This window comes from Periplaneta americana, chromosome 6 (genome assembly GCF_040183065.1).
Source record: "Periplaneta americana isolate PAMFEO1 chromosome 6, P.americana_PAMFEO1_priV1, whole genome shotgun sequence".
NCBI lineage: Eukaryota > Metazoa > Arthropoda > Insecta > Blattodea > Blattidae > Periplaneta > Periplaneta americana.
Window position 1 is genome coordinate 96,916,940 of NC_091122.1, and position 60,948 is coordinate 96,977,887.

General features: G+C 36.8%; 2 protein-coding genes across 2 annotated transcripts in view; both read right to left on the minus strand.

Annotated features, from left to right (window-relative positions):
• LOC138701521 (neurogenic differentiation factor 4-like) overlaps positions 1–3,721 on the minus strand; it is a 15,809-nt gene extending 12,088 nt beyond the window's left edge. Inside the window, exon 1 of the mRNA XM_069828497.1 lies at positions 3,282–3,721. Coding sequence (XP_069684598.1) covers positions 3,282–3,391 — 110 coding nt within the window. The 5' untranslated portion in view covers positions 3,392–3,721. The remainder of the gene's footprint in view (positions 1–3,281) is intronic.
• Positions 3,722–9,833: 6,112 nt separating this feature from the next.
• LOC138701522 (synaptic vesicle membrane protein VAT-1 homolog) lies at positions 9,834–59,314 on the minus strand. Its single transcript, XM_069828499.1, has 6 exons — positions 59,178–59,314; positions 37,357–37,649; positions 20,756–20,966; positions 18,392–18,646; positions 10,150–10,397; positions 9,834–10,054 (listed from the first exon to the last, which is right to left on the minus strand). Exons 2-6 carry the CDS (start codon positions 37,603–37,605, stop codon positions 9,959–9,961), a joined length of 1,059 nt encoding a protein of 352 aa, XP_069684600.1. The 5' UTR covers positions 37,606–37,649; positions 59,178–59,314; the 3' UTR covers positions 9,834–9,958.
• Positions 59,315–60,948: the final 1,634 nt, after the last annotated feature.

Consider the following 60,948-nt stretch of genomic DNA (forward strand, 5'->3'; position numbering starts at 1 on the left):
AAATAAAGAACGGAGATCAACGATAAACATTATGTTGGAAAATCTATTGCTGTGACCACTACAGAAAAAATCGATGTCGTGCACAACAATTTTAAAGACCGAAGAATTAGGTTCAAATGCATAACAGAAACTGAAAATTTCCTACGAAAGTGCCCTTCAGAATGTACATCATGATTTGGGTATGAGAAAATTGTCTGCCAAATGAATCCCGAAAAGCTTCAACGCTGTTCATAAACAATTCAAAATGACAATCTCAAAGTCGTTTTATAGTCGTTTTTCAACTTTTTGAATTGCACAAATGTATTGTAACTACAGACAAAACGGTTAGTTAGTAAGTCTATGGACAAAACACGCATCCATCATTACGATCCAGAAACAAAAGAACAATGAAAAGAATGGAAACACTCCGGTTCTCTCCGCCCAGACATCTAAAGTGGTGGGGAGAGGCAGGTGTATGAATGAATTTACACGCATAAAGTAATTTTAAATACTAAGTTCTTAAAATACTTAAACGTTCCACTTCAAATAAAAAGAATAGACTCTAGGGAATCGTGAAGGACCATTGTCAAAAAACTACAAATAATGTTCTTGGCTTGTCGGTATATTTTTTCATTAATAAACTTTCCCCTATGTAATCGTGAAAACGTAGTAACTAATTCAATAGTCCTACTGTAAAAAAATGACTTTCATACTCCATCAGCAAGTTTATCATGCTTTCAAAAAGGAATGCGTTGTATGGCAGTAAAAATTGTTACTAGAATATATATAGATATAGAAAAATTAAACATAAAACATAAGATTATTTAGGACCAAATTAAAGAAGTGCCTAATTTCTCACGCCTTCTATTCTGTAGGTGGATTTATGACATTCAACAACGCTGCATGACTATTTCTGTCTTGTATTAAGTATCGATATTAACCCCTTGTGTTGTATTAGTATATTGTAAAATCCTTCTGTATAAATTTCAACTAGACTCTATGAATTAAAACTTCGTAGTACTATTAGGCCTAAGATATTTTTTGTATGTTCCATAATTATTCCAGCTGTGAAGCGATGTAAGAATACCATGGAATGTAAATAATAAATACAATATCATACAAATTAAATTTCTCATAGACAAATTTTAAAAGTAACAAGAAAAGATAATTTTAAATTAGCAAGGAAAAAACTGAAAACATAGTCAAATAAACGAAAGAATATCAACATATTTCCATCAACAATTAAATGTATCATTTCTCAAACTTCTGTCACGGAAAATCTGTCAAGTCCGCGAAATATAGAGTGGAGCTTCTCTTACAGATACTATCAATGCAAGAAACATGTCGCGTTACCTATGGTTGCTAATGTTAATATGGAACAAATTCGTCTCTTTCTTGGAACTTGTTTACTACACATCATTCAAAGATTTGTCCCATATCCCGCTCCTCAGACTGACTGTTTTTACAAACATACATAGAAACATCGGGGCAGAGTAGAATTCGAAACTAAACTGCACCAAACTAGAGATGGGTAAAAATAACATAACAATACCAGACAGTTTCGAGAAAAGAACAATTTCAAGAAATAACAGCAGGTCGGAACACGGCCTCTCTATCGTGGTACAGCAGAATTCAAAACTATACTGCACCGAACTAGAGATGGAGAAAAATAGCATAACAGTACTTTCGAAACAGTTTCGAGGAAACAGCAGGTCGGAACACTCTATTCAGAAATAACAGTCGAAGTTTATGAAGGACTGTTGCTCGTGGGAACCGAAGCACTGTACATGCTTTCCAACCTTCTTGTCTGAAATGCCCCAGATACTTTTCTCAGAAGCCGTAACTGTTCCTGCCAAAGTGTTCTCTTTGGACGTGATTTCTTCACTGGTGGTGAGGGGAGCGCAGAATTTACAAGATGCGTTTCAATATATAAAGCAACAATAATCAGTAACATTTACATTCCAAAGTCGTTAAGTTATACATATAATCAATGAGCAAAAATTACAAAAAGAAATGTGTATATTGCATTATACTCGTGTTATACATTTTGTATAACATAATAGTACAAATCTAACCCAAATTTTGGTGATCATTACGTTGTGTCAGACGCTTGCTGTTATTTCGGAACTGTTCTTTTGAACTAGTAGTTTCTCGGAACCGGAACACTCGAAAGAGTTCCGGAAAAAAGCAAAACTTTTTCCACCACAAGTTTCCTATAAAGTACACAATGATTCGTTTTAATTTCACTCTCCAGCGAAATTCAAGGAAGTGTGAGTTGTAGACTTATATTGAATTCTGAATTTCTTTAAGTGAAATTTTCGATAGACTTATGGTGTGAGATTGTTGAAGTTTGCACCATGTCACAGGTGTAGAAATAGGTACCGAACATTTCGGAGTTGTGTATCGAATATCTTTAGGGACGACATAGAAAGGGGAACCTAGCTGCTGGATTCGTTACTCAGAGCTAGCCTATAGAATAAGTTAGTCCGCATAATGATTCGCACTGGAGAATATCTCTAAAGCCTTGGTTTCTCTGAACCGACGCATGCGACGTGCGAGGCCCGCCTCGCACAAATCCGTAGTAAACGAGAGATAGTGAGTGGTTTCTATAGCTGCGAGGTGCGCAGATCTCGCGTCTCGCAGCTATAGAAACCACTCACTCTCTCTCGTGTAGTCCGGATTTGTGCGAGGCGAGCCTTGTACTTCGCATCTCGCATGCGTCGGTTCAGAGAAACCAAGGCTTAAGGGAGGTTTCCCACTGATGTATCTCTACACCGCAACTGAATTGAAATTCAGTTGTATTTGCAACTTAACTGCGTTGAAGATTCACATCTGTTCGCACCAGAGCAACTGAGTTTAATAACTGCAAATTCGGTACCAGCTTCAGCTTGTATATGCATAAAATAGCAACTCTCAACTGCAGTCACTCAGTTGAGTTGAGATTGAAAGAGCGGGAACGTAGAGATCTTGTCTGCATTGCTGTATTAATAGCAACTGTAGTTGCGTTAAATTATATTTGAGGTGCGCTTGAGTGATGCTCCAGTGGGAAACTCCCGAAGAGACTATTTTCATTCCCGTGCCTTCACTGGTGATAGAACCAATACATAGCTCCGAAACTTTGCATGTTTCTGCATCTATGACTCGCTGCAAAACGCCAAAAATTTAACTTTACTTTCAACACAGTGAAAGCCTCAAAATATAGGACTACTACATTTTCACCTTGCACTCAATCTAGCAAGTGTTCATACCTTTCCGTGTGTCCGTCCTTCCCTATAGTATTCTGATATATGAAAGAGTCTCACCTCCTGAGGCGATCTAGTGCCGCGTTGAGTCCGTGCATGCGGTGGCGCTCGCGCGCATTGGCCTTGTGGCGCCGTGCGTCCTGCTGCCTCCGGCCGCCGCGACGCTCCATCCCAACTGATGACAGGTGTTTGCGTACCACTCCAGTCAATTAGCGTGCCATCTGTCGTCCCGGCGCTTATCTCAACCCACGCAGATAAAGCAATATCAAATTAAGGAATTGCAGCATTTATCCACCTGTCCTGTCCTCGCGACAATGCCCTCGGCCTTCTGGATATTGTGGAACAAGCAGGAAGGCTACCAGGCAAATGAAAAGCTAGACGGCGTGCGACAATACGCTTATCTGTGGGAACGACAGGAAAATGAGAAGCAATACAACAGTTCATGCCTCCTATACTGTAGGGAGAACGAAAACGTATTTCATTTATTGTATTTCAGAGAGCTGACATTAGCACAGAAGTTTTAAGTTGTGGAACAAGTTAACAATCACACAATTTTCTGGCGAGATGATGTGTATTTACAATTCGACAATACTCCATGCTTTCTGAAAACCTACACACTACAAGACAAGTTAAATTAAGATATGCTCGATAATCACCATAATACACCGCTATTCGGCTATATCACGGGATTTCGGAGGCGGGTTGTGACCCGTATTATAAAACAACCGCGCGATAACAGAAGCAAACATATTCTCTAGTTCACCGATTCTCACTCCATATTTGTCATATTTATCGCTTTACTCCATGGTTCTGTACAATTATATTTTAATTCCATCTGCAGATTAAAAGTACCAGTACCCAATTATTATCAATTCCATCCACCTCATCATGGTCATATTGCTAATTCTTCCCTCCATTACTCTCATTTTCAGCAACATCCCTTTCCTCGTCCTCATCTTCATTCCCTTCACATTCAACACAATCGTTCTCCACCAAAATCCTGATCTTCATCTACTTAATATTCACCATTATAACCATTTTTTTCTCCTAATCGTCACCTTTATCACCCTTATATTCAACTTCATCTTCACTCTTTCATCACCATCACCACTACCGTCATCCTTTCCATTATACTTTCTCCTAATCCTCATTTTCATCTCCTTCATGTACAACCTCATCTTTCTCTTCCATTACCAACCTCTTCACCCTCATTAAGCTTCTAATCCTCACCTTCATTCTGCTAAGTTCAACATCAACTTCGTCCTCATCTTCATTCTCACTATCCATTCATATTCAACACCTTTCTTTTCAATTTCATCATCAACATCCTCCTCATTATTCTCCTAATCCTAACCTTCATTTTGCTCGCATTCAACGTCACCAACCTCATCCTTAACAGCTTCATTCTCACTATCCATTCATATCAAAACATCTTTCTTCTCAATTTCATCATCAACCTCCTCCTCCTCATTATTCTCCTAACCCTAACCTTCATTCTGCTCACATTCAACATCACCAACCTCGTTCTTACTGCTCCTCATTCAACATCCTCCTCAATTTCATCATCAAGCTCCTCCTCATTATTCTCCTAATCCTAACCTTCTTTCTGCTCACATTCAACATCACTAATGCTATCTTTATCATCTTCATTCTCACTATCTCCTCATATTCAACATCCTCCTCAATTTCATCAACCTCCTCCTCCTCATTATTCTGCTAATCCTAACCTTCAATCTGCTCACATTCAACATCACCAACCTCATCCTTATCAGCTTCATTCTTACTGCCCCTCATATTCAACATCCTCCTCAATTTCATCATCAACCTCCTCATTATTCTGCTAATCCTAACCTTCAATCTGCCCACATTCAACATCACCAACCTCATCCTTATCAGTTTCATTCCTACTGCCCCTCATACTCAACACCCTCCTCAATTTCATCATCAAACCTCCTCCTTATATTCTGCTAATCCTAACCTTCAATCTGCTCACATTCAACATCACCAACCTCAGCCTTATCAGCTTCATTCTTACTGCCCCTCATACTCAACATCCTCCTCAATTTCATCATCAACCTCCTCCTCATTATTCTCCTAATCCTAATCTTCATTTTGCTCACCACGAATTTTGTTTTGCCTTTAGGCAGAAGTGTTTCGGTATAACAGACTTTTGTTTGGCATTTTCAAGTACAGCACAAGCCTGCCTGCCTAACGTTAACGTATAAAATCTTTTCTTACAGAACACTACCCGAAATTATTAATGTCCGACTTATACTTATCCATTAAATGAACGAAACACAAATCGAATTCAAAACACCACATGCACTACTACTCCTCTAGCAGGCAGCGAAGCCTGAGTGCTGTCTGCCATGGTTCTCGATAGAGCAAGACACAATCATACAGCTTTCAAAGAAAACATTCAGGTGGAAAGTATAAGAAGTGTAATTTAGGAGACATCTTACACCCCATTTTGTGATAAGATGACAGCGCATTTGTAACAAAGAGGAAATGTTAGCGACCAACATGGCGAACGTTTCCACCAACAAATCTCATTAAGGGAAAAACGTTACCAAAGAAAGTGGAATGTAAGAATGCTTGCTAACTACTGCTGGACAATCATCAGTACAATCCTGAAATTGACTACAAGAGTGAAGCTAAGAGAAAACTTACTTATTCGAGGTGAGCGGTCATGAATATACAGGCTGTTTCAAAAATACGGGGCATCATTTCAGGTATGTATTTCCCACATGTAGACAATCAAAATAGTTCATTACAACATGTGTCCGGAAATGCTTCATTTCCGAGTTATGGCCTTCACAACATTGAAATTCACCGGAACGTTTTTCTTTCCGAAGGTCGTTGTCATTACAGAAGATGTTCAAAATGTCCACCTCCTGCTTGAATACAGACCTCACATCGATGTCTCATTGACCTGCGAACACGATCCCAAACTCCAGGAGTATTGCGTATCTCCTCAGAACATGCCACAATTCGATTCCGAAGGGATTCCAAATCAGGCACCGGAGACGAATAAACCAATGATTTAAAATGGCCCCACAAGTAGAAATCGAGAGGGTTCAGATCAGGTGAGCGTGGAGGCCAAGCAATTGGGCCACCTCTACCTATCCATCGATCAGGAAACCTTCGATCCTAGTACCGGCGAGCCGTACGACTGAAGTGTGCAGGAGCGCCATCATGCAAGAAGTGAATGTGTCGACGATTGATCAGTGGAGTGTCTTCTAAAACATGAGGTATGGTATATATTATTTTAATGTACCGAAGTACATATGATATTTCCATGCAGATATTCTGCGTCATCATACGATGTAAGAGTAATGGAACGGAGAAAAATTCTCTCCGGCGCCGGGATTTGAACCCGGGTTTTCAGCTCTACGTGCTGATGCTTTATCCATTAAGCCACACCGGATACCACCCCGGCGTCGGACAGAATCGTCTCAGATTAAGCTCCAACTCTCGGGTTCCCTCTAGTGGCCGCCCTCTGCACTACGTCATAGATGTCTATGAACGTAGGACCGAAGTTCACAAATGTGCTGAGGTGCACTCATGAGTGACTAGTTGGCCGGGATCCGACGGAATAAGCGCCGTCTTAAATCACGAAGTGATTTACGCATATCATATATATTATTTTAATGTACCGAAGTACATATGATATTTCCATGCAGATATTCTGCGTCATCATACGATGTAAGAGTAATGGAACGGAGAAAAATTCTCTCCGGCGCCGGGATTTGAACCCGGGTTTTCAGCTCTACGTGCTGATGCTTTATCCACTAAGCCACACCGGATACCACCCCGGCGTCGGACAGAATCGTGTGCACATTTGTGGACTTCGGTCCTACGTTCATAGACATCTATGACGTAGTGCAGAGGGCGGCCACTAGAGGGAACCCAAGAGTTGGAGCTTAATCTGAGACAATTCTGTCCGACGCCGGGGTGGTATCCGGTGTGGCTTAGTGGATAAAGCATCAGCACGTAAAGCTGAAAACCCGGGTTCAAATCCAGTAGCCGGAGAGAATTTTTCTCCGTTCCATTACTCTTACATCGTATGAGGTATGGTGTTTTCCAGGAAGTTTGTGTACGCCTGCCCCGTAAGTCTGTTTACAAGTACATGGGGTCCAACTAATCGATCACCAATGATACCGGCCCACATGTTGAGGGAGAACCGCACCTGGTGATGAGATGGAACAATTGCACGTGGGTTTTCATACGCCCATACATGCTGATTGTGGAAATTTGTTATGCCATCTCGTGTGAACTGTGCTTCATCTATAAATAATACTAAGGCAGAAAAGTTCGGATTTACACCACACTGCTGCAAGAACCACTGACAGAACCTAACTCGTGCAGGGTAATCTGCTGGTGACAGGGCCTGTACACGTTGCAAATGATAAGGATACAATTGATACTCTTTCAACAGTCTCCAGACAGTCGTATGAGGAACATTAACTTGCAACGCTACCCTTCGTGTGCTGATAGAAGGAGTCATGTTCACAGCCTCCAGAATCTCCTCCTGTACTTCTGGAGTTGTAGATCTTGGTCGTGCCCTTCCCAAACCAGGAGAGTTAAATTTTCCATACTCGCACAGACGGTAATGGAGACGTACAAATGTCTTCCGATCTGGACATTGTCGCTGTGGGTACCTCTCCTGGTAGAAACGACGAGCCAGCGCAGCATTGCCGTCCGCCTTACCGTACATGAAGTGTATCTCTGCCAGCTCTTGATTTGAATACATGTCGCACAGTCTAACGTCTACACAACACTGATTGTAACCTTAGCCTCGGAATGAACCGTCTGTCAGAGTGCCCTCTTAATGTCTCCTTTGACGGCAACGACCTGCGGAAAGAAAAACGTTCCGGTGAATTTCAATGTTGTGAAGGCCATAACTCGGAAATAAAGCATTTCCGAACACATGTTGTAATGAACTATTTTGATTGTCTACATGTGGGAAATACATACCTGAAATTATGCCCCGTATTTTTGAAACACCCTGCATAATACACGACCTCAACCAGATTTTCATAGAAAATATGGCTATTGTAATAACCCTTAATTTATCCTTAAACCAGACGCAACCTAGCATTTTCGTTGTCATATTCGTATTCAGCATGGTACATTCCTTAATATAAGAGGGATTTCATTCATGTCGCAAACAAAAAGTTAAAATTTGTTGTCCAGTGTAACACGCAATCTAATGTCAACGCAGCCACTCTAACAGATTTACTAAAATGGACTGTCGAGCATTGGGAGATGGTTTACCGTGGATTGCTAGGCCTTCGTACCGATCGACCTATATTATGTAAACGAACACTGTGGCAATGGTATAAAAGGCACTGTTATTTTAAAAGTCATGTATCTCGTTAATTATCAGTCCTATCAAAATTTTGCATAAAATAAACTTTATCAGAAATCATTTTTAAAGAAAGTTTGATATGTAACATTTTTCATGAAAACCAATAATAAGCGAGATATTTCGATTTATTTAATACAGGCCCTCTTATAACCTCCCTTTTAAATAAAGTATTTTTAATGCCATATAGCAGTGGTCGTCAGCACTCGCTGAAATGGGTAAAGGGTAAGCGGAGCCGTCCTGTGTGCCCCGTCATGCAGCAGGAAGAGGTAGAGAGCATATCCGCTAGCAGCTACGAATGCACCATAGTGCAGTGTGTTCTCCGCGGGTAAAAGACGCTAGCCCCAGGGTGCTCTGTGCTGATGACCGCTGCCATATAGCCTAAAATCTAAGTTAGAACGAATTTAATTTATATTCCAATTTTCATATAAATCGGTTCAGTTATTATCGCGTGAAAAGGTAACTAACATCCAGACAGACAGACAGACAGACAGACAGACATACAAACAAAGATATAAAAAAAACTCAATTTTTGGCCTCAGGATAGTTAATTATACATGTTAACGCCAATTATTCTTGAAAAATCTAAAATTATCAGAAAAATGTTGGTTACCGTACAGATTTATTATAAGTATAGATATAATTAATAATTCCCATTCCAACTTCATTCTCGCCATCAATCCCATCATCATCATCATCCGCCTCACCACCCTCATGATCACATCGTATTCAATCACTATCATTACCACTACCATCATGAATCAGGTTTAAGTGGCTTAATAGAGTTTTGCATTTTTAAGGATCCTTCTTCCAACCGGCATTTTAAAATTTCTTTTAAGACTCTCCGACAACATTCACTCACCGTTTCCCAACTCTGTAGTTGACTCGGTAATTCTGAGCAAATTTTGTAACTTTAAATTTGTCTGAAGTATATTAATTTTTTTCGTATGGTCCAAAATGTTAAAACATTGCCTAAAATGTCCATCGCATGTGAAAAAATACATTAAAATGATATTAATGAGCCTTCTAATAGAGATTAATGTTTCAAATATTGGTTGGAAATTACTCTCTCACTGATTCCGTTAATTCTGAAAGGTATTGAGCAGACTGATAAAATACGCTCAGCGTTCTTATGAAAAATTATTTCTTTAAAGTTTACCATTATTAACATAGAAGACCTTTAGGTCTCAGTCTTACTAGAAAGGTTAGAATTATGCGAGGGGTAAATTTCGTTCTTTGAAAAATGAAAATGAGTAAAGATGTTTATTTAAAGTACGGGTACATAATAAGGCAACAATGACTTTGAAGGAGTGATAAATTCCTTCTGGCGAGTAAATATTAGCTAAATAATACAAAAAGTTGCGAAAATTTAAGCCTTTTCCTCTTCGTTGTTCGTTGGTTCAACTTTTAGCAGAACTTTCCCCACATTTCTTCGTTCAGCTAGCACCTTAGTAGCTTCAACAATCTGCAAACATAATTTAAAACGTTACATAATAAATATGACTGACTAGTAGGCCTATAGTGCTAAAATAATATTACATGATAAATCCACACACGAACCTTATCAAGTGGCCAAATGGAATCAATCTTTGGTTTGACCTTGCCTTCTGCATACAGCTGCAGTACGTGGTCCATGGCCGCACGCACTCGAGCAGGCTGTTGTTCAAGGAGGAGTCCTAGGTGCAGGCCTGCCACCACGCGGTTGTGCATGAGGAGATCCATCGCTACAATGCTCTTCGTGCTCCACCACATGCGCAGCAAACTCCACATGCCCAGTTTTCGGTCGTCAGTCACCACGCTATTTGAGCCTGACAACCACCAAACAATGCGTAATTCATTTGCTTGAAAGAGAGGAGTTGGTGGTACATTCACATAGGGTAAGTATTGCTGTAGAAATCACACTAGTCGACTGAGCAAAGTCGTTCATTCTTTTTATTGGTTCTGAGGGAAGATAGTAACTTTCGTTTGAGAAGCACCAAAGTCAAGCGGCTTTGTTTCTTCTGTAAATGGATGATTAATGAAAACTGATGGAAATTCATGCAGGTTATTATAAAGAAAAAGTTCTCTCTGCGGGATAAAGTTTTACACAAAACTTAGACAAATTAAGATCAAGTAGAATCTAATCATAAATTGGGAGAAATACGAGTAACTTTTGTTGACCACACGCAGAACCTGCAGTTCCACGCCATTTTGTGCAACGTTTTACGTCTTAGGAGGACTATAACTTTCTTTTACATTCACAATCTAAAATACGAAAGATTATTAAACGAGCGAGGGTTAATGTACTAGTCTCGCATTCCGGATGTCCCGGGTTCAATCCCAGTGACTGGCCAATCTGAGATTTTTCACTGTTTTCCTCAGTCGCAAAGGCAAATGCCAGATTAAAAACAATTCATCGCCGCTATATTCACCATTGTTGTTGTTTAGCCAACTGTCCGAAGACAGGTCAGTGGCGACTCATGATATTTTTTGCATGTAGGATATGAGATTGACGACTGATGACCAAGAAAGAAACTAATATTAATAATATTAATAATAATAATATTAATGATAATAATAATAATAATAATAATAATAATAATAGAGCATGCAAAATCAATACAAGTAGGTCTAGGTTAGTCTTTGACTCACCATTCTGGAACTGCCAATTTATTAATAGTGAAGTTCGATTCTCCTCCCCTTTTTAGTTGCGAAGTTGGCTCCTAAGCCATTGTACTGCCCGATATTTACCGATATTCCGTCGTACGTTTGCGCAATTAATTTCTTGCTACAGTTAAATTCTTCTAAATGATCAAATACAACTTCAGATATCCTTTCGGCTGTCCTGTCAACTGAAAGTCCTGTTAATTCTTGTACTTATTATAGCTTATTTAATTTATTTTTATGTAATTTTGTTTTTTTTTTTATACAAGGTGATTCATTATTACGTGTTAATACTTTGTTTGTGTGTGTGTGTGTGTGTGTGTGTGTGTGTGTGTGTGTGTGTGTGTGTGTGTGTGTGTGTGTGTGTGTGTACTGTAGAGGTAAAACTAAGACTACAACGTTCTATACAACTTTTTCTCAAAACCTTTTAATTCCAGAGTTCCAGTAGATGGCACCTACGTCATAGTAACTGCATAGGCATTACTGTTCTCCCACACATTTGGTGTGGTATTGTGGGGAATCAGTTACTCGGACCTCGAGTTCACCTCTGCGGTTGACTGAGGAAATCTACCGCGCATTCTTGGAATGCGAATTGCATGGTCTGCTACATGATATCCCTTTTCCAACGCGAGTGAACTTATGGTTTATGCACAATGGTGCTCCTGCGCATTACTGCCGCAACGTAAGGGCGTATCTCAATGCTGCGTATCCAGGTCAATGGATAGGTCGCGCAGGGCCAACTCCTTGGCCAGCCAGATCACCGGACATGAACCCTCTGGACTTCTACCTTTGAGGCCGCCTGAAGTCGTTGGTGTATGCCTCTACTGTACTTAACGTAGAACTACTACAACAGCGAATTGAACATGAGTGTGGAATTGTTCGTAATGAGTTCGACGGGCTTTGTAACGTTCAGAGATCACTAAGGCGGCGAGCATAGGTATGTCTTCAAGTTGAGGGTAAGCACTTTGAACATGCATTACACTAAGAATTGTGCAAATGTGTAAAGTCTAGAAGAAATTGCTTTACATTCTTTACTGTGTTTGATTTTAGTTCACAAAACGTGCATAAGTGGACTACCGAGGGTATGGGTTTAGTGACTTCGGTTATTTTTGTATTGAAGTCAAAATGCACTGAACGAAAGTGATTCTTTATTTGGGAGCGCAAGTTCCACGCAAAATGGCGTTAACTCTGGAATTAAAGGTTTTGAGAAAAAGTTGTATAGAACGTTTTAGTCACGCGCGCGCACACACACACACACACACACACACACACACACACACACACACACACACACACACGCACACACACACACAAAGTATTTACACGTAATAATGAATCACCCTGCATTATATCATTTTAAATTATTTATTATTTCGTTTATTCTATTCTTTTAAAATGACCAATGAACTGCTGCATTTAAGGAGGCTATAAGGGTACTTCAAATTCTTATTGTAGTCTCTGACAGGGTCTCCACCACTCAGAAAGAAGGGTCGTAGTATTAGGATGCATGGTCATATCATCAAACGCCGTTAAACTCAAGCCGTACCCCACCCTCCGCATCCTCCCCTATCCACTAACTTCACTGCTATAGAAATAGCGTTTCCTATAAGATGCAGTATTTGGATGGTTTCTCGGAAATTATTTCTGAGCTGTGCAGTGGCGACAACTCACGACAGAAAGTGGAAGTTTAAAGGAAATAATACGTCGGGACGCATTGAAAATCAAAATCTGTAATTACTGTAAAATGTTTTCTATCCTCAGAGACACGAAATTAAACTGTAGGATCATCCTCATATACTTCATGGAGGAATCGCCACTGGTCTGAACCTCACAAGTGATACCAACATGACACACTTAAGAGGCAATTAGGCCAGGAGATAATGGGGTAGGGTGGCCAGTTCCTTTCCCCCTCCATTGCATACATCGCCGACTAACTACATATTACACTAGTCAGACTTCAAATGCATACAAACAATTCTTCTTCCTCTGACACATAGTTTAGTGAATGTACAGCCTGATAATAGATGTAAAGCTGTCAAAAAAAAAAGTGGCCGCACTCGTGAACAGCGAATATTTTCAAAGTCCACTTCGGGTCGCGGCGATGTTACACGATGCATGTGTTTGTACAAGCAGTTCCGGAACTATGAAAGTGTTCCATATCTGCTCCTCGCAGACCAGCGGTAGAGTGCTTGTTTAATGATTCAAAGGTTCTGAGTTCGCGCCTGCTTCAAGTTTTCATTTTATTTTTTAATCGTTCTTTAGCGATGTAAATGATATTCAAATTATCATTTATATCCAGTTATCGTTCTTTATGGATATCACGTTATTTATATTTTGTTATCGTTCTTTAGAGATATGAATAAAATTCAAGTCATCATTTGTATTCTGTTATCGTTTTATAACGATATGAATAATAATTATTACTATTGTAGCTACAGTATCTCCAATGGGGGTTAGCCCTATTTTACATATGTATGTTAGGGCTATAGTTTTATACACAAAAAAGATAAGCATAAAGAGAAATGGAAAAGAAAATTAAATTAGCTTACGCGATGTAAACAAAACATAAACAATCCGTAAATTAGGCATTGCGATTGCAAACAAATATCAGTTATCAATTTGAAACATACAAAAACATTAACAACACACATACGTAACACTTCTATAACACAAATATGCAGCTTTCCGTACCATACATCATAAATTAATACACAATAATCACACAAACACAATCAAACTATAATTACGACATTGCGACGACATCAAGCATCCCATAACTGACTCACATACATAACAAATCAAGCATCCGTTGCAACACATACACTTCAACATAGTAACCACACTTTTAAAAGTTACAAATTTGGCTCCAAGAAGAATAAATAGGACACTTTTACTAATTACTATTCTTCTACAATTTCTTAAATACATCTGTAATAAATCTGTGAAATTCCGATATGAATAATATTCACGTTTTTTATATTGTTATCGTTCTTTAGCGATATAAATAATATTCAAATTATCATTTATATTGTTTTCCTTCATTAGCATTATAAAATAATATTCAAGTTATTTATATTGTTATTGTTCTTTCGCAATATAAATAATCTGTATTTTATGTAAGTAATTATTATAACACAAATAAACATCTTTCTTTGTAAAATAGGTTATTTAATTTAGATAATTAAATACGTATTATATAATATCTTATATTAATTAAACAAACTGATATTTATCATTTATATTGTGTTCTCGTTCTTTAGTGATACTGTATACATGATATTCAAGTTATTTATATTGTAATCGTTCTTTAGCGATATAAATAACATAAATTTAATATTAGGTTTGGAAAAATCCAGTTGCATAATACTGCTATTAGTTTTTCTTTTTGTATTATTACATTATACTATCTTGAACCACAATAAAATGAAAAGGAGTAACGAGGAATTGAACCTGAGACGTTGACATCTAAAGTCCGACGTTCGTCCGCTGAGCTACGAGGGCAAAAGTGTGGAAACATTTTCGGAAAAATTGGCCCAATCACACTCCAAGATTTTCTGATGATTCGTAGAAGCTAGTCCAGGATGCGGGGGGCAAAGGCTAATTGAGATTTCCCGATCTCTGATGGGTTCAAACATCCTGATAGAATTAATATTTAACCCTTGCCGTGAAGTCCGGAGGGCCCAATTAGTCAAATCCACTCTCCTCATCTCCACGCTTGGGCCCCCTGGAATTTAATAAGATGCGAAAGAGATAGTGATGTGCGGAAAGCAACGGGATGTTATCGCATTTAGGCCTATCCTTCCCAAGAAAAACTGCAATGATAAAGTCATGGCATAATATATTAATGAACCTGATGTTAATTACTAAAATAATCGTGAAAGAGAAAGGAGCCATTATGTATAGTTTGTCTCTCTCAAAAACAAAACAAAAAAGAACATAAAAAGCACGTGGTTGTAGTCGAACGCAGGACCTCATGAATAAGAGGCCTGAACGCTACCATTATGCTATCGATAACACACAGAATACTTCAATTATAACTGTAGATATCAGGCAACGTGGTCCAACAACATGTAACATCGCCTGTCTCCGAATTGTAGCGAAGATACCCGAAGGGAACTTTGTTTCAGGAGAGCGGCCACTTTTTCTTTTGACAGCTGTACATATCAGCCAGAACCTCAATCAGAGTTAGCCTATATTCACCATTATAAGTTAAATGAATACAAGCCATAACATACGACCAATGGCGGCTACTGGGAGGGAGGGGGTGAGGGTCGTCACCCTCTGCATAAATCTCTCTCTCTCTCTCTTCTCCCTCTCCCCCTCTGAGAGATATTAATTATTAAATATAGAATTATCCATACCCATGCATGGTGGGTCTCTATCACCACGGCATGGCGCGTCCTCAGGTTGCGGATAGAGGAGACGGCCTCCAGATATGGAGGGTAGCTGCGAATATATTGAATAAGCAGCCGTGGACAGCCGATAAGGGGTGGTCCTCCAGCTTGGAGGTTGGGCGAAGAGTTAACAACCCATCACCGTAAAAAAACAGCTTGTTACGCATCCATACAATAAGCCTCGGAATGGGACTAATGGGCAGGGCATGTAGCACATATGGGCGAATCCAGAAATGCATATACAGTAGAACCCCGTTTATCCGCCACCCTATTAACCGATTGGCGGATTATCCGATTATCTTTCTCTCGCTCTTTTTTTTTTTTTTCGCTACAGAAACGTATGAATTTGATGCTGTTGTACGCGATATTAGTATACGTATTTTTTTCTGGAGTGTTATTACAAACATTTACACTTAGGCCTACACAGTTTTGGTCTACTGTTCGAGTTGCTGTACTCTATTACTTCTATATAAAATGTTTTCCATGAGTTTAAAAAAAAAAGTGTTGTGCTAAGTGTCGAATAAAATCCAAATAATTAAGTGGTTGGGGAAAGAGAAATTGTGAGTCATCTCGCATCACGATACGAGACTGATGTTACAGCTATGAGCGATTTAATAAAAATCAAGGATAAAGGGTATACAGTATGTAAATCTACAACATGAGACCTTTACTATTCCTATTTTTCCGCTGACAGCCATTAAAAGGAATTTCTTTTACCTCTTAAAAACACGTCTTTGACAACCGAACTTAAATTAATGAACTTCAGATTCACTACCTAGCGTATTAAACACAAGACCACGGAGAAAATAACCAGTGTTATTCACTTAATTTACGAAAATATTTTATGGTACGGATTATCCGATTTTTCGATTAACCGTTCAGTCAACCCCCTTCATTACCGCGGATAATAGGGGTTCTACTGTACAGTGTTAGTTGGGAGACAGGAGGGGAAAAGACCTTTGGTGAGGCCGAGATGTAGATGGGAGGATAATATTAAAATGGATTTGAGGGAGGTGGGATATGATTGTAAAGACTGGATTAATCTTGCACGGGATCGGGACCGATGGCGGGCTTATGTAAGGACGGCAATGAACCTGCGGGTTCCTTAAAAACCATTTATAAGTAAGAATTATCCATATATCTACTTTGGTTGTGTATCAAAATTAATTTAATGCCACTACGGTGAAATGACTGAACAAAATATAGGGTAGCAAATTCTCGAACATTGTTGTTCACTGATTTTATTGAAAAGCTCTCTCTTGCTTCTACGGAAATCCATTCATTCATAGCAAAGAAAAAAAAAATGCTTAGAGATTTATTATTATTATTATAAAGCAATAATACTCATATATATGGTTATTAAAAAATCCGCAAAATATTTAAAAGTCCTCTGATTTCGTGAAAAAGTAATTTTATAGGAAAACAGTACAGTTTTTTTTATTAAAACATTGAAGTTTATTATTAAAAAATCCGCAAAATATTTAAAAGTCCTCTGATTTCGTGAAAAAGTAATTTTATAGGAAAACAGTACAGTTTTTTTTATTAAAACATTGAAGTTTATTGAGAAATAAATACATTTCAGGGAATACGTCACTCTTTTGAGTAGTTCATGTGCTGTCATCTCGCAACTTAATTCACACCGCTTGTTCCATATTCTGAAATAAATCTGATTTCCTGGATTCCTTGTAAAATAATCTTAGAATTCGCAACGTTTTCTACGTAAGTGAAACATTATTAAGTGTTGCACATATTTTCAAATTTATTCATTTTAGTCTGAAGGTAAAATAATCAGACTTCCTTTTTAAATCTCTGAAAGCAAGGATGTTTGACTTGCAAAATTTTCCCAATTAAGAAATCCATTTATAGCTATTATTCTATTATTATTACTACTATGTATTACTATTATTACTATTACTATAATAATAATAATAATAATAATAATAATAATAATAATAATAATTATTATTATTATTATTATTATTATTATTATTATTATTATTATTATTATTATGGCGGCCGGGAAACTCAGTTGGTAGAGCAGCTGGCTACGGACTGGAAGGTCCGGGTTCGATCCCAGGTGGTGACAGGATTTTTTCTCGTTGCCAAACTTTCAGAACGGCCCCTAAGTTCACTCAGCCTCTTATAAAATTGAGTACCGGGTCCTTCCCGGGGGTAAAAGGCGGTCAGAGCGTGGTGCCGACCACACCACCTCGTTCTAGTGCCGAGGTCATGGAAAGCATGGAGCTCTACCTCCATGTCCCCCAACTGCCTTGATGGCATGTTACGGGGATACCTTTACTTTTTTTTTACATTTATTATTATTATTATTATTATTATTATTATTATTATTATTATTATTATTATTATTATTATTATTATAACAAGACACATTATTGGGTGAGCTCAAGTTGGCGCCACTGCGCACCGTCATGCAAGTATATTTAAAATATGAAGGCAATGAAACTCAAACATCATACAATCTCTGATAAATATGAAATTTAGGGATCTTTGCTGCGTCACTATTTACATGTCCTACATCAATAAAATTTACAGGACGAAACAAGCAAGCAAACAAATAAATAAATTGTGTCTCTTAGAAAGAAGCATGAAGGCACCAGATAAAAGAATTGACAATATGGGTCTAATAGAATGGTTTATAACAATTTTAATCAGTAGGCCAATTCAATTATTATTCTCTTCAGTCAGGGACCGCTAATCTCTATGTAAATGGTAAAGAAGTGCATTTTACAAGCAGTGTGTCTCACCAATGAGCACGACTCGCCCCAGTGGCTTCAGCAGTCGTTGGCTGGTTGCAAAAGCACTGCCCCCCATGCTGTCAATGACGACATCCACCCCTTCAGGGCAGATCTTGAGTAGTTCCTGCTCATAGCTGTCGTGGTCCAGCGCGTGAGTCACTCCGTTCCCGCGGACAGCTTCTTTCTTGGACGCAGAGCAGGTGCCGAAGATCGTCACAGATTCCACTGATCGGGCCAGCTGTGTTGCCGCCCATCCTACTCCACCTGCACGAAACAAAATGGCCAAAGACAACTTTAATTTATTCCTTTTGATATAGATTGGCCTACTTACATAGGGTGGAGGGCAACACACTTTCTCCTCCTCAACTTATGCAGCCAGGCCCGTGGCCGTCAAGTAGGCTAATTCTAAGAGACATTTCTCATTTTAAAAAATTAATTAATTTATCTGAAAGATGAACTAGGACATATACCAAAAAGGGTTATTTTAAATTCATAGGGAGGGTCAGCTGCCGCAATGAACTCACAATGCACCCTCTCTTTCTTTCTTTCTTTCTTTCTTTCTTTCTTTCTTTCTTTCTTTCTTTCTTTCTTTCTGCATTTGAGATCGGTGAGTCTGTACATATGATGTAACGGAGGGTCTACTTTAACGAGTCCACTTTGTCTATGGTCCACATTTTTTCATTTCAGTTCAAATCTATCAATTATTGTCATCGAAAAGTACCGGTTGTAAGTATTGCTAAGCGAAAATAATACGAGTAATATCACAGTCTAGTATAAACAGTCACGAAACTTGAGTTGATAAAGGTATTAGGAACAATAGACTGTGCCGGTACTGTTTCACATTGTATGTGCATATTCCCTACGTATTGAGCTTCGTGACTGTATATACTAGACTGTGGTAATACGGAATTAACAGTTCAATTAACAATGTTTCTTTTTCTTTACTAATGCCACACATTTGCACCTCTGCACACTTTTTGACGATTAAGATGAAAAATCCTGTTCTGGGGTTCGGGTGCTCATTAGTTTTGTTAGCCCCGTATGATAGGATGACATGAGTATGACAGTAGGCTGGATGGATGAAGAAGATTGTGATAGTCAGACAGCTGATTTTCGATCTCTACACAGCAATGAGACCCCACGTTCCTTGGCGTAAGGAGGGAGCATATCAATGAATTCAGTGACCTCTCTGTAACTAACGTACACCTAATGTTTAGTATCGGGATCGAAAATCCGCTGTCTGTTGATAAACACGGTGAAATGAGCCCAGAATCCGGCGCCGGCGTACAACTCATGCATTTTGTCAAGACACTCGCGATGTGCAGTACGGAAACGTTTCTGTAGAGGGGTGGGAGTAGAAGGGAAGGTCGGGCGTTCAAGGCAAAGGCTAACCCATTCTCATATAATTCGTAAGTAGACTCATCCGATCTCGTGCGCAGCTCTGTAGGAAGAGTGGGGGAGTGTCTGGACATAATGCATGCGCTGTATTTATCTAGCATTTGTTGTTCCTGGGTTGAAGGAAAAATCTCAGCCAGACAACTTCTTCTTTCAACCAGGATTCGATTCTGGACCTGCTAGTTTCGCAGTCGGACACGCTGACCACTACTCCAGAGCGGTGTTAATATTGTAACAGTGTATTCGACTGTATTGTTGCTTAATATCACTTAGCAAATTATTATTAATGTTCAACATTTTTTTCCATAAACAAATTTGTTACGAAATTTAAAACTAACCGTTATCAACATTCAGTTTCAGCTATTGTTTCTTGTGATAATCGTCGTCGTGAGTGTGGGCATGTTTAGTGATCAGTGATTTCGATGCAACTATTGATAATGGATAAAATCTTAATGAAGAAAACTGCATGGTTGGGGATAGAGAGGGTAAGCTTGCACAAACTTTGGTCACTGATACGGATTCACTGTGTTAATTCCAAATTTCGACGTGGGCGAGAAATAGCTCCAACTTCACTTCCCTCTCGGAGGAAAACATGCTAAGCCATCGTTCTTTAAAACCCATCGGCTGTAAACCTTGGATCTGTTTGGAACAGCAAGACCACCGAGAAAAATGAACTCTTAAGAATACTGCCTGCATTTTAATTTGATAATTAATCTTATTTCATTTTCTAATGTACACTTAAGTTTTTATATTATTTTAATATGCTTAATGTGTAGGTCTATAATTTTGCTATTATTATTATCATTATTATTATTATTATTATTGTTATTATTATTATTATTATTATTATTAAATATAACCTATGTACACCGATATATAGATGGTATTTTAAGAATCTATAAAATCCTAAAATACACATCGTAAGCCTTTGTTTTTATTTACATTATTCTGCAAATGTGAGCTCAATTTTCAGCGTACCTGCACAGGACGGGATGAACACGCTCTGACCCGGTCGCAAATGCCCGACGTCCAGAACGCAGAAGTACGCCGTCAAATAGTTGACAGCCAAAGCCGCGCCATGCTCGTAGTTCACGTCAGGTGGCAACACGAAGCACTGCGACGCAGCTATCACCACACGCTCTCGGTAGAGGTCCCCAGTGTACTGATAGCATATCACTCGGTCACCAACCTGCCACACAGGATAGATTTCCATCATTGAATTCTCTAGATTCTAAACCCAGCAAAGACTATTTTTTCATAATTGAATTATGCACACCAATAGATTGCCAAGAATGAATTCTATTGATTTATATAGCGTTGGGGTCCAAAAGCCACTAAATTTCATGCAAAGGGCTTGTTAAAAATCACTCACGTTCAAAATCCCCTATATCCGTCAGCAGTTACTTTCAAAATCCTTTAATTTGTGAAGGTAGATATAGCGGATTTTGGATCTATGGGATTCAATTATCCCTTGTTATGCCATAAAGATTCAAGCACCAGCACAAACTTCGGGAATTTCTACGGTTATCTGTTCGCGGTAGGAGTTTCACAGCGTTGATGTTCTGAGAAGGAAATATAGTAGTACATTAATTATTTCTTGTTGGTTTCTGAAACAGTGACGAGAAAGGATGCGTGCAATAGGGATAAATTATGGAATTATGGTAGGGGAAATGAAGTACCCCGAAATACCAGCTACAATATCGTCCAAGTCCATCACAGCTTTCAAAATTGGACTCTCCGCGACTTGAACCTAGATCTCCGATCTAGAAAACTGTTGCTCCAGCTCTTCAGCTAACTGTGAATCATGTGCATGCTAAACATTAACAGTCTTTATTCCATTATCAGCAACTCGTGCTTTTTTTTTTTTTTTACTAATATCTCAATTATATTGTTATGAATGCCCGAGTAGGAAATGTACCAATACTAAATATAGTGGGAGCATTTGGTGAAATTACCTTAAATGAAAATGGTAAAACACTACGAGATTTTGCTACTTTTAATCAGCTTAAAATTACCAACACCTTTTTTTCGAAAGAAAGACATAAATAAATATACTTGGAATGCAAGGGGCTCACGTTCAATAATTGATTATGTAATAGCCAATAAGAAAATGTCTTCCCAAATTCGAGATACCCACGTATTTAGAGGCAATGATATAAGCTCCGATCACTTTTTAGTTACTTCAAAGGTTGAAATATGGGCAAGATGGAAGAAACAAAAATGTTCAACGAAACTTCAAAATCAGAATTTTAAATTTAAGGTGCATCTTCTACAGGGAGAGAGTATAAGGAATTTATACCAACAAAGACTCACACGTGAACTGCAAATGGTTGAAACTAAAGACAATATTGAAGAAGAATGGACTAGGTTAAAATCAGCAATATTGAAAATAGCTAATGAGGTACTTGGAAAAAGTAAAACATCAAATCGGAAAAGGGATCTGAAAATATGGAACACAGAAATAGCTAATAGTATTAAAGAAAAGCAGGATGCTTATAAATCGTACTTACAAACACGAACGGATGAAGCTTGAGAAATATATAAACAGAAAAGAAATAAAACAAAAAATTTTATAAAAAGATCTCATAGTGAATCTTGGGAAAGATTTATTGCTAACATTGAACATGACATCCACGGAAGACAGAACGTAGCTTTTAAGCTTATGAAACATATGAATAAAGCAGAGAAAGATACTGCAAGTATTAACATTATTACAGAACACCAATGGATACAACACTATAGAAACATAGTATGATGAAAACTGTAAAGAGAATTATTATGTAGAAAGTGACAGTTGTTCTATAGATCAAATAGACATAAAAGAATTAGAAGCGGCTTTAAAAGTAACAAAAAATAGAAAAGCTACTGGATTGGACGGAATTAATGCTGAACTAATTAAATATGGTGGAATGATATTAAAATTCTGTTTCCTTCATTTTCTGAACATGTGTTGGAAAAATTGTTCAGTTCCCATGGAATGGAACACAGCCAAAGTTATTTCCCTATTCAAGAAAGGTAATAGAAATGACACAGGAAACTATAGAGGAATAACCTTATTAGATGCAGGATATAAAATCTATGGAAAAATTCTTAATCAAAGATTACAAGCTATTGCTGATGTAGTAATATCAGAGGAACAATCAGTCTTTAGAAAAGGACGCTCATCTAGTGATAATATATTTATAATGAGGCAGATTATTGAAAAACGTCGAGGGTTTGGTTTGGAAACCCATTTAGCATTCATTGACTATGAAAAAGCTTTCGATAAAGTGAAAATACCCCTTTTTTGGAAAATACTGGAAATAAGAGGTTTTCCTAAGCATCTTATTAGTGCCGTTAAGAGTTTATATGTAAATACCAAAATAATTATTGGCTCAGGTTTTAAAGTGTCAGAAGCAATTTTAACAAATTTAGGTGTTCGACAAGGGTGCAGTTTATCACCCACTCTGTTTAATTTATATATTGACGATCTAGTTTTGAAGTGGAAAGATGAAATACAGACTGCGATTAAATAGAACCTAACACACATTTAAATACTTTACTATACGCTGATGATCAAATAGTTATCCAGGAAACAGAAGATAACCTACAAAGAGCAGTGTATAGATTAAGCCAAAATGCAATATTTTACAATCTAACTATATCTGCAAACAAAACAAAGTAATGGCTTTTAAAGGGAAAAATCCTGTTAAATCTAAGACATTAGTAAATGGAAACATTTTAGAACAAGTATCCCACTTCAATTATCTAGGATGTGATATTAGTTTTAATTATGAGAAAGATATTGAGAAGAAAGTTAATAGATTTCAGATGATATGTGGAACAATTGGAAGAATTTTAGGAACAAAAACTAGAAAAGAAACTCAAATGAAATTTTATAAAGTTATGGCCGTACCTACTCTTATATATGGCTCTGAATCATGGACAATAACAAAAAAAAGAAGAATCACGTATACAATCAGCAGAGATGAAATTTATGAGATATGTAAGAAGATGCACTAAAGCCGATAAAATAAAAAATGAAACAATAAGATTAGATCTCAATATTTTCTCAGTATACGACATGATAGAAGAAAATAAAACAAAATGGAAAGATCATGTTGACAGAATGGCAGAGAATATGTTACCAAAGAAGATAATGAATTATCGCCCGATCGGGAAAAGGGATCTGGGTAGACCTCACAAGAGGTGGCTGGACGATAGAGATCGGAACAGGTGATATCACCTAATCCTTGAAGGGAGAAGAAGAAGATCTTGTTATTACAAATGATCTTTCCGACTACAAACTTGAATAACTTTCGTTAAATAATACTCAAGTGGTATCAAGTGAAAGGGAAACTCAAAAAGTTTTGTTACCCATTTGGTTCACAACATGAAATCACAAGTGTTCAATGTGAACTTCCAGTGTCACGCGACACACAACGAGCCTGTAGCCCAATTTCTGTCATACATGCTGCTGTAACATTGGAGATCCACTAAAGCAATAGTCTCTGTGATGCGAACACGAAGATCCTGGATGGTAGGTTGTGAAGTTGGTTGATACAGGCCCGATTGTATAAACCATTTAATCTTAGATCAGAGGTTAAATTGATCTTTGTTTCAGCTGAACTTGGAATTTTGTGTTGTATAAAGTCTAATCTGAGATTAATTTGTCTCAAACTAAAGTCAACTTTGACTGAAGAAATTTCTCCGATTAAGTTAGGTGATCCAAGTTCAGTTATTTCTTTTCTGTTTGAAATATACGAGTAACAGATTGTGCAAAATAAAATATCCATTATTATTAATATTAATAGATATGATAGGTACATTTATATATATATTTCTTTCAATTTCTTGCCTTAATATACAAACAATCTTATATTTTATAAGGCTCTATCGTGTTCAGCAGTATCAAATAACATACCCCATAATTATATTATGTTTATAACAACCATTAATTATTAATGGATATGATAGGTACATTCATAAATTTTCAATTAACTGTATTGCTAAACGAAAATTGTCGTTTTATAAAACTTTATTATGTTTAGCAGTATCAAACACCATAACATGATAACAACTCGGAGAACAGTCAACCTTCTTCTTATTGTCCGCCATTATTTACATTGCACAAAAAACCAGTGTCTCCAACACAGTGTACGGAAAGTCACCAAAAAGTAGTTGTAAAGTCGCTAGATTTCTCATTATCAACAAGGAAAGATTAAATTTTGTCACTATAGGGTGCTAAAAAGGTCACTAAATCCCTATTTAAGAAATATAAAAGTTAAAAGAAATTGTTGTTGAAAAAGAGTTAAAGTCGCTAGATTGGCAACACTGAACAAACCTGTCCGCGCATCACGTATTTCACCTGTTTATGCGATGTTGCCAAATCCTTTTCACGTGAACTTAGATTGCATTTGAACCAAGGTAATTTGATCGCAGAAAAGTTTTATACAATAGAAGAAGTGTCTGAACTCGGTTCACTTTTCGATCTTCGATCAAAGTTGATCTTTAGTCAGGGAGTTTTATACAATTGGGCCACACTGTTTGACAAAATCCCAGAGAAAAAAAAGTCACAGGATGCAAGATCTGGGGAACGTGGAGTCCAACGCAAACGTTCACTATCGTCACGCCAGCACATCCAATCCATCACCTTGGTAGTCGTCTATTTAGTTTACGTCTGACATTTAAGTGATAATGCGGTGGTGCCCAAACAAAATGACCTCCTGTCTTCGTTAGTAGTAATTCTCTCTCCTATCGCCCTAGCGACGAAATCAATAACTACGCAACATATGTACCAACCATTGCAAAATGTTTGAGTTTCTCTTTTATTTGATGCTACTTTCATGTACCTGAGTGTTATTTAACGAAAGTTATTGACGTTTGTAATCGGAAAGATGATTTGTAATAACACCATACTATAAACATCAGTCTATTACTAAGGTTAGATCTACATTTAACTCAAGAGAGACACGTGTCTCTGGTTACATTCTAGTTGCTGTCCACACTTCACTTATTGCAGCAAGTTTATTAGGAATTACGGAAGAAAAAATGAGTTTCACGAAGATGATTTAGGCCTATGCTTTCTCATAAATTTAATAAATGTCGCACCAATTTATTTTATTTATTACGTTACAGGAAATCTCACAGTGACTAACTACCTAACAATCATACATAGGCCTATATATACTCTGGATACGTACAAGGAACATAATAAATGCTAGTATCTGTATAGCCTATTAGTATCATATTATTTAGTACATAAAGCTCTACTGATGGAATTAAAAAGAACGTTATAAATCTCAACTCTATTTATACAATACTCATTTTTGTTACCCTCTGAAAATATAAACAAACTAAACAATTTATCTGCGATTTCGTTTATTATAAAATTAAACAAATTGCATGATGTGTTCTAGAGAAGTTTCATTGAAAATTTCGTATTGCAATAGATCATTCAGTATATGAATGAATATATGTCAATACATGTATGTGGCTAACGTAACAGAAAGTAGCATGCACAAAAGTAATTTAATTCGTATTTACGGGATAAGTTTTGTACCGTGTTTCAAGGAAATGACCCCAAGAACTTCCACACAATTGCAAAATCTGTGTACAATTCAGTCCTTGTTCTATTGTTTGAATGGACATACTGTATAACATATGTAAAACGTCTCCCATGGGTGTCGAAAGAAAACGTGTTATGCTAAGTATCGAAAAAAGCGCAAATAAGTGAAAGGTTGGGAAAGTAGAAACTTTATCTCATGTCGAATCAGAATACGAGATTGACGTTACAACTGTGCGCGATTTAACAAAAAGATAGAGTAAATTGTATAAAGTAGGAGTGTGTAAATTTACAACACGAGACCTCTACTTCTATCTTTCCGCCGACAACCATAACAAGGAGTTGCCTTGTTCCTTAAAACCCGTCACTGAAAATCGGACTTAAATTAGTAAACTTCTGTCCCACTAGCATGTTAAACACAAGACCTGGAGGAAATTACGAAACTATAGGCTAAATATTATGCACTTAATTTATGAAAATCTTTTATATTACGGATTATCCGATTTTTTCGATTATATATAGGCCTATATATATATATATATATATATATATATATATATATATATATATATATATATACTTTTTTTTTAAAGATTTATGAACCTTAATTTCACAAGCCTGTGAATTATCCGAAAGTCATGTATTGGGCCTAAGCCAACACGCTATTTCACGGTCAAATTTAACTGTAGTTCAAAATCGTAAATAATAGTTTAGACCAGAGGTCTCCAAAAAGCGTATAGTCATTCGTGATCCCGATGCTGCCCGCCGAACTCAGTGTGCTGTAAGGCTAGAGAAGGGGGAGAGACTCGTACCTCAACAGATGGGAGCGGTCAGTGGGGAATCGCGGTTTACAAATAATAACTTCAAAAGGATATGAAATACCATACATTTGTATATTATTTTGACATATTATGAAGCTTATACTTTTGATTGGGAAATATTCGTGAGCGAATGCAAACATGGAAAATGGAATAATTCATTTCGCATAAGCTGCACTTTCCAAACATCTAGCATTGCCACAAAAGATGTAACACGATTGTACATGTCGATTATATTCTGATTGTGTCCTTGCAGATGACAATTCAAATTGTTGAAATGTTCCGAAATATCAACAAGGAATGTTAAATCAGTAACAAACACTCCATCTTCCAGCTCCTGAATGTTCTTCCCTTGTAAATTAAAGGGAACAATTAGTTGCAATGAACAATGTAGATACACTGAAACAATATATACAATAAAGCATATGCATAAAACACTTACCTTATCTTCATATTCCTCTCATAGGCCTAATTGCTCTAACAGCTTACGAAATTTGCGATATTTTAACTGTGTTGACTGTTCGTACGATCACATCATCACCTATTTCATATTTACAATTTTACTCCACAGTGCTTCCTAGTGAATTAAACAATGCAAATATGTTACATTTACAGGCACTTCCTGATCATTCAACCATTCGTTTAGCCTGCCTACCAATCCCGTCTGTTTCCCAATCATGGCTGGAGCCCCCATCTGTTGCTATTGACACAAGCAGTTTCAAATTCAATCTTTTCTGCTCTATGGTGTCTTTCAGAACCTGGAAAACATCTTCTCCAGTTGTATCTTCCTCCATAGTAACTACATCTAGAAGACATTCAGACACAGTAAAATGTTCATTAACTCCTCGGATGAAAATGGCTAGGTGAGCTTTGTCATTTCTTTCTATGCTTTCGTCCAATGCAAGTGAGTCAACGACAAACTGGTTAATTGTGGTTTCGACTTCAGATTCAATTACATTACATTTGCAATCTTGCAAATTCTTCTCTGAACTGTGTTTGGAGACAATTTACCATAATTTTCTTAAACTTGTGACTTTGTTCTGGGCACAATATTTTAGTAACGTCCTGTATGCACGATTTTACAAATGCTCATTCTGTAAAGGGCTTCATTGATTTCCAAATATTCCAAGTTAGAACATAGCTAGCAAGAATTTTTTTCGTTTAAGACTGAGGATACGTGTGTGATTTGTGTTTGTATTTTCTTGTTTCAAATTTATCAAAATATTTGTATGTATTTCACCTAAAATGAAAGGAGAAACTATAAGTATATCATGCGAAACTGAGTGTAAACGTATTGTAATATACTGATGATTATGTATAACCAACAGTTATACAGACGTCCCAAAATAAATTATTTTTACAGCCCTGCATACCTATAATTTTATTGTATGATATTCTTTGTGAAGAGTCGAGTAATGTCGTCGCATGTTGAATTTTAACACACCCTTAAGAATTTTCGAACAAATTAAACATTTCATATTCTCCCCACTAACACAAAAAAAAATTCTCTTCCCTTTCATCCTTGAATGTACTACGTCCATGATAAGAAGACATTGTGAAACGGTCGAACACTCCGACCAACACAATGATAATGGAAGTCCACCACTGCTCTTCGTTTGCACATAAACATTGAGTACAGTACAGGTGGGGATGGATGAGGCGGAGCGCGCTCATTACGTACTGGCTTCGGTTCCGTTCAGGGGCTTACTCGCGAGTACGCTTTTGGAGACGTCTGGTTTAGACTTTAAGGCTCTCTATTGCTTTTTTGCGAGCTTCACCTGGCAATTTATCTTCACCATAAACACTCGCATGAGCAGCGTGAAATGCCTTCATAGTTTTTAATGTAAAACTAGTCATGTAGCCTATTTGAGAGGGGCACAAACATTGTGCTTTACCATTCTTTAAGACAAAGAATTTTTCCTGCCAGTCATGATTAAATTTACATCGCACATTCAGGTTGCTCCTCACTAAACGAGCCTCCATAGTTCCCCTGCAGAACTGCAAATAGCGAAGCGGTTTGTGCTACACAGAAACTAATGGAGATGGGAGTGTAGTTGGACACGTTCAGTGCATGATATCCCAGGACTGTTTGTTAAGTGTCGGCAGATTTGTATTTGTGCAAACAATTGTCCTGCACCGAGCTTAGAACAAAATAACTAACCGGAAAAACCTAACCCACTGCCCGTCAAAAACCAACCTCGTGGCTCAGAATGCCGATAACTTAGGATTGACTCGCTCTAATATAGGTCTACTAATCAAGTCGTTAACATGTTCTCATTGTCGATAGACTAGGCCAATTGTTTTTGCATTCAACTTATTGATATTTTACGAGGCAACAGCAGCCGATTATTTTTACCAAGCTTTATAGAAATTATGGATATTCTGCAAAATTTTCAGGCTGTTCCCTCATTTTTCTTTCCTTTTTCAATACTATGTAAGAATTTTTACAGGGTCGTGTTCTCTTTTGCTTATGCCGTACCAAATGCACAGTACATACGCATTCCAGGCAGTCTGTGAGATGTTATGTTCAGAATTTTATAAAGAAACGAGACAACGTGTTCTCGCAGAGCGCCTTTATGAGTCACTTAAGATGAGAAACAGATGTTAACTAGCCTGCTGTTCATCATTATACAAGAAAAACGTAGAGATGTTAATGTATACCAATCATCTCATTTATAAAAGGAAAATAGGTCAGATTTGGCGTCTATTATGTAAATGGACATTATGCATGAAGTGATGACCAATTAATGAATAGTATCACTGTACAACAAATTTGAACTTTGTGTCTGCCCTTTAGATGAAAGTATGTGATTCTGTATAAACAAAAGATGCTTGATTCATATCTGAAAACCAAAATGGTCCATCACGTACCGTTTTTTAGGATACCCGTTTTTCATATTTATACAAATTGGTCAGAGAGAAAATTAACAGCGACACTCATTACGGAAAACACATACACTAAAATGATTTTTTTGGCCGTTTCCGCTTGTAGGCATCTGGTGGAGTGTCCCTAATATTAGACCAATAATATTCAGCTAGCGTACTTCCATTCCATCGTCCACTGAAGCGCTTTTCAAACATAGCAATGTCCTGGTGGAATCTTTCGCCATGCTCATCACTAACTGCACCCAGGTTTTGAGGGAAAAAATCTAGATGTGAGTCCAAAAAGTGTAGTTTTAAAGACATATTGCAGCCTATAACACGAAAGCATTTCACCATGTCACGAACAAGATCTTCATAGTTTTCAGCTTTCTCGTTTCCAAGGAAACTTGAACATACTGATTTAAATGCCTACCAGGCTGCTTTTTCTCCTTTTGATAGTTTATTTTAAAAGTCTTCGTCGTGCATGACTGATTTAATTTGTGGGCCAATAAAAACCCCTTCTTTTACCTTTACCTCACTTAAACTTTTGAATTTGTTTCTGAGATACAAGAAGGCTAACCCTTCTCTGTCCAGAGCTTTTACAAAAATTTTCATTAAACCAAGTTCAATGAGCAATGGTGGAAGAAAGACATATTACGGATTCACAAGTGGTTCATGAGAGATGTTTTTGGTGCCAGGAATGTAGTTTTGTCGTGGAGGCCACTGTTTACGGATGTAGTGACTTTTCTGTCACGACTATCCCATTCACATAGGAAGCAGTAGAATTTAGTGTATCCTTGTTGCATGCCTGTTAATATCCCAATAACTTTTAAGTCTCCGCAAATGTGCCATTTGAATGTAGAGTAGTCAATTAATTTCAATATAGCACTCATTACCTCATATGTTTCCTTGGTATTTACAGCATTATATGCTATAGGAACAGAGGGAAAAACATTGCCTATATGGAGGAGTACTGCCTTTAGACTACGTTTGGAAGAGTCAATAAACAGGCGCCAGTCTCCTACAATGTGTTCATGTCCCAATGCCTGAAATAACCCATTCACATCACAGAAATAAATAATGCCTTCTTTCTCCGCAAAATAGTGCCCAAAATTGCTTTGTCGTCTTCTAAATGAAGTAATTTTTACATCTTTATCTAACAGATTCCAACCTTGTAACCTAGAACCCAGTAATTCTGCATCTGTTTGAAAGAGTTTTAAGTCCCGTACAAGATCGTTAAGCTCTCCCCGTTTTATTTCATGGTGTACACATGTCATAGATGGAGAGGGTTGAAAATCTGGATCTTGACCGCATCGGGCATCTGAAGTGTCTTCCTCTGAATCAAGGGTATATTTATCTGGAGCTGTAGGTACAGGAAGGACTTCAGAATGAGAAACTGGTCGCATAGCGGAGGGTATGTTTGGATACAGCATAGAGTGTTTGGATTTGGGCGTGAACCCCTTAACATCTGTCAAACAAAAGTAACAATCCGTTACGTGGTCTTTTGGTTCGCGCCAAACCATTGCGCTACGTTTTCCTTGTAACCACTTTCTCAGATTCCTGGAGCATGAATTGCAGCATATATGTGGAGCCCAAGACTTCTCCTGATCTCCAACTCTGCATCCAAAGTACAATTCATATGCCTTTCTAACCAATGGCGACAAGCTACATTGTTGAGTCTTGAATGTAACTTCGCCACACACATAACAAAATAAGTCAGGCTTATTTTTACATCGACGAGACATGATGCATTGAATGTAGTTCACTGTGTCCTTAGGCCTTAAAACATTAGTACTTCACACTTAACAGCACTCCACAAACAGCACTTTCAATGAGCAGTATCATGTGGTGAATGGAAACATCAGAAAGTAAACAAAAAATTACATTTAAAATGCTGGAATTATGGTATGTTCAACCTGGAAGTGAATGATTGATGTAGTTATATATTTCTAAATGTGTCTAAATCTATCCCTGCACTGAAAATGTTTGATAGAAGAAGCAGGATATTCGAAAAATAATTTGAATTAAAGAAACATAGCAATATTATCGAGGAAATACATAAAATACTAAGTTGTGGATTTTTTGGAAAATGGTTCGTCTTAGGCAAAAACCGAGTACAGATTCGTTATTTCCAGCCATAAATATACAAGAAACAAATGTTTTCATGTAAAGGGCATTTTTCATGTTGTACAGTGTTGACTTAAGACCTCTGTGGGTAAGTCAATACAGTTCTTCGCACTTACGAGCATAATAGATTGCATAGCTTATGAGAAATAGATATATTTTATACGGGTTGGCGAGTTGGTATAGCGCTGGCCTCCTATGTTCAAGGTTGCGGGTTCGATCCCGGGCCAGATTGATGGCATTTAAGTGTACTTAAATGCGACAGGCTCACGTCAGTAGATTTACTGGCATGTAAAAGAACAAAATTCCGGCACATCCGGCGACGCTGATATAACCTCTGCAGTTGCGAGCGTCGTTAAATAAAAAACATAACATACAACTGTAATGAATTTTTGAAAATTATATAGCTTATATTATTCTATTGCCTTCTATTAAGATTATTGTTGTATTAAGATTATTGCATTAAGATTATTATTTCATTCACATTAACTTTTGTTTTAAGATTTATATTTACTTCATTTTGACTGTTATTTCAACCTCTGTTCCTCTATATCTTTATATTTTCATGTTTCTTGTATTTATATAAATAAACAATAGAATATCAATAGGAATAAAGCAAACATTAAACTAATAAAATCAAGACTTTTAACCAAAACAACCAAATTAAAAATATATAATACCTTGATAAGGCCAGTAGTGACATATTCTGCTGAATCATGGGTGTTGAAAAAGATGACGAAAATGCATTAAGAATATTCGAAAGAAAAATTATCAGACGCATATATTTACCAATATTTGAAGCTGGAGAATAGAGAATTAGATCAAACACGGAAATTGACCAAATATTGAAAGGAGAAGATTTAGTAAGACATGTCAAATCCATGAGATTGAGGTGGCTGGGTCATGTGGAGAGAATGTAAGAAGGAAGAATGCCAAAACTCCTGCTTCATGGATACATTAGAGTAAGAAAGAAAGGAAGGAAGGCCTAGGAAGAGGTGGTTACAGGACGTTGAGATGGATATGGGAAGAATGGGTATAAGAGGATGGAAAAGGAAGACACAAGATAGAGACGAGTGGAGGAAAATTGTGAAGGAGGCCAAAGCTCACAAAGGGCCGTAGAGCCAGAAAAGAAGAAGAAGAAGAACTTTACATATAAATATATATCATTCATTCATTCAGTGTTCTGCCCAAGAGTAGGTCTTTCACTACAAACCCACCTTTCTCCAATCTTTCATATTTTCTGCCTTCTTTTTCGCTTCCTCATATGATCCATATATCTTAATGTCGTCCATGATCTGATATCTTCTTCTATCCCGAACTCTTCTCCCGTTCACCATTCCTTCCAGTGTATCCTTCAGTAGGCAGTTTCTTCTCAGCCAGTGACCCAACCAATTCCTTTTCTTCTTCCTGATCAATTTCAGCATCATTCTTTCTTCATCCACTCTTTCCAACAAGCTTCGTTTCTTATTCTGTCTATCCACTTCACACGTTCCATTATTCTCCATATCCACTTTTCAAATGCTTCTATTCGCTTCTCTTAACTTCGTCGTAATGTCCATGTTTCTGCCCCATACAATGCCACACACCATACAAAGCACTTATATATATTTAATTGTTGCATTCAATAAATGATATTGTGGTTATAAGTGAACATTGTAATTGTGCTAGCCTGTTGTGTGGACTCTTCAAACAAATAAATACGAGAATATATTATTTTATTGTTCATGCAATGTTCAGTCATGTATCGAGTCGACGTCAACACGCTATTCCACGGTCAAAGTTAACTGTAGTTCAAAATCGTAAATAATAGTTTAGATTTTAAGGCTCTCTATTACCTTTTTGCGAGCTTCACCTCGTAATTTGTCTTCACCATAAACTCTGATATGAGCAACAGTGAAATGCCTTCTTAGTTCTTAATGTGAAACTTGCCGTGTAGTCTATTTTAAAAGGACACAAACACAATGGTTTACCGTTCTTTAACACAAAGAATTTTTCCTCCCAGTCACGTTAAATTTACGTCGCACATTCATGTTGTTCGCTAGCGAACCCCCATAGTATTTATAACTTCGCCTAAATAAGTTATTAAAAAGGTAGAACAAAAGTTAACTTTAAAACGAGGACCAATATCATTATGATGGGCTGTACATCTGACACTCTACATCATTATGAAAGAGGATAGACCTATGTCCTATCTGAAGAAGTACATTTTCTGTATTCTCTTGTCGATCATAACTCAAAACCACCAATTTCTGACTTACGTCCTTTTTATCGCGCACCATAGAATTATTATTAGCGGAACCATACCTCCAATCGAAAACTTATCCACGCAAAAATTTAGGACTTGATGAGATATGTAAGAATAACTTTTTTAAATTAACCTAACATGTTCCTAATCATTGCGGACATGCAAAAAACGAAATACTGCACTTAATTTTTTTTTTTTTTTTTTTTTTCAGAAAACGTTATATGTAGGCTATACAAATTAATGTTTACAAATTGAAAACAAACAGACAAATAAGCAGCGCGTTTGTGAAGAAACGGTTTTACTCAAGTAAATGCCTTTGGTCTTCTACTTTTATAGATCGAACGGGACTGTCGAGGAAATAGTGTGTAGGCTACATTTCCCTGAATCGAGCATGGGGAGGTTTTTTTTTTTTTTGCGTAATATGTACAGTAGTGGCAAAAAAACCGGACCGATCCTTGTAGCTGATTTCAGTCACAAAACACACACATCTTGTATAATTAATTGTAACAATGAAATTTATTGCATTTGTTCGATTTTTACCGTCTTTTGTTTCCTTCAGTGTCTCAAACTTACAGACGAAAAAACTTTGAGAGTTTTATTTTCATCTGGCATCAATATTACATTTCTACCTTTATTCGGCAAAGATAACTGCGTATTTTTACATTAAATAGCAGTACATACCTCTGGCTTCACTATCCATATTCAAATTACCACAATTTGACATAATACACAGCACAGGATTCTTTTGTATCAGCTACAAGGGTCGGTCCGGTTTTTTTTTTTTGCCATTACTGTACACATAACACAGGCTAAAGCATTAGTATACAGCTGTACAGCTGGTTTCCGTTCACTGCAACACAGTTCAGTTCGTGACAATATAATACACATTACAACAGTGGATCTTCATTTAAGATACGTAGCTATATCACGAAGAAATCTTACAAAAAAAGTGTCCTGCTATATTTTTACGGAAATACCCTGTGTTTAATAATCATCTGAATCAACAATCCAGAATTTACAGAAAAGATGGGACAAACCGGCCATTTTAAATAAAAAAAGAAGGCGCATAAAACGAGTTCTAATTTAAGAAAAACTTGATGACATAGACTACAGGCTAGAACAATCTCCCATGAAATTATTACGAAAGTTAGATAACAGGCAAGTACATCTAAGCATTAGTTTGAAAAGTGACAAAATTGTTGAACTAAATTCTTATAAGTACAGCTCGGATTTTATGTAATATGAAAATGAGAAATCTGTACATACATATGTAGCTAAAAATGGCAAATATGTAGTAAACAAAAATATGTAACTTAAATTCTAAGCTTTATTTGATGTAGGCCTATTTTTGCACATTGATTCAACTTTATTTAATTATTGTTTTGAGGCGCAATTAATAATTAAACATTTTTCCATATTTTTTGCGCTCATCGATTGTCTCGTCATGGGCAACCCATACGTAGGAATCACCATAAACTCTATTGTGTCAATGTAGCAGGAGTTCAAATAATTTTTTTGGAATGTTAATTCGTCCGGAATATTGAAGTTGCAGTATCTACGTAGGAGAGCCTGAAACTTTGGCACTTCAAGTTTATACCATGGTATGTTTGCAGCAACCATTACCATGCACAAATCTTTCTTAAGTTCACTGGTATTAGACGAAGAAGATTCCAGCACCATTTGTGTAAGAACAACTTGTTTTTTTGACGGAGCACGTTTATTAATTGGCTGGCTCGAACGGGTTTCATTTGAACACGCCTTGTATTTTTGCATCGTCAGAATTGTAGGTAGGAAGTTCGTATCAAAACTGTAAATTTCGGTTGAGTACAGCGAAGAGTATAGATGTCATCCACGCCTCGTCCTGCTCGCGCTCGCTACAGACGATACACAGTATGTTCAAATAAACAACGCATAATGACATTCTGTGGAGCTGTGTACAATCGTGAATAGTTTGAAGAATATTGTTAATTTATATTATTATTTTAGGTTCTGAACAAAGTGAGCTATTCTGTTATTATTGTATTATTTACGTAATTTAATATTATGCATGATTCCAAAAAAGTATAGTCATCTGTTATTAAATAATTATACAAACAGGAGTGTGTAATACGTTTATTTTTTCCTGGATTGTTCTTCGCTGAATTTTGACGTCTCGTGCTGCTATGCATTCGGTTGCGTTACAGCTCAAGTTCAACATCGGAATTACGATACGAACTTCCTATCTGTCATTACAATAGAAATGAAAAATCTTCTTTAAAACAATTATGGGTTTACTATTATGCGCCACATACGAGATACACTATTAGATTCACAAAGTAGTTGTTCACCTGATTATAATAAGAAATATTCCAACATATTTCAGATTTACTCAGTAACGTCTCGTATGTAGAACGAATATTTTTATATTACAAATATTGTTTTTATTTTTTTAACATAAAAGGGGTATTTCTTTTGATAAAATGAAAATGTTCATTGTTATTTGTTATAATGATGCTAGAATCATAACTGTATATTTACTTTGTATGTTATTTTTTATATGTATGGGTAAATTATTTTAGATTGGGAATTATGAAGTTTATAATTACAAATTATTGTTTTTTTTATATTATTTTCTTGTTCTAAGCCTGTGGACGATTGAAGCACAAGTTTGGTTGCCATCCGGCTGTAAATGTTTGTCGTTCCGATTCATTGACATTGAGAGCTGCGCTATTATTTTTCATTCGGTAGAGATATAGTCCAAGCTCACACAACTTAACAGTTTTGGTACAAACTTCCAAGCTCTGGTCATAATACTTTCTCTTTATAGTCAGCATTATAAGAAAGCCAAATGGTTGAACTCAATGATTTAAATGTAACCCTAAGAATGCAAGGAATTAACCAATATTCATAGTAACTCATGGTGCATTTCATTTCCAGCATTAATCACTAGTGGATCGCTTGAACCACATAATGGTTTACTTAGCCTGGAAGAGGTTTCCCACCGTACCTTGACGTTCACCACATCGTCGGCCACCGCCGTCACCTGGCCAGCACATTCGATGCCCAGCACGAATGGCGGCTTCTTGGTCCGCAGCAGTCCCTGGCGGGTATACAGGTCTGCGAAGTTCATGCCGCACATGGCTACGGCCACTTCAACATCTCCGGCGCCCAGCGCCCTCTGCAAGGGCCACGGCTTCACTTTGATACAATCATAGCCTCCGAATTCCGTCACCACCACGGATCGCACCTCCTCCATTTCCCGAACTCTTATTCAGCACTGTAGCACTAGCCTCGTTATACCTACAACAGTTTTATAGGGCCATTCCATGTCAAAAGCAACACAAAAAAGTGGACTTTTCAACCCGACCACCTCAGATTTTCATTAAATTTGGTGGGATGGTAAAGTACCTTAAGTTAATGAATTATGTAAAATTTTAGCCCTCAATAATGCACGATATCAATACAGCAATTCTGTCAATATGAGAAAAAATGTAAAAATGTCGCATACTATGTCAACAAAAATAATTCATAACTTCTCTTCTAATTGAGGTAGAATCTTAAACTTGGGGTTATTTTAAAGCTAAGGGATCATAGGTTTCAATACAAATAGATTTGCAACAAAATAATGAATTCTTTATTGAATGGTCACGTGAAACACATTTTAACATTGAATATCTATAAATGCGGGACATAAATTATTTCGCGAAAAACGTATGTTATAGAGGTAAGAGTATTCTCCCCTTGGTTTAAGTTCCATTTCTGCAGAGCTGCAGAACCGCCATTTAAATGCATCTATATAGTTCATTGTTTCATTTAATTTTCCAATTCATTCTCCTTCGATTCGAGATTTTACTGTCTGTAGGAGCCTTGAACTGCTCGAGAATTTTATCTGTGGTGTACTTTTCGGATCTGTGATCGGCAGTTCCTGGAGCTCAACTTAGGGTAGTCAGCAGCAGAAAATTGGTTTTCTTCACCGTCCAATAATACTGCATAAGAGCTGCAACCGAAGCAGCTCTCTCCGAATATACAAAAAAACCGTCAACACCCTAATCTCTTTATGATCTGCATTAGAACACACAGGCTTCTGGACTACTGTATATCATTACAGATCCAGTGTGTTATAGTAGTGTGGGTGGTGTGATGTGATTAGTCAGTGTGTCTGAGGAAATATTTTATATTAAAAATGAATGAAATGAAAACCTAATCGACCAACCCTTTTCGAAATTAAAAGAGAAATTGCACGTTCACTTAAGAAATTAGGACGTCCTACACCAAATTTAAATATCGAAATTTCTGGAAAAAGTCGAGGAAATCATGTAACCTACTACTCATTTTAATACCGAAATGTGTAATGAAACGATTGGTTTTTTTATTGCGCTCATGAAAACGCTTTCTCCCCCCACCCGTGTATTCTGTTCAGAGGAGAAAATACATGGACAAAGACCAGAGCGGAGGATTTAGTTAATTTGACTTAAAAAATAGAAAAGGATGAAAATTTGAAAACTCATTTCAAGTCGAACAGATTTGTCATTGCTAGAGATATTAAAATATTCAAACACAACTTTATTCTGCATATATGATTAACATTCGCAAACGGATGAAAATGTTTTTAAAAATAGAAATGATCTATCTAGAATAATTAACTGTGTGAAATTCTGTGCTGCATTTGAATTAGCGATGCGAGGAATTGTCGAATCAGAAGATTCAACAAACCGCGGTATATTTCGGGGTTTGACTCACTTTATTCCACATTTAGATTAAACTTTCAAAGATCATTTATAGGGTTCGTCACAATTCAAAATTGATGGCTAGCAATAAAATTTTTGTAAATTTCTCTTTACTGCCACCAAAACATGATGCTGAAAGTTTGGTGCAAACTATATAGGCTTAACGGAAATTCAGTCATAAATGAACCACATAAATTAATTGTGCTGGTTAATGGCGGGGCTAACGTAATGAGTGAGAAACACGAAGAATTTGTATTGTGCCCCACAGCTCATTTCTTGCGCTGTTATGCCAAAGAATTAAATTTAATAATACAACAAACTGATCAAGTTATGATATTTTATTGCAAATCTGTAGAAACTCCCAGCTCTGTTTTATAATTCCGTCAGCCAGTACGGTTGTAGGCTAGAAAAGTTGGCGTAACGAAATTCGGTAGGAGTATAAGCCGTTCGAACGATAGAAAATTCCTGATGGTTGTTCATTCATGTGGGACAACGTGACCAGGTGTGAGAGGTGTACCGTAGGGCGCGCGGATGGTTGGAGTACAATAAATTTCGAGTGCAGAGTCAACTTCGAGAAAGGGCTGTAATTACACGCGTTATCCGATTTAGATGCAATAAACAGCATGCGTTTGCTAAATACACTATTTTCATGCAAAACTGCCAACCTTTGTAACCGCGGGCCGCTACTGCCATGCACTTAAGCTCACATTGGCCCGTTGTGCGCCGTATAGGCCTATGCAGTGGTTGTTACATGTCCGTTGGATTGAATTGTCACTGAGTGACATTCGTGAATTCTGTGCTAATAGGCTGGGCATCTTGCCTCAGCTCTGCAAGGCTGTTGGTGTCTATGGCACTTGGTAGAAGAGAGGTCATGTAAGTCATAATGGAGTCGCTGTTACATCGCTTGTGGTAGGTAAAGTGATTAATTTTGAATTTTTTTCCAACCACTGTGCTGGATGAAATAAAAAATATGGAACTATAAGTGCATAAGGAACTATGGGCACACTAGTAGGGGTATGGGAAGTGGGGGTGCAAAGGGCATGTTTTTTCGCTCATTTGGTGTAAGGTAGCCCATGACGTCTTCGTTTCCTTTTCCGGCCAGTCACAGAACCTGTTTTATTAAACTTGTCACTAACTTTAATATTGCTTTTTGTGTTTGAACTAGCTGCCAGGATGTTTACGTCTAAATGCTTGTCTTATTCTACCACACAACTTCCTACACTTGATGTAGATCTTCAAGATGAATATACGAAGACTTAGTGAATTCTTACCATTGCACAACACTACTATACATTCTAATGAAATCTCTCTGACGACTGATTGCAGGCGGAAAGAATGCCCCGATTTCATGGAGGGGAATGCCAGCGATTTCATGGGACTTGGATCGCCGACCGGCCGAGCAAATTTTCAGAACATTTGAATTGCCCGCCTTGTAAAATAACGATAGTAGCAGTCTAGTATATACCGTCTTTGGTATATACAGTCACGAAGGTCAATACGTAGGGAATATGCATCCATAGATAGTTGCTAACCACTAGGATCGCTACTAGCTCCTCATCACATACAATGTGAAACAGTACCTGCACAGTCTATTGTTCCTAGTACCCTCATCAACTCAAGCTTCGTGACTGTATATACTAGACTGCGATTGTAGTGAAATCTGTAGTTCGTTTCAACGTTGTCACTTTATATTTTCGTCCACCTTTGAGTGCAGTTGTCGTCGCCATATGAGACAATGATGATTAATTTTTAACGACGTTCACACTAATATGTGGAGGCCTACTCTGAAAGTGGCCGGCTTAGTACCAGACAAGCCAGTTTCCAGGTACAATCAATGACATTATATAGTTACTTACGGGTACAGTGTATTAGTGTTTTAAAATGTACTGCATTTCAGTATATTTTAATTGTGGATAAGTTATTAATAAAATAGAAAAAACTAAAAGCGATGAAACCAGCATTCCAAAGTAACACGTGAAATTTAGTTGCTGCGTGTATGGATTTTAGAATTATCAGTTTTGCAACATTGGATTGTCTGGGTTCCTGTGACCCCCCCCCCCCGGAACATGATGTCTGCCTAATCACTTGTGCTTCTGAAGATTTCCAATTTTCCTAAACCACTTTATTTCGCGTAATTAGGGCCTACATTATGTGGATGATTAGACTTATTTTTCTGTTTACTAATGTTTGCTCTGAGGGCCACAACTGAACTTTAAATGTGATCCGCGGGCAGTCTATTGCCGCAGGCCTCAAACCAACTTACAATAAAGAAGAGCACACGGCTAGCAAGGAGTGGCTGGCATTTACTGATCCTTACCCAGCAGACAGAGTAATATAAGGCGGCTTTCCGTTCACATAGTCAACCTCGTCAACAATGACGTAACATTGCCGTCACGACTCCATGAGTAATACCAGCCTGGAAAAAGGAATGAGTACAGGCTTGATAGCATAGCCAGTACTATCGGAAAATGTCTATTCGACACATTCATGCAAAGCACTATTAAGTACGATATGGACGGGAAGAAATGCAATGGTATATGTATAGTTGTCAAAAAAAAAAAAAAGTGGCCGCACTCGTGAACAACGAATATTTTCTAAGTCCACTTCGAGTCACGGCGATGTTACACGATGCATGTGCTTGTAGAAGCAATTCCGGAACTGTGTAAGTATTCTATATCTGCGTCTCGTAGACCAACGGTAGAGTGCTTGCTTAATGAGTCGAAGGTTGTGGGTTCGGAGCCTTCTTCAAATTTTCATTTTATTTTTAATCGATCTTTAGCGATATAAATAATATTCAAATTATCATTTATATTCAGTTATCGTCCTTCATCGATATCAAGTTATTTATATTTTGTTATCGTTCTTTTAGCGATATAAATAATATTCAAGTTATATATTTTTTTTATTCTGTTATAATTTTTTAACGATATGAATAATATTCACGTTTTTTTATATTCTGTTATCGTTCTTTAACGGTATAAATAACATTCAATTTTTCATTTATATTCTGTGTACGTTCTTTAGCGTCTCAGTATTCAAGTTATTTATATTGTTATTGTTCTTCCGCGATATAAATAATCTGTATTTCATGTAATTATTATAATACAAATAACCATTTTTTCTTTGTAAAATAGGTTATTTTATTTAAATAATTAATTATATTCATATAATATCTTATATTAATTAAACAAACCGATATTTATCATTTATACTCTGTGATACTGTATAAATAATATTCAAGTTATTTATATTGTTATCATTCTTTAGCGACGTAAACAACATTCGAATTATAATTTATATTCAGTTATCGTTCTTTAGCGATGTAAATAACATGAACTTAATATTAGGTTTGGAACAATACAGTTGCATAATACTGATGTTAGTTTTTTTTCTTTTTATATTATTACATTATACTATCTTGAACCACAATAAAATGAAAAGGAGTGACGAGGAATTGAACCTGAGACGTTGACATCTAAATTCCGACGTTCTTTCGCTGAGCTACGAGAGCACAAGTGTGTAAACATATGCGGAAAAATTGGCCCAATCCCCCTCCAAGATTATCTGATGATTTGTAGAAGCTAACCCAGGATGCGGGGGGCAAAAAGGCTAATTGGGATTTCCCGGTCTCTGATCGGGTCAAACATCTTGATAGAACTAATATTTAACTCTTGCGGTGAACTTCGGTGAAGTCTGGAGGGCCCAGTTAGTCAAATCTACTCTTCTAATCTCCACGCCTAGGCCCCCTGGGATCTAATAAAATGCGACAGAGACAGTGGTGTGCGGAAAGCAACGGGAAGTTACCGCATTTATCCTTCCCAAGAAAAACTGTAAACATGAGCAAAGGAAGCTTTTAATAGAAAAAGGAGCATCTTCTGCGGACCTCTGGAAAAAGAACTAAGGAAGAGTCTAGTGAAGTGCTTTGTATGGAGTGTGGCATTGTATGGGGAAGAAACATGGACTTTACGACGAAATGAAGCATTTGAAACGTGGATGTGGAGAAGAATGGAATGTGTGAAGTGGACAGATAGAATAAGAAATGAAGTTGTGTTGGAAAAAGTGAGTAAAGAAAGAATGATGCTGAAACTGATTAAAAAGAGAAAAAGGAATTGGTTGGGTCACTGGTTGAGAAGAAGAATAATAGACGACATTAAGATATGTGGATCATATGTGGAGACTAAGAGGTAGGCAGAAAATAGGAAAAATTGGAGAATGCTGGGTTTGCAATGAAAGATCTGCCCATGGGCAGAACATGTATGTATGTATGTATGTATGTATGTATGTATGTATGTATGTATGTATGTATGTTCAGAATGCCTGGAATATCGTGTCTAAGAACAGTCGCTATTTGCAAAGACTAGTCGATTCCATGCCCACTCGACTGCAAGGTGTGATCAAGATAAGGGAAAGATAGACTAAATATTGAATCGTAGCTTTTTGTTTTGTTTTTCGAACACTTAATTGTTTGAATGTTCTAAGGCAGACGGCAGTAAGTTTGTTTTATTTATACCACGAAAGATATTTTTGTTGAGAATAAAATCTTTTTTCTTTCCATTTGCAGCCACAATGTCATAATGATAAAGTGATGGCATAATACATTAATGAACCTGATGTTAATTACCAAAATAATCGCAAAAGAGAAAGGAGCAATTATATATATTTTGTCTCTCTCGCTCTTAAAAATAAAACAAAAAACAACATAAAAAGAACTAGGTTGTATTCGAACGCAGGACCTCACGAATAGCAGGCCGGAACGCTACCATTACACCATCAAGTAACACACGAAATACTCTAATTATAACTGTAGATATCAGGCAACGTAGTCAAACAACATGCAACATCGCCTGTCTCCGAATTGTAGCGAAGATACCCGAAGGGAACTTTGTTTCTGGAGAGCGGCCACTTTTTCTTTTGACAACTGTACAGCTGCAAATCAAGATTTTCAGGTATAACTCCCTGCAAAGTTGATTTGAATAATTTCGAGGGAAAAATTGTTCCGGAGCCGGGTATCGAACCCGGGACCTTTGGTTTAACGTACCAACGCTCTACCACTGAGCTACTCGGGAACTCTAACCGACACCGATCCAATTTTTCCCCTCTATATCCACAGACCTCAAAGTGGGCTGACAACCGTCAAGCAACCAACTTCGAGTGCACACTAACTCCGTGTGACTTAAATTGTGGTTTTCTGTTAACGAACAACGTTAACAGAAAACCACAATTTAAGTCACACGGGGTTAGTGTGCACTCGAAGTTGGTTGCTTGACGGTTGTCAGCCCACTTTGAGGTCTATGGATATAGAGGGAAAAATTGGATCGGTGTCGGTTAGAGTTCCCGAGTAGCTCAGTGGTAGAGCGTTGGTACGTTAAACCAAAGGTCCCGGGTTCGATACCCGGCTCCGGAACAATTTTTCCCTCGAAATTATTCAACTGTACAGCTGTCAAAAGAAAAAGTGGCCGCTCTCCTGAAACAAAGTTCCCTTCGGGTATCTTCGCTACAATTCGGAGACAGGCGATGTTACATGTTGTTGGACCACGTTGCCTGATATCTACAGTTATAATTGAAGTATACTGTGTGTTATTCGATAGCATAATGGTAGCGTTCAAGCCTCTTATTCATGAGGTCCTGCGTTCGACTACAAGCTCGTGCTTTTTATGTCCTTTTTTGTTCTGTTTTTGAGAGAGACAAACTAGACATAATGGCTCCTTTCTCTTTTATGATTATTTTAGTAATTAACATCAGGTTCATTAATATATTATGCCATGACTTTATCATTATCATTATGATATTGTGGCTGCAAATGGAAAGAAAAAAGATTTTATTCTCAATAAAATATCTTTCGTGGCATAAACATAACAAATTTACTGGCGTCGGCCTTAAAACATTCAAACAATTAAGCGTTCAAAAAACAAAACAAAAAGCCACAATTCAATATTTAGTCTATCTTCCTCTTATCTCGATCATCTTGCAGTCGAGTGGGCATGGAATTGACTAGTCTTTGCAAATAGCGACTGTTCTTAGACACGATATTCCAGGCATTCTGAACATACACACATAAATGTTCTGTCCATGGGCAGGTCTTTCATTGCAAACCCAGCAATCTCCAATCTTTCCTATTTTCTGCCTTCCTCTTAGTCTCCGCATATGATCCACATATCCTAATGTCGTCTATTATTCTTTTCAACCAGAGACCCAACCAATTCCTTTTTCTCTTTCTAATCAGTTTCAGCATCATTCTTTCTTCACTCACTTTTTCAAACACAATTTTATTTCTTATTCTGTCTGTCCACTTTACACGCACCGTTCTTCTCCACATCCACATTTCAAATGCTTCAATTCGTTTCTCTTCATTTCGTCGTAATGTCCATGTTCTTTCCCCATACAATGCCACACTCCACACAAAGCACTTCACTAGTCTCTTCCTTAGTTCTTTTTCCAGAGGTCCGCAGAAGATCCTTCTTCTTCTATTAAAAGCTTCCTTTATTCATGTTTGTAGTTTTCTTGGGAAGGATAGGCCTAAATGCGGTAACATCCCGTTGCTTTCCGCACACCACTATCTCTTTCGCATCTTATTAAATTCCAGGGGGCCCAAGCGTGGAGATGAGGAGAGTGGATTTGACTAATTGGGCCCTCCGGACTTCACCGAAAGTCACGGCAAGGGTTAAGTATTAATTCTTTCAGGATGTTTGACCCGGTCAGAGATCGGGAAATCTCAATTACCTTTGCCCCCCGCATCCTGGACTAGCTTCTACGAATCATCAGAAAATCGTAGAGTGTGATTGGGCCAATTTTTCCGAAAATGTTTCCACACTTTTGCTCTCGTAGCTCAGCGGACGAACGTCGGAATTTAGATGTCAACGTCTCAGGTTCAATTCCTCGTTACTCCTTTTCATTTTATTGTGGTTCAAGATAGTATAATGTAATAATACAGAAAGAAAAACTAATACCAGTATTATGCAACTGGATTTTTCCAAACCTAATATTAAATTTATGTTATTTATATCGCTAAAGAACGATTACAATATAAATAACTTGAATATTATTTATACAGTATCACTAAAGAACGATAACAGAATATAAATGATAAATATCGGTTTGTTTAATTTATATATTGCGAATGAACAGTAACAATATAAATAACTTGAATATTGTTTTATAATGCTAATGAAGGAAAACAGAATATAAATGATAACTTGAATATTATTTAAATCGCTAAAGAACGATAACAATATAAAAAACGTGAATATTATTCATATCGGAATTTCACAGATTTATTACAGATGTATTTAAGAAATTGTAGAAGAATAGTAATTAGTAAAAATGTCCTATTTATTCTTCTTGGAGCCAAATTTGTAACTTTTAAAAGTGTGGTTACTATGTTGAAGTGTATGTGTTGTAACGGATGCTTGATTTGTTATGTATGTGAGTCAGTTATGGGATGCTTGATGTCGTCGCAATGTCGTAATTATAGTTTGATTGTGTTTGTGTGACTATTGTGTATTAATTTATGATGTATGGTACGGAAAGCTGCATATTTGTGTTATAGAAGTGTTACGTATGTGTGTTGTTAATGTTTTTGTATGTTTCAAATTGATACCTGATATTTGTTTTGCAATCGCAATGCCTAATTTACGGATTGTTTATGTTTTGTTTACATCGCGTAAGCTAATTTAATTTTCTTTTCCATTTCTCTTTATGCTTATCTTTTTTGTGTATAAAACTATAGCCCTAACATACATATGTAAAATAGGGCTAACCCCCATTGGAGATACTGTAGCTACAATAATAATTATTATTATTCATATCGTTATAATACGATAACAGAATACAAATGATGACCTGAATTTTATTCATATCTCTAAAGAACGATAACAAAATATAAATAACGTGATATCCATAAAGAACGATAACTGGATATAAATGATAATTTGAATATCATTTACATCGCTAAAGAACGATTAAAAAATAAAATGAAAACTTGAAGATGGCCCGAACCCACGACCTTTGAATCATTAAACAAGCACTCTACCGCTGGTCTACGAAGCGCAGATATGGAACACTTTCATAGTTCTGGAACTGCTTGTACAAGCACATGCATCGTGTAACATCGCCGCGACCCGAAGTGGACTTTGAAAATATTCGCTGTTCTCGAGTGCGGCCACTTTTTTTTTTTGACAGCTGTACATATTCACCGATGCACGTCGTTGTGGACTTGTTAGTCTAGGCAACAAATTTGCAAGACTTATTATTTAATTTACACGAAAACCGTCCATTATATTGAAATACGACAAAGGAAAAAAATATTCTTTATTACATCCTCTATTGGTATTGATAGAAATCAAGATCCTATGAGTAATAATTATCCACAACGACGACGTTAAACTTTTCGAAAAAAAAATATATATATTTCCAAAACTATTAACTTCCCACCGATACGGTATTAAACTTTTTTTGTTATACTCAGTATGACCAAATCGCTCTGTAAAACTCAGGGTTATTTCACTTCCACCCTGTATAGCAGTGAAATATCATTTCCAGTCTCTGCGTCGTACTGTTGAGCTACTAGTAAAATACCGAATAATGAACAACTAATACGAGCTATGCGCATTTTATTAAAGATGGATACATTTAAAAAAAATCGTTACAACCTTTACCACTGGCAGTTACGAGAATAAAAGAAATAGATTTACAGCGATGATTGCCTGTATCAGATAAGGTTTTAGCGTTATTTCCAATAAACTTCAATGTCTAGTTTGTCGAGAAATGTTGTCACAAGAAAGTATGAAGATGCCAAAGCTATTTGGACATTTAAAATCCAGATATGCCTAACGTCCTTCTACTGGGTGTTCAGTTCAAAATGTGTCTTGGCTCGCTGTATGCCGTCATGTGGCTAGCTGATGAGCCTAGAGAATTCAATCTTCCTACACTTCCGCAGCTCAGGTGTATAATCTAAGAGGCAGAGAAGTTGGCTAGCAAGTATGGCGTTCATTCTGAAGAGTACGTGCCAATACGTACGGTAACGCCGGTAGTGGTAGGAATGTGAACTGTTTGGAAATACGTACTGTCGGGATATGGGGAGAGGGTTAAGACGATTACTTACGTATTTGTTGACATTAACTTCGACGGTCAACATGGACACGGAGCATTTGATTTGTGTTGTGGAATGTTACCGTACGCAACCGATGATAACAAATACCCTGCGTACGACTTGCCGGCGCAAAACACAGTTCGAAAGAGGTTATGGTAGCACACAGACCGTACAGACCGCCATCTGTTGCTACGACGTTCAAGTTATACCGTACACGTTCTCAAGTTCAGATTGAAGAACGCCTTAAATAATAGGCAACTTCTCTAACATATAAACTGAAACTCGCTTCAAATCGGTGACCCAACAACAGTGACGTCATGACACACTTTGAAATGAACACCCAGTAGAACAGTCAGTTCCAACTCAATGCTCTGTGACGTCGTAGCGAGCTTCTCTCGTTCTCCGTAGCAACCCTGATAGACTCTTGGAGCAGACCGCAACGCCAGACCCTATCGAAGCAGTGGTGTATGGTAAACCAGTTTAACTTAGCATTTACAGTACCTAATAATAATAATAATAATAATAATAATAATAATAATAATAATATATTAATGTCTTAGAAACGAGATAGGTACACGCTACTAAAATAATTTCGGTACCTTTCTGATATGTTTAATGTACTCTAAGTTCATGTGGACTTATTTTTAGAATAAACTATAGTCCTGGGCGGCTTGGCCTTTTATTAAAAATCCTTTGTGTCAACCCAAGCTAAATGCAGTTATTTAGTATGTAGGCATATTTTATTTATGTAGAAAGTCACCTGATATAACCTAGATATCAGAACTACACGACTTTAAATAATTCTATATCTTATTTTATAGGTTGAAGATATAAATGAAAATGCAAGTAACTACGCCAACCCTGAAATTTCTGAAAAGTGTTCCAAAATAACTATTTCTGTTGGAAGACAAAGTAGAAGAAAACAGTCGTGATTCTCAGCTTGCGGGTGGAAATAGCGACCAATTAAAAATGTATGTGATATGTTTTTAACTACCGTAAGGATTTAGCACGCATTGTGAAAATTCAAATGGATTTACGGGATCGTAGCAAGAAAGGAATGTGATACCCAAACGAACTGAAAACTGTGGCTCTAACGATGTTTTTAAGTCCTAATGTTTATAAGTTCATGCAGTACTACAACATTTGTCTACAATGTGCTTAAGACAAATGACAGAAAAATGGCAGTACTCTCCTGCCCCAAATTAATTTATATTTTCTGGTGTAAAGTTCAAACGGAGTAATTTAAGTGAGATAGAGAAATATTGTCTTAATTTCAGATGAAATGTCATTTTTTACTTCATATTGAATGATGAAATAGTAGGATTAGGTAATACAGCTACTGTACAATGAAATGTGTACCTAATCTATGTTTGGCATGGTCTACAATGTAGATTCTACATATTTGTAGTTGCTTCATAAATGAATGGGAATTCAAAAAATGAGACAAAAGGCATTGCCCGTTTAAGTATGGTATTCCTTGCATACCGTATATAATATGTAAATATAATTAGTATAGTTATAACCAGGGAACGGATTTATATGGACTAAAAATATATGAAATATGTAAATATATATGTAGTTATTTTTACCAAAATATGGAATTAAATATGGATTTTTACCAAAATATGGAATTAAATATGGACTTAAAATTATAAAAAAATGACTATGTACGTTAAATATTGGTACATTTTAATCAAACTAAACAAAAAATATAATGGACGTACCTTATCTTCCAATGTAGTTTCAACAAAACACAATTTTTATTGTCTGTTACCATAACAATAGGTTACAAACATTTCTTTCAAGTGCTGAAAAGTGAATCTTCTTCTATTGTCTCTGAGGATAGATTTATACTGACTAAAAGAGCGTTCGACGTCACAAGAAGTAACTGGTACATAATTCAATTTCACAATGTCTGCTGGGGATAAGTCCAAGTTAATCTTCACTGTTGATTCACCACTCATCACAGCAACAACCTTTTGTAGTTCTTCATATCCAGGGTTTTTTGAAAGTACAGTGTCCACCTTAGCTCTTACTGCATCTGCAACTTTACCTCTACCACGATTCAGTTGTTCCACAGTACTATTTATAATTTCAAAACTTTCAGATAGTGAAAGGTGCCTATTTTGGAGACTTTTGAGCGTTTTTATGATGCATGAAAATGTATGCTGAATGTGAGCTAAGTCATTCTTCACACTTATGTCACAGGTAACTGTTTTCGCAGTATCAATTGAGACTGCATCTTCAGAGTCCAATGCAAGGAGAACATTGTTAATAGAGTCTATATGTTCGGCATAATATTCAACTGCTTCTAGCCATGTACCCCATCTAGTTAAAATTGGCTTTGGTGGCAATGGAATTTCAGGGTACATTTCTTTCAACACGTTAACTCTACTGGGAGCTTTGAGAAATACTTTTTTCACTGATGAAATCAACAAATCTACTTTAGGGAAATTGTCTCTGACCACTTCTGCCACACGATGAAATGCATGCGCCACACAAGTAAAATGAGTCAATTTAGGATATACAACAGATAATGCTTGTCCAGCTTTGACCATATAAGGGGCAGCATCGCTAATAAAGAATAACACATTATCGTACATAATACCCTTTGGCCACAGGATACCCATAGCTTCGTTGAACAGTTTAACTATAGTTTTGTTATTGCACTTTTCTAGAACATCACAATGTAAAAGAATTCGTTCAGAATATTGTTCACTTAACAAACCGATAACTACATTACCAACAAGTCTACCTTCTTTGTCGGGAGTCTCATCAATGGAAACCCAAATTGAACTATCTTTAATTTCATCTCTTATCTTCTGTATTGTCTCATCGTAGATGGATGGAGCATACGTCTTCCTAAGTGTTGACTCATCCGGGATTGTATGTTGAGTATATTTTTCAAGGAATTCCCTGAAGACCTTATTCTTTAGTTTGTAGAGAGGAATATCAGCAGAGATGAGAGAACGGCACAGGTCGATGTTAAACTCAGATCTTACATTCGATGTTGTTGGTTGTGTTAAAAACAATTGTCTCTGCTTGGAATTTAGTTGTTTGTTGGCCTGATGTTTACTAGTTGTAATGTGTTGTTGCACCAGGAACTTTTGTGTAGATGATACTGCACACTGACACAAATTACAAAATAATATTTTATTGTCAGTTGATAAACCATCTTCTTTAAATTCTGAAATGTAACTTGTTAGTTTTGATTTTAAATTGACTGAATGACGTACTTTTGGCATATTTACCGTCTTTATAGTATGATTTACAAAACTGAACCTATGTGTACTCTGACTGGCATTTAACTGTTGAGCTGCACAACTGAAGTCTGTTAAAAATTTTAAATTAAATTAATACAGTTTTGTAACTTACTTTCCCATTGTTGATAGGACTGCTAATTTTCAAATAACTCTGATGTTAAAGGGATTACTGAACATGTGTTTAAATCTCTATTGTTGAAATGTATTTTTAAAAGTTAATGGAATTTTGTTTTGTTTTATTGTTAAACCTAATATAATATGGACTGTTTTATATGAAATATGGAAAATATATGGAAATTAACGAAAATATGTACTAAACTCTAAAATATGGAAAAATATGGAAAATAAAAGTAGGATTTTTCAACCCTACACATTGTGAAACATAAAGATAATGCAAAATATAAATTATATTAGCTTTATAAGTAAATATGTATTTACATATAAATCCTTTCCCTGGTTATAACGCTATTATTATTATTACTACTACTACCACTACAACTGTATTTTTCTATTATGTATAATAAGTCTAATTCTGTACCTAATACATTTTCATTTTTGTATTTCTTTGTTTCAACACGGCTGCCAGTACGGCTCCATAATAATCGAAGGAACCGACATCTATTTTCATTTCTGTATATTACTTATTCTCTACATTACACTATTAGACCTACACTTTCAACCAAAGCTAATAGCTCTGACAATCCACGATCCGCCACAGCTCCGAGCACGGCTCTGACTATTTCTCTGGGCCTCTTCTCCGAGAGGAAAAGCGTGCTCCGACGTCACAACTCGACCAGTTGGTAACTACTGTTTTAGAAGGACAGATTCTTTTCACGACAAAATTAGCCTACTTATATTTTAGAAGTATCTCTACTTCATTATTTGAGTATGTCTACTCTAGGATAACATCTCATCCCACGGCCGGGGACTCGTCTGTAGAGGCTAGTGAGCCCCGTTGCGGTGCACTACTGCCCCATGTGTTGGACGGGGAGGGCCCAGATAAAATAAACTGATGTTGATGGGGCAAATATATGCACCGCAGTGTCAAACCTGTTTTGTTAATTTTGTAAACAATTACTATACTAATTTATTTTGCATTTTGCGCATTTATTATGACAATAGCCTATACACTAAGATAATAGGCCTATACCCAGAACGTGTTTCACGATAATCGGTCAATTCATTGTGGAGTTACCGGTATGTCATTATTGTTCTTCTCTCTGCTCATAACATTTACCATTCAGTGAAATATTCCAGCATATCTGGGTTAAATACTGGTACCACATAGCCAGACGTAAGAGACAAACCAGTTTATTTGAAAGAAAGCTAAACTACGTCCACAAGGAGCAAGCTGTTTTTACTTCGGCAACCAGCACTAATGAAGCATTATGAGCAAGTCATCGAGTTGCAGTTTGCATTGCAAAAATCAGTAATCCACGTGCAGTTTCCAAAAATCTGATTGGATGTGGTGCAAATAATGGTTGGTGAAAAAAAAGCTGATAAGTTCAAGAAAATACCTGTCTCCAATAACGAAGGATAAACGAAAGTTTTAGAATGTACGTATTCTTGAAAATATTAAGAAGTGCGTGTACCTACTTATGGACAATTCTACACATTTCCAATTGTGCCCAAATAGTCTTTGAAAGATGCGATACAGGGAAGGGTGTTACGGAAGATATTTTATTTTGTAAACCACTAGAAGCTAGTACTACCGGAAAATGTCTATTCTAGACATTCATGCAAAACACTATTAATTACGATATGGACGGGACCAAATGCAATGGTATATGCACCGATGCACTGTGGTGTATCTGCTCAGTCTAGCCGGCCAAAAGTCGATTTCATCAAACTTGTCTCGGGTAAAAATTAATTACTATCTGAAAGAGTTGAATAGTCAGGGAACCATAAACCACCCTTTTCTCCTCCCCTGTGTTATAAGCAGACCACTTCACTCAGTCGAAATTCGATCTTCTCAGATAGTGAGCGTATCTGTTCTGTTCTCGGCGCTCTGTGTCTGTCTACATTCAAGGTTAATTCTCTTTGTTTGGGAAAATGGTACATGTATTAAGGCTATGAACTGTACTGAAGAGGGTAAGTGAGAATATATGTAACGAATTTTAATCACGATTTGTATTAATTTTTATACAGTAAAAAGTTGCATTAAAATAATAATTTATGAACAATTTATATGACAGATTTAAAGTTAGCCGAAAGCATTTGTTTCATTTCAGGGTACGTCCCGATATTTCTTTTTACACAAATATAAAGACAATTTGTTTTAACTCTAAAAAAATAGTAACCATGGATTCGCGTGGATGTACTTTTATTAGGCCAAAGAAATTCTTATTGTCATAAATATAAATTTTCTAGACCCAGGTATTATCAGTCTAGTATATACAATCACGAAGCTCAATACGTAGGGAATATGCATCCATAGATGGTTACTAACCAATAGGATCGCTACTATCGCCTCATCACAGACAATGCGAAATAGTACCGGCACAGTCTATTGTTCCTAGTACTCTCATCACCTCAAGCTTCGTGACTGTATATACTAGACTGTGGTATTATGTTTCATATATTTTTTTTCTTTACTTTTAAAACCTAGACGTTTGAGATGAGCAGGGCATGAAGCACGTATGGGCGAATCCAGAAATGCATATAGTGTGTTAGTTGGGAGGCCGGAGGGAAAAGGACCTTTGGGGAGATCGAGACGTAGATGGGAAGATAATATTAAAATGGATTTGAGGAGGTGGGATAATCTTGCTCAGGATAGGGAGCAATGGCGGACTTATGTGAGGGCAGCAGTGAACCTCCGGGTTCCTTAAAAGCCAGTAAGTAAGTACTTTTAAAACCACCAGGAGTCAAAATTATGATCAGTGAATAATTATTTGACATCATGCGGAAACACAAGAATATAAATATAAAAGAATAATTGGAATTCGTCGAAATTTTTTTATTGAACCGTGGAGATTACACAGAAGCACAGGGGGAAAAAAAGAAGAAAATCAAACAAATTTTCTTATGTAAAATCTGAGGTCATACAGCGGTAGCACACAAGAAAGAAGAAACGTTTTAAAAAATCATGATTGGCTTCACAGTACGTTTGAGCTACCAAAAACAACATGCGATCAGTAAGCGCAACGAAGACATCATAGGAGTCGAGTAAGCGAAGTAAAAGAACCAAGCAAGAGAAGGTACGTAGTATTACTCGACCGAGGCGAGTGGAGCCGCGAGCGTAATGTGAACTATCGCGATGCGGCATTACGAACGCAGAAGCAGTAGCGCCACGGCTCCGGGCTGCAGTACTCCTCTGGCCTCGGTCGAGTAATAACTGCAAATTCGGACGAATTAATTTTTGCAACCAACATGTTTTCTGAAGAAAATACTGCAAAAGCTTCTTTCAGCTGAACATATATCTAAGATCCATGAAAATGACGCAAATGCTCCTTTAGCTATCCTTCTCCGAATAAGTTCTGTGTAACCATATATTACTTTATCACATCACAGATAGCCTCTAGTACAATAATTTTCATTCTCTCTTACAGCCCTAGCAGTTTTGATTTTTATGACAAATAACATATTGGCTAAAACAAATTAAAATTAAATGATTTCTCATTCAATATTATATACAAGAGAGACAACTAATAGTACCAATTAATATGGTATGTGGACATCTTATTTACCTTACCTATCTTATTTACAGAAAGTCGAAATCAATACAACTATGAAATCTACCTGACATGGGAAACTACTAATAATGGAATTCCTCAAGGATCAATATTAGGTCCCCTGCTTTTTCTAGTGTTCATAAATGATCTTGCCCCCCTAATAAAATATATAGGTTATCTCATATTATTTGCAGATGACACAAGTATAGTAATTACAGCCAATAACTCCAACACATTCCAATCTTCAACAGAGGAAATTTTCTTCAAACTATGTGACTGGTTCTCAGTCAAAAAATTAGTATTAAATTGTAACAAAACTAACATAATTCAATTTAAATCCTGTCCAAATTCAACCTCGCAAATTTCAAGCGCAATAATTAACAGTAGATCCCTATTAGAAATAACAACCAAATTTCTTGGCTTAAAAATCGATAATGTGTTAAATTGGAAAAATCATATTAAAGAAATTATCCCCAAACTAAATTCAGCATGTTTTGCTATTAGATCTATGCAAAAGACAGTAAATATCAATACCTTAAAAACAATATACTTTGCATACTTCCACTCGGTAATGAGATTTGTAATAATATTCTGGGAAAATTCCACAGATAGTAACAGTATATTCCTATTACAAAAAAAGTAATTAGAATAGTAGGTGCAAAATCTAGGGAATCGTGTAGGAATATTTTCAAAAAACTACAAATAATGCCCATGGGTTTTCAGCATACTTTTTCATTAATAATCTTCCTCGTATATAATCGTGAAAATTTTGTAACTAATTCAACAGTTCATAGCATAAATACACGTCAAAAAATGATTTTCATACTCCATTGGCAAGTCTATCGTGTTATCAAAGATGAGTGCGTTATAAGGCAGTAACAATTTTTAATAGCCTCTCTATCGATATAAAAAATGAAACTCAAAACATAAGATTATTTAGGGCCAAATTAAAGAAGTACCTAATTTCTCACGCCTTCTATTCTGTAGGTGAATTCATTACATTCAATAACGCTTCATAAATTGATACTAAAACTTTGTGTTGTGCTAGTAGATTATATTGTAAATCTTGTCTGTATATATTTCATCTAGACTGTGACTATAAATGAAGACTTTATGATAGTTATTAAGTTTTTTGACTTGTTCCATATTCTAGCTGTGAAGCAATGTATGAATACCATGGAATGTTAATAAATGCAATACCTTCCTGTAATAACAAAGAAATTGTCTTAGTGTCAAGGCTGTAGCAGTGAATGAAAATGATTATGCTAGGGAATGAGTGAATTAACATTATTTCCGTACTAAGGGCCTATGATCAGGCTTGAAAAACAATTAGATTAATTTGAAAAGAAAGAAAACACATTTTAATTGTCACAGAATATCTTAAACCAGTAAATAAACACTTTCTGAACCAATTAAGTAAAATAATTTTGGTCAGCTATATCAGGCAAATATCACTACGATGATGGCGCAATGCAATAATGCGACATACAAGTGATCTCACCGTCTGATTATAAGAGAGAATGCCAAATGCCACACTGTTTTTTTACATCGAGAATCTTTCATTAAAATAATTACCGTCTGAAATGGATGTCATTAAAGTGGTGAACTCCGTCAAAGAAAGAGCTCTGAAATCCGTATTTTCAGCAAAAATTTGTGAAGACATGGACGTAAGATGTATTTCGTCCGTGTCTTCACAAATTTATCGTAAGGTTGTGGATCGTGACATTAGATTTTGTTTGTTCAGGCTTTTGGTAACCCTGCATATATGCTTTTTGGTATTATAAGCACACAAATAGAAATATAATTGTGCTAAGTTTGTGGAAAGTCTTTTTTTATATGTGTGTATGTGTAAAAATTAGGGTCTCAATTTTCAGAATTTTTTTTTAAATATGGAGTTGTAATAAATCAGGAGGTTTTAGAAATTGAATCTGTTTTTCGCCATTTTTCAGTAATTTTCATTCCTGAAAATCCATAAAATACGGCCATTTTTAAAGGAGAAAAAAAAAAGAGGCCATCATAACGAACTACCTTTCACCAAAAATTAATACCGATCGAGTAGGCGAAACCTACAAGTTAATGCACAGCGTTAAAAGAAGTACTAAACAGAAAGATGGCACTTCTGTTTCCGTAGAAAATGTTCCAAGCAGAATGCTAAAAGGAGTGATCGTCCTGTACAATTTCCAAACGCCATATTGCCAATATTTTATTCAAGTTAGGAATGGGTGAATTCTAAGAAGTCTAACGTAGCTAACACCACTGAATATCCCATGCACACACTTCATCACTACTCATGGGTCACTATCGTCAGTGCAATCATCTTCTCAGGATTCCCCAGAAATAAATTAATTTCTCGTTCTGGAAGGAGGGGACAATCGTCAGCGAGTAAACATTGTAGTAAAACAATTAAAATGAAGTTGTTTTAATGTGATAATTATGTGGCTTCACTCTTTCAGTGACAAGTGTCCATTTCCAAACGCTCCCATGTCCAAAATGTTTCTTATCATAAACTTCAATAACCACTTATTTCATGATTTACTACGTTAAAATTAGGTTCAAGATGTTGTTGTTTAGTCAACTGTCCGAAAGCAGGTTTGACCCTCATAAGTAACACCAATAAGGCATCACTCATGAGGCAACTAGGCCAGGAGATAATGGTGTAGGGTGGCCATTCCTTTCCCCCTCCATTGTATACATCGCCGATTAGCTACATATTCCACTAATCAGACTTCAGATGCACACAAACAATTATTCTTTCTCTGACACATATCGTTAAGTGAAATATACTGCCTGATGAAAAACATACATATCAGCCAGAACCTCAGAGTTTTAACGTTCAAGGTGATGCAACAAAAATTTAGATTTTTTCCTTTTTTTTCAAAGTAAGCTTCAAAGATATCTTTCGATTTCATCTTCCTTCAATAATAATTATTGTTCCTAGACTTTTACTGAGTGTACAAAAGTCTCTTCGGAGATGGACTACTGAATGTGTTGTTAGATTCATTACCTGACAAAATTCTCGCAGGCTTTCAAATGAACTCTTCATAATGTCTATCTCAGGCACGATAAATGAAACGGATTGCTTAGAATGCTTAGATACTTTTAACAATTTACACTGAACTTGTGTAGAAATCGCCCATCCTAAGTATCAGAGTCCGTCCGATGCCTATTACTTCGGGAAAGACCTCAGTACTCAATTTAACAAGAGGGTGAGTGGATTTCGGGGCCTTTCTGAAGTTTGGTAACAAGAAAATTCAGCTACCACCAAAATTAAATAATAATAATAATAATAATAATAATAATAATAATAATAATAATAATAATAATAATAATAATTGCCATAACACTCATTTCCAATGACTATGACCTTTGCTCCTCGCTCTTGCAGACACAATATACACAAGTGGCATGTTTCCAGCATTGCGAAAAATTACTGCTCCAGATAACCCAGAGCAAGGATAGGTGACACACCCACTCACTTCAGGAAGAAGATAAATAAATGCCCACTTCCCTGCCGGCAATTAGAATCCCGACTCGCTGTTTTTACTAATTGCAAACGTTACACACCTCGGTCTGGTTATACTGCACACATTATAATAGCTAATATTTCAACCATAGTCTACAATTACACTCTACAGTAACGCTTGTACAGCTATCTGATCAAGACTCGAGTTACACATACTCCCAACATCTGATCATCATCTACAATAACATTCGTACTCACTGTCACTGTAATTCGAACATCACAAACTTAATTTACCGGTATTACGTTTAGCAATCTTTTACACGCTATATACAGTAGTTACGATGATGTCACAGGAGACGGTACTGCTCTTTCAAGCATCAGCAGAAAACAATCCTTCAGACGACGTGTACCAAAAGCGAGCAAGTCTCATTGCGTGTACAATCGTAACGTTTTAAATTTCCAAGTTTGTTTTCTATTCCTGAAAATATTTTTTGTATAGAGAAACCTCAAGAGACATTTTAATCAGTGTAAAATTATAAGTTGGGTAGAGTAAACTATATTTCACTTAAGTTCTACAGTAAGCAATGACAATATCGAGAAGCAGGTCTATACGTACCGGCACGGCTAGTACTCTGTCACAGCACGCGATGATCTGTCTGCTCTGGCCTGGCAAGGCCTTGGGTGCTTCGAGAACTCGCAGGCCTGCCACCCACACAAACATAAAGTTACCAAGAGCTGAAACTGCAGTTGCAACCATGCTCAAACGTAGGCGATTTTATTTCGCGTGTTGACATATTCAAGGTCATGGAGTGAAAGGCCGTGAGTTAATTTCCAGGTAGCCTACCTTATGGCTAGCCAAAGTTGATCTCTGACGTTTGTTAAGCACGTACTTGTAAAAGAAGTGCAGCTTGTTAACATTCAATTTTTATTGCTGATTTTGTTTGTGCTTTCATAACAAAGCCACGGGCGGCGCCAGCAGTGGAGTTTTGGTGGTCTAGTGTCCACCCATCTGCACCCCCGCCTACAAGGCAGGAAAGAATTTTGAAAGAACACATACACCCATTGGTGCCTATTAGGAGGTATCTGAGCCCCCCCCCCCCGACTCTACAATATTTACTTTTAGGTTGATTCATTTATGTGAAAAATTAAATGCTATACCGGTATGTTGGAATTGTGTGTAAATAACTATTAATAATAGTCAATCATCATTCATTTACTTAGCAGTTTTGTAGAAGATAAAAAATACTGGACTTGGAAAACAGAACTTTAGGAGCATTTTCTAAAAGAAAGAGAAATCTACAGCTGTGAATGATTCGGTAGCCGAACGGCCGCGCTCATGTACAATACAGCACACCGCACCGTGAACTTAACCCGGCTATGGTATGGATGATGATCATAAGTGAATTAATGATTGCGAAATGAGTCCGAGATGCAACGACGAAAGTTACCCAGCAATTCTGTTTTAATTGGTTGAGGAAAAACCCCGGTAAAACCTAACCAGGTAATTTGTCCCAATTAGGCTTTGAACTCGGGCCTGCTCGTTTCATGCTCAGACGTGCTAACCTTACTCCACAGCGGTGGACAACTTAACAGAGTTACTCAGTTTTTTAGCCATTGTATGCACAGATTTCATTTTCAAAATTTACTAATTTTTATTTTAATTCTATTAAAAAGCAATACTTTCATTTATACTGACAAAAGATATGTGTATTTCATTTGTGTTCAGCTATCACAATTTTATTTTATATATCTTTTTCTGTAAGGGAAGGGCAAAATAGCAGAGAAATTGTTTGTTTTAAAATTCATTCGTGTAAACAAACCAGAGAAAAATAAACTGATAATAAACAGTCCAACTTCCTTATATTGTGGCATGATTGTTCAAATCCTTAGTACTGCATTCCAGAGAGTACATCACTCACTTCTTGTTGCCATTTTATCGATTCAGCTACAGCATCCAATTCTGACATTCCGCGACTTACCAAATCGCCATCTGTCCGAGGGAGCTACATTCCCCGGTCTGCCTTAGTCCGCTATTAAAGTCCCTAAGCCTCCTTGGGATCTGTGCAGCTCTCCAAGACAGAAGACATATGTAGGCGAATCACTGTACGACGTCTGAACGATTTCCTAGTCGACCTGAAACTATTGAATATTATATATATATATATATATATATATATATATATATATGAAGACGAAATGAGTCCGAGGTTCAACACCGAAAGTTACCAGCAATTCTGCTTCAATTGGTTGAGGGTGAAAACCTGAAAAAAAAACATCAGATGACTTGTAACAACCAAATTTGAACCCGGGAGGCTCGTTACACGGTCAGATAAGCTAACCTTTCCATCCCAGTGATGGACTATTCCCCTGTGTTACCTGAATCACGG

Excerpts from the sequence above, each read along its gene's own strand:
- LOC138701522 (XM_069828499.1), bottom strand. The coding sequence starts at position 37,605 with ATGGAGGAGGTGCGATCCGTGGTGGTGACGGAATTCGGAGGCTATGAT. Across the intron at positions 20,967-37,356 it reads ACGATGTGGTGAACGTCAAG|GTTGGTGACCGAGTGATATG; the intron begins GTACGGTGGGAA and ends CCTGTGTGGCAG. Across the intron at positions 10,398-18,391 it reads GGGGCGAGTCGTGCTCATTG|GCTCAAATAGCGTGGTGACT; the intron begins GTGAGACACACT and ends GGTGGTTGTCAG.